Source organism: Gigantopelta aegis, chromosome 4, assembly GCF_016097555.1.
Source record: "Gigantopelta aegis isolate Gae_Host chromosome 4, Gae_host_genome, whole genome shotgun sequence".
Lineage (NCBI taxonomy): Eukaryota > Metazoa > Mollusca > Gastropoda > Neomphalida > Peltospiridae > Gigantopelta > Gigantopelta aegis.
In genome coordinates this window covers 95,740,230-95,801,177 of record NC_054702.1, presented here as the reverse complement: position 1 = coordinate 95,801,177, position 60,948 = coordinate 95,740,230, and the positions used below count along the sequence as shown (strand labels likewise).

Here is a 60,948-nt window from a genome sequence, read left to right as displayed (position 1 = left end):
GGAACCACGATATGACACTATGATGGCCAATACGTTGCTTAATTTAGACATAAACATACGAAAGAACATACATCCTGAATATGGATTTAAAAGAGAGAAAGTTAATATCTATACAACGACATCTTAGAACATTTTTAAAATATGTCTATTTGGCGTGTATTGGGTAGTTGAGAAAGAGAAGAAACCTGCTTCTGTAACATAGGCTACTCCTACAGACAACGCAACTATGGCCCATGCTTATAAAACTTTTAGAGTCCATCTCATCTCAAATGACGTCACACGCATGCAATTTGTATGGCGTTGCCATAACGTTAACTGTCTCAGACTCTGTTAGAGTCTCGAGTCTAGACTCTAAACGTTTTATAAGCACCATGCTTATATGAATTTTAAACAGGATTTCATGTATCATTTGTGGGTAACTACTTGGCATATAAAATACAGAGTCCACTATGGGCGATCGATCCTAAGACCCATCGCCCCTCAAGCGAGTGCTCTACCACAGCTTTATCCAGCGTCAGTAAACAAATATGCAATTAAACCTGGATAATTATGATACTGTATTTTTAAAATCAAGACATATTTCATATTATAATATGTTTAACATGCATATATATTCCACTATGTTATACTTAAAATTATACTTTTAGCATTCCATTTCAAAAGAGGAGCAACGATGACTACAAACGGTCTGTCTAGCCTTTCATACAATGACATCCTTTAGAAAGGTCCTTCTTCTAGAGAATAAACACATACACTACAGCTCTGCAATCCTAGCGCTACTTTTCTTTTTTTTTTAAACAAAATCAAATCACAACAATATTTTTAATTCCAGCACTGTAAAATAATTAGTTGGTATAAAACAAGCGCTACATTGTATTTTTAGTCAACCAAAAGTTTGCTTTTAGAACAAACGCTATGAACAGAACTGCATGGAACTCGACCCTTGCATATTACTCACAGTGTCTACGCCGATGCGTTGTCCCAAAAGTGATAAATGAAGTGATTTCCAAAGTGTCTGGTGCCTCATTTACAACGTCGAAGCTCATCTAAACCTCAAACGGGGAGAACCTTCTTTCTACATTTCTTGCTCTACGAACAACGAAACTACCTGTCAGAAAAAAAGCCATTGCTTTGTTTTCGGCTACTATTTCCAATATCCGTTTGCACACAAACATGAATGATTGCGTACAGGAACTGGTTACTTTACAAGTCTTCACCTTTACCAGCGATATGACATGAATGACGCTTTTCACCCATTGGGACCATGTTTTAAGTTTAACGGAAAAACATTCACTGCAATAATCTGAAGCGTACCGAAACAGGTTTATATGTCGTTGTTGAAAAGCATGGAATTCTCATACAGTAGCGGCAACTGCATGTGTCGCATGGGGGGAATCGCTACCAGGATTATTCACGGAGTGTTCGCTCCGACGCAATTGCCAAATTACAGGAATCGAAGTGAATTCTGCCATAACCGAGAGAGTAAATCAAAAGCCCCATGTATTTAAAAGCGCTGCAAAACGTTTCATGGATGAAATCTCGACCTTCTGAAGGGAAAACATGCTACTGCGAGTGTATCTGTTGTCGTATGGAGATTTGGTCGGGTTAAAGAAGTGTTAACATATTGTGCCTGTAGTTAGTTAGTTATCTCGTTTGTAGGAGATCGTTTGCAATGTTTGAATGTTGTTGTTAGTTGACTTTGTCGAGAGCACTCGAGTTACCCCGGATCCAGACCGAACACCCGATTATGCAGACTACTTGATGAATGTCACGTTTGATAAACTACCGTGTGATAGGTTTTCTCTTTTTGTATTGATCTTGATGTTAAGACTTCATTTTAACAGTTCAATCTTTTACAAACAAAAACGTCAACCGAAGCGTCACGAATTTGAGATTTCTCTCGGCTATTGCGCTGCCACTGTGAGTGATTGTTTTTGTTTAATAGCACAATAGTTAAGAGTGCAATTTCAGATTTAAAATTAATTTGTGTGTTCAAAGTTAAGTTTAAAACTATTTTGGATTATACATGTTGATTTTGTAGTTCTTTTTCGTTATTAAAATATGATGTTAAAAACTATATGGCAGAAGAAACGTACTTTTTGTTAAAGTAATACAGAGAAAATTTCAAGTTTAAGACTATTTTGAACTATAGATGTTTATTTTGTAACATTTTGTGTTATAGAATATGCAGTTAAAAACTGTATGGCAGAAGAAATATATTTTTTGTTAAAGTAATATAGAGAAAAAGTTTAAATTGTCTGGCAAAGGAAATGCGAACTTGGAAAAAAAGACATTGTATCTTCGGAACATTAACTTGCTGTTGATCCAGATCTGAAAATCTCGTCACACATGTTTGATAGCGTCTAGTGTGTACGGGGCAGTCTTTCTCCGTGGGGGCGTGTCCTGGAACTCTTTGAGTGGCATCTTCACGCCTCTAAGCCAATCAAATGGTGTGATGCCCAATTAATCTGGCGTAGCTACCTCTTGAGAAGCACATGCAATATGAGGAGACAGTAAAAGTCGGGTCACGGGAGTATTCATATGCATAGCGCATCGCCAGGTCTTGTGCAGTATGGGACTCTTAACAAGTCAATATTCATAGAGTGCGCAAAACCAGCCTGGAAGTTCGGCTTTACTTCGCACCATAAACTTGTCAACGTAAATTCCACAAACAAAAGCTGGAACCCAACCATCACCAAAACGGGCTTTCCCTTGACTTCGGCGCTTCCATTATGGGTGAGTTTTAAATTTAATATGAACAACTAAAAAAAAAATCAAACAGTGCAATCTGGGGATTGAAAACGCAAATCGTGCAGCAAATTTAACCTGTGGGATACTGTGATGGTGAGTCTGCGGGATCAATCTGTAGTTGAGTGAAACTGCAAGGGCTGTGATAGAGATCAGTAATAAAGGACGTAGTAAGCAGACAGACGAATTAGTTACATAGAAATTGCTTCCATATGCGACCCCGACCCGATACTGCTACTTTTGGACACACTCAACAACATAAACTTTGATCGTGTGACAGCCAAACACGGCTAAAATGTGAATTTAAGGAGAACGAATTGCCTCAAGTCGCCGACTTGTGTACAGCCTCGCATCGCAAAACGAGATTTCAAATAATTCCCTGGTTTTAAAGCGTTTTAAGTTTCAGATTTTACGATGATAGACGCGTCTGAATGGATCTTTGTTAGACTAAACACACTATATGAAGTATTTGGTTTAAAACTGACCCCGCGTTAAAATGTCACCAAAACTATTGTTCTAACAATTCAGTAATACTAGCTCATTTATCAGTGTTTGTTTTTGTTGTCGAAATGTTTACTTTGAAATTTAAATGAGCATTTTTATTAAATAATTTTTTTCTCTGCGAGTCAATTCGTCTATGTCTAACTTTATTTACTATTAGGCTTTGTACATGTGTAAGGTGTTTTATGAACTTTATATTGCTAGGACTATATTTGTATATTCTTAAAATTCATTTGGCTACTAAAACTGTTATATTGCGCTTTGTAAAAACATATTTATAAATTTTATTCAGGAATTACGATTACACTTGTAAAAGTAAAAATTGAAACCTACCCAAATAAATGATCATTAAAAACACCAGATGTAGTAAAATATATATAATCCTACATAATTAGGGCCAAAGAATGAAAAAGAAGTATAATTATTGGGGGATGCTGTTTCATTATTAAAGTAATATTTATTTTACTACAAATAACAATAGTAAAACATACAATACCTACATTATTATATTAACAATAAACTAAACTAACATATAGAATCTACTGTAAAACTTACCACATTAAAAAACAATAATAAAAAATTAATCTGTTTCAAAATTGCATCTTTACAATGCGTATTTGATTTAAGATATAATGCATCTGTTTAGTATAACACAACAACTTTTGCTATAAAATAAAAAAAACCTTTAAGCAACGAACTGATAAGAAATGTTTATACATTATAATTAATTATACATGTATTGATAAAACACATGAACTAATATATTTTCCTCAATAAATACCAGATAAATATCGGGTTATTATAACTTCAATTCCATATTTATTTCAAATTGAAGTTTCTTCTTCTTTATGTTTTGCAACCCCATAGAATAAAACAAATAAAACCTATCTACTATATGTATTACATGTGCATATTATAAGTAATATATACAATTTGTACGTTTTCATTGTAGTAGAATAAACTATAAGTGTACAAACGAATTTTGCAAAAGTGAAAAAGACTAAAATGACGCAAAAAGCATCTTCCTAAATTGTTAGGACTTGTTTCAATACTGGTTAATATCGTCAGTATATCGGATACTGTATTTCGAACAAATGATACGTCCGTTATAGACACAGTGACTATTTCGATTGTCATAAAATAACAATGTGAACCAAATTTATGTATAATATTAGTATATAAATGCTTTGGTATATCCACGCGCATTGCATTGTTAAATACTAGACGAGAATATTTACTAAAGACATTAAGAATTAAAGTTTTTAGAAATACAGACGACCATATGTACATAAATGAATATTAAATTTGTTGTATATACCAATACACACAACATTTATTGTAATATCACGTCAGGGTATTAAATGTATGTTGATAAACGTATCTAATTTGTGTTCAAATACCTAATAAACCAAAATGTTTTCAAAGATATTTGAATATATGTAGTTCAATTACATTTTTTGTATAAATAACAAATTCGCTCGATTAGAGCTGAATACCACAAAACTGTAGCTGTATTTGGTTTACCTAAAATAACGTGGCATTTCAAGTCATATCTAGCTTTTAGTGTTTCGTATTTACAAAACTTTCATCAAGTTTATTTTAATATTTGCGATTACAATGAAAATACCTTGAAATGTTTGTTTCTTTATATTATTTATATTTATCTATTGCTTTGTAAATGTCTCCTTTTATTTACCATTAATCACTTTATTTTATTTTAACACTACGAATACTCACATAAATCAATAGTTTACTATCTACAAATGAAATACTGCAATACCGATTAGGTATTTCAAATGTAAACATGTTGCATGAATAAGTATACCAAGTGTGAATTATATATTGATATTTATCTATACTATAATAAATAATTTATAAATATACTACTAATCACATGTACTACTAACAATATTTTTTTAAATTCTAACAAAAACCCACAATACATCTCAGTTAGAATGTTAAATTATTCAATAGACATCTGAATATATTTTTTTTAACAGTTCAATAACACAACCATAATAGTGGAAATACTAGTATATATTAATATTTATATTATACCGATATTATACCGATATCATATAAGCCAAAATTATTTATTAACAATTGAAAAGACTTTATATATGTCTTTTTTATTAGTAGTATAATAGCAGCACCATATTACAAGTAGCACAAACATAAACATGCATACATCTGTTCCTGTAGGCATATTTTAGGATTAAAATACCATATAATGTCATGCGTAGACACGAATACGATAAGATAATCAATTTAATAAACGTCTTTCAAAATAAGGTCTTTCAATAAAGGAACATTTACTAGCAGTTACAAAGACTGGTCAAATTCTGTAACACAGTTTTGACAATAATGTTTACTTCTGTACCAGATCTAGGTTATCTTTCTCTAATTTCGAAAACCTTCCACTAAGAAAGTTTTTATTTCCAAGCAAAGACGATCGGTTTCGTCCGATAATACGTTATGATACATATCTTAATTAGACTATTAAAGTTGGACTTCCTTTGCTGTTTCCGAGTGCGGGAGTGGAACTCTATACTAAACTTTACATTCCTCCCACTACTCAAGTATTTCGCTTGATTTGCCGACTGTCACAGCTCGTTTAAAGTGAATCATTGTCTCTGACAAACTTGTTCACACGGACTGCAGCTACGATTCCAGTCCGAGTTAAACCTTCACCAGACCCGTACTTACGAATCTTCAAAGGGTGGGGTGCGCTATCATTGAAAATTAATCTTTACAAGTTACGACCACCAACATTTTTTCATTATTTTCTTCGTAAAATCACTGTCCTAACACGATGACGATCTAGGCTGAATAATATATTTTTGCAACGTAAAACCTCGGCGGTTCGTACATGTGAACAGGGTGGGGACACTGGGAATGTGTGACACCTTCCCTAGAATACAGCCTGAACGTCAACACGATTTAATTCTCATTTTCATGGAAGCTCACGCTCAAACATAGTTTGTCTCGTGTTTTTTTGTTTCAAATAATTCCGAAGAAAATTACCTGCCCTACCTCTGCTTTACTTCTTAATTGCCTTATTTCCAAAAGAAGTCAAATGTCAAGGCCGGGACCAACGAGTCCTGTGGGGGTAACATCTCTGGAAATTATCCGTAGTTAATTAATTTGGCCCAGAAAATTAGCGCTTTCTCACGTCCAGCATGCCCGGCCTGATAGGTTCCTGTGAAGTTGTGATAAGTCCACCTCGTTTCCAAAGCCACCGGTCCCTCGGCTGGCCTGAGTTATTACACCACAGGGCGAGGTCCACACGATTTATGCTCCGTATGTGTGAAGTTCTCGCCCCTTTTTGTTAAACATTTCTTTTATAACGGTTTTACATCCTCCTGGTGATAAATATTTCAACGATATAATTTTAATGGCAGCCTAATGCCCTAGTTTTGTGAAAACACTCGTGGGTGATTTGTTTTCAAATGTATGGTATGAGGATTAAAGTTTGTTTATTTTGTGTAACGATATCACTAGATCACCTTGATTTGGTAATTTCTACTTATAGCGTTCCCATTAGAAACAAAAAGTTTTTATGTGCACCATCCCACAGACAGGATTGCGTATACCACGGCCTTTGATATAGCAATCGTGGTACACTGGCTGGAATTAGCAATAGCTCAATGCCCCCTCCCCCCACGGAGATCGATCCTAGACCGACCGTGCATCAGACGAGCGCTTTACCTACTGGGCTACGTCCCGACCCCGGTGTGAGGATTCAGATGTTTGTAATTGTTTTTGTTTTTTGAAAATGAAACCTAACCTGCCTACCAATATATTAACTAACGAATTAATTTAAATACCTTATAGTATTAGTGTAGCATTCAAAACAGTAAGTTAAATTAATTAAATACATTTTTGTTTTAATAGAAAAATAAATACTGAGAACAAGTTATAATAATTGGATCAGCCCATAAAAAATTCAATCCTCATCCCCCCAAAAAACCCCAAACAAAAAACAAACAACAACAAACAACAACAAACAAACAACAAACAACAACTAACAAACAAAACCAACTAAACTCTGGAAATAAATAATAAACTGCGTTTTAATAATATATGCATAGCAAACGAGATAAACAAATTATTTTAATTCATTACCTTTTAAAATTATTGTCTCGCCAGACCAGTACACATACTAGCTACAAAATTATAAAATGATCAAAAAGAAAAGCCACACACCCCAAAAAACCCCAAAAAACCCAAAACAACAACAAAAAAACAAAACAAAAACAAAAACCCCAAAACCCCCCACAACTCCACCCCCCCCCCAAAAAAAAAAAGAAGTATAGGCTGTTGTATATAAACTATAATATAATTTATTTATTTTTTGTTTAGTTTGCAAAACATTTGATCGCAATTTTCTGTTATAAACATAAATTATAGTATAACTGACAAATTCAAGTGTAATAAAAATAATAAATAAAAACAAATAGATAATTTGTATATGAAGCTAAATTTACTTTCCTTAATTATCTTTTTTAACATAAAAATGTGATATAAATATAATAATACAAATCTTATTAAATTTTAAAACGTGATTAATCTATCTATAAATAACTAACATCATGTGATACTTTTACATATTTCACTGAATCAGCGTATATCAATAATTAACAGACTATATAATAAGTTCATATTTATATGCCCGTGTAATTATAATACAGATAATAATTTGTCATCAGTTGACAGTTTGAACATATTTATTCTTTTTGTGAATGAAAACAAAGTTTAAACTCTAAAAATGTTCTTTGTCAGGTAATATTTTTTAAACAATGTGTTTGTTAAAATATGTTGTCGTAAAATAAACTCCAAACTACCAAACATAAACATCAGGACGAACACCAAACTTCCTTTCAACTCAGCCTTGTGCAGAGATCCGATTTTATCGTTAAGATTATATATTCAGAAGTATGATAATAAAATAAAGTGACTGCAAAATGTTCTCTCATTTGTTTAACTATGAAATAATTTTTTCAACTTATGTTTATTTTTATTATGATACAAGTAAGACATAATCAAAGCATTTTGTACGTTATTAAACAAGTACACATGTTTAATAGTAGTCACTGCAATAAAAATAACATAACTATTTTATTAAAGTAAAAAGAAATCTATATAATTTAGTTTTCAAGAGGCGTTATCTGTAATAACAGTATCATGTATGTGTTACAGATGAATCCCCAAATGATAAATAAGTTATACTGATGATAACTGACAAATACTTGGATAAAAGGCACATTCTAGTTTATTAAAGTCTATTTAGATTTATGAATTACGTATTATAAATTACAGGAAAAAACAAATAGTGTGGTCTGTTTAGAACACTAGTGTTAGCAATTGCATTTCAGCTATAGTAAGTCCAAAATTAATTAATAAATGAAATAAATAAATAAATAAATAAACAAAAGACATACTATACGAATAAATAAAGCAGTGCAAAACCAAACGAACAAAACAGAATATCGAAGTTATATTATATTTACAAGACGTGATATAAATTAAAGTGAATGTTAACTTAACAACACCTCAAACAATTATTTGAACTACTGTTATTTGTTGTCTAAAATGCGGCCATTGCGACATTTGAAATCCTGGTGTCACATAGGCTATACCTTCAGAATAGCGGCAAATAATATTTTACATGTGCTTTCCAACAGACAGGACAATACAGACCTCGACTTTTGATTAACATGCGTCAGTGACGAGAAAGCACAACGGTTCCACCGAGAGGTGTTTGCTCCAATATAAGGCTCGGAATTCATTTTGTAAATCAAGAAGCAATATTTGCTTCTCATGTTGTAATCTAAATCAAGAAGCGAAATAACTACTAATCTCGAAAATCGACTCTTTATGACACCCGTAACGTAACTACTTTCAACAATAATGTGGATGAGATATATGCGGATAAACGTTTATGATTTGTATTATATTTCTTGAAAATTAGAAATTCGAGATATGTCTGGAATACTCTCAAAAATAAGATGGAAAGCAAACACTTTTATACAACTGATTTTTATATTGTTAATTTTGAGTTGAATTTGCTGCCTGCTCCCTGTTAATTTCGAGCCTTGACCATAGCCTTCGACGCAACTTATCGTACCTCAAGGGAGCGCTCTCCCACTGACATACACCCTGTATTTAAAACAAAACCCAAAACATTTGTAGCACAAACCAATAGAGTACCATCCCACTTCTTGGTGTTAAAATAGAGAATATTTAATTTTAGTGACGTACATTATTCACTATAACCAAACGATATTGAACGATGACTCGTTCCAGCCAGTGCACCACGACTGGTATACCAAAGACCGTGGCATATGCTATCCTATCTGCGGGATGGTGCATATAAAAAGATTCCTTGCTACTAATGGGAAAATGTCGGAATTACCAAATGTCTGACATCCAATAGCCTATATTTAATAAATCAATCTGCTCTAGTGGTAATAAAACAAGCTTTAACGTTTTTTGAAGGATGACGTGCAACTATACGGATGATATAATGTGGATGATTTGTTCAAATGATTAAGTCATACAAATATACATTGACACGAGGCTGGGGCTTTAAAGTAACACAATATGACTGATGAAAATCAAGAAAACTAAAATATAAAATCTATTATATCTATGCTTTTGAAATAAACATGTACTTCATGGGAAGTCTTACAGATGAGAACAGACAAACGGTGTCCAGTCACTAAGTGCGCCTGTAATAGTGATGAATGGCTGTCCTGGCGATCAGAGGCACTCCAAATGGTTCACGCGATCCTTCCAGCAAATCCAGTCATCTTCCATTACCTGACAACTTTGTCATACCACGTGACAACATATCAAAGATCTTAAGATAATTTACATATTTTTGGAAACGATATACTCATCGGATACCACGTGACAACACATCAAAGATCTTAAGATAATTTACATATTTTTGCTGCTGATGATAACTATAGTAGTGTCGGAAATAGAATAAAAATGATTTTCGTCGATTATTTCTTTCATGTTAAATTGACAAGTAAATATTTTGTAAATACCCATTCAATGACACTTTACCTAATTTAACATTTACTTGTTTGTGCTCTCACTGATGTACAAGGTAGTGTTTACTCTTGAAATTAAACTAAAGATGTCAGTAAACAGGTGATTTGTGACCTTTATTGGAACAGACTATAACACATTTTGATCGATATGTGTCAATTTCATTTACCCTTAAACAAACTTTTAATTTAAAACTGCAAGTTAATTGATTATTTTGAATTGCAACATAAATTATTAATTATGACAAGCATATTTATTGAATATAAATTCAATATAAGTACATTAGAAATTTACACAATCGTGCAACAATTTAAAGGTGCTATATAATGCGAGCTGTGATAAAGATTCTCCAATAAAAATGTATTTTCTACCAGTAGATAAAATTATTTCCTATAATCATTTATGGGCATATTGTTAAAGGTGTCTTCTTTAAATGTTAAATACAAATTTTATTTAAAAAAAAAAATGAATTGCAATAACTGTCATTGGGCAACATTGAGATAGCACCTTTAATACCGGTATAATGGCTCACTCATAATGACTCTTGACAGTTTTGCTCAAAAGTTACTTATAAATGACTACAAATATTTTCTTTCGGAGAGGAATAGGGGTAAACCATCATCATAAATAGTCCCTCACATATTGTAACAGCAGTGAAAATGACACACGTTGACCAAAATGTGTTATAGTCTGTTCCAATAAAGTGCACAAATCACCGTTTACTGACATCAGTGAGCGCCCAAACAAGTAAATGCTAAATTAGGTAGACTATCATTAAATAGATATTTACAAAATATTTACTTGTCAGTTTAATATGTAAGAAATAATCGACGAAAATCATTTTAATTCTATTTCCGACACTACTTTAGTTTAACGTGCCCATATACCACTAGGGTTTCGAACACGCCCATCCCGAGTCCGACCTCCGATAAGATCGGTGGCCTGACTCGGGATGGAGGGGGGGGGGGGGGGGGGAGGGGGTTGAAAATGGGCAGAATTTTGAAAATAGCAATTAGTAAAAAAGTTAATAGATTAAATAAAAAAAATAAAAAGGTTACAAGCCAAAAATAAAAAAGAATTGACTGCTCGGCCGAATATTTATATAATTTGGAGCATTTTAGGACAGTCCAAAATTAAATAAAAGAAAGAAGAGAGAATCGGACTATTTAATAATGTTAAAAAAAAGAAGTAATTTCGACATAAAATTTTGAACGCAGATCTAAAAGTTTAAAGTCCGATCGATATGTCCACGCGAGTGGCCTCGTTAAGGCCGTTTGGGTGCACAGCTTAAAGGGACGAGATGGGTTGCATCCCGTCAAGAAAACCCCTAGATTGACAGTCGATAGACGTTGAAGGTGTGGTGCTGTGCTGAAATACAGATCTTGAGAAGCCGGATCCGTCTGAACGAGAGAGAGTATTAGACTGGGGTATAGTCCAGTCGTCATGGGTTGATATAGTGGTGCGGACGGGCCCGACTCAGGAGGATACGAGATGGTATCACAATAAAGCAAAGTAAAGTCTAGAAAAAGAGTAGTAGGGGCCGACACCGCTTCCTATTTCTTCTTAGAGTGGGGCGATCAATCTTCCAGTGCTGCTAGGACAGGCTCGGACATGTAGAGACTAAACGCGAACAACTGTGGCGTTCTGCAGAATGGCCGTCATACGAGTCACGAAAAAAACAAGTCGACAGTCAGACGGAGAAATGACGTGGAGGCAAGAATCTCGCTAAAAGAGAATCCAACCTGGTGGTGCAGGCTGTCGAAACGAGAAGCATTCCAGCGTTCAATCAGTTCCAATGGCCGCATACATCCCAGTAGAAAACTTTATTTCGCTGACAAAAACAACGAAATGAAGGACCCCCAAGTCGAGCACACGAAAGCACGTGCAGTGTGCACAAGCGAAACAAACACGTCTTACCGCGTGGAGCTCCAGACTGGGAATCCATATTTTTGCAAACGATATATTCATCGGATACCACGTGTCAACTTGAGATAATTTGCATATTTCTGCAAACGATATATTCCTCGGATAGACCGTTTAATCAGGATTATAATTTTTAGGGAAAAACCCAAACCAAAAACTGGTTTTGCACAAACATTAAGCTTAAAAAGGTAATCGCATTTACTCATGTTAATTTTGTTTTAATCTAAAAAAAATTAAACATAGACTAGATTTTAGGCATTGAAAATGTGTTTGGCCGTTAAATTTTAAATGTTCAACTGTGACAAGTTAAATTCAATGTTGTCCTGTCATGTTTGTAGTAGCTTCATGTACAATCTAATTAAAATTAGCTCCACTGTTACATGTGGATCTAACAGCAGCCAGTTGGAGCTCATGTCCACCAATCAAAACCTTACTTGCAGAATCATGCCAGTGATTTAAAAATAATTTGAAAACATTCCGAATTATCCTGAGGGTATACGATATGTTTCATGTGAATTACGAATGCGTAGTCTCCAATGTCCAGGTAACATTTCGTCTGTAAATAATAATTTAAATATTGACCAATCACACTTCGCCTTTTATAACGTTATTTGGGAGCATACAAATTCTAAAAATATCAGGCGAGTCTATTTTAGTGGCCGCAGTACAGCGAACCATACCAAGACGTACGGGATGGGTTATCAGTCTTCAATTTTACATTAAAATTTATTTATTTATTTATAAGAAAAGACAAACTAAATCAGTCTTCAGTTTTACATTAAAATTATTTATTTTATAAAATAAAACATGTTTTAAGGCATTCGTAATTCACACGAAACATGTCGTATACCCTCAGGATAATTCGGAATGTTTTCAAATTATTTTTAAATCACTGGCATGATTCTGCAAATAAGGTTTTGATTGGTGGACATGAGCTACAGCTGGCTGGTGTTAGATCCACATGTAATAGTGGAGCTAATTTTAATTAGATTGCTTCATATACATTTTATACGAAGCAGAAGCGATAGATACTATACTATAAATAATAATTTTAAATGAAACGTACATATCGTATATCGCTAGTTGGGATTCTTTAGTTAATGGTGATCGTATTTAGTTTGTGTGTGTCTTATGTTTTAAACATTTTAATCACGAGCCCCGAAAAATTGTCAAACCTCTCTAGAAGGGCAAGGTAATTTTTTTTTTTTTCAAATTTGTTTATGTACATCTAGTACTAGCACTTTTAAATAAACCTGTCCATAACAATCAAAAAGGCTTATAATAATGTGGATTATAATCATGTGTCCTTAATTTAGAGGTTAATATATATGCATTATTATGCAAGCAAATATTGACATTCATCCTGTTATAATATCGATTTAACTGTAAATACATTACCCATTTTAATACAAGTACCAATCTTGTCAAGTCCTATACGAACCACGCAATTTAATTATGGGACAATTCAGTTACGTGCACATTTGTGTGTTTGAATTAATGTAGGTTTTTTTTTTAAAGCCTAACAAATGTCAATGAATTTACAAAGGCACAGTAACTAATTGAAAGACACTAGACATTAGACGTTAAATAGTCTGGAAGTTTAAATTTTTTTAACAAAACCAAATAGCGGATTGAAGAAATATGACTAAATACTGTAAACCAAAGAAAAAACATGCGTGCGTTTAGATTTCATATCGTTCGCATCGTTTGCGCCCAATCGCAAGTAGCGAAAATTATACGCATTATTTTCATTGCAGATATCAACAGTTGTTCGCGAAATTTACACCCCGAGAACATTCGATATGATAAGTATTTATAAGAAGAGAAAAACCCACCGTAAAAACATTGCAATATTGATTCCGTTTACGATAATTAACGACAATTGCGTTGTAATTTCCCCAACTCTCGACTCACGACGGATGCGCTCACATTAAGGACTAATGAGGTATACGACGAGAACTGAGTTGTAAGAGCGCTCAGACTAGCAACTAGACAATCGTGGAAGTCGTGACAGAAGAAAGTTGACCAGTTTTCTGCTGGCAGTTGGTAGTTTGAGCCTATCATTATTTATAGTCTCTTGATTAGTAAAGTTTTAACAATCCAAGCTATTTCTGATCGTCATCATCAAAGCAAAGTTAAATTAACCTGGAATTAGTCTAATAGTTTTCTTTTAATTACTTTTGCACAAATACAAAATAGACTTTTGATTTGATTATGTATTTGATACCTTTGGTTGTTCTAAAATCAATTTTCAACACTATGTTTTCAATTATTATTTGAATTGATCCAGTCCTTGGTTTTGAAAGTTCTGTTAACCACTGATTAAGCTAACCAACGTTTGAACAACTGGCCCGTTAATAGTATATCCTAAAGCATTGTATGCGGAACAGGAAGAGTCCGTTGCTTGGAAACTAGGTAACTTCATTTTGAAATGGTGGTGAATCAAAAATATGATCGGTAGTAAATCTTAAGGCAGAGATGGATATTTAGGAAATAGAATTTTCAATATTTTATGGGGGAGCATACCCCGAACACCCTAAAAACTTTACTTTGCATCTTCGATCTCAGTCAGACACATCCCCCACCCCCACCGCCAATGTCGACTTGTTTCCGCCATGCCTGTATGAAATAGTTGTTCATGTATGCAATAGCAATCATGAACGCCCCTGCACCCCCCTCCCCCGCCAAAAAAATAAAATCCAACTACATCCCTGGTTATGTATAACTCAAACATAGTGTTGTGTGTGGTAATTGCATGCAGACACAAAGTCACGAAAAAGCGTTAAGAGCATACTTCTCAATAGCATTACCAAAACTACACATAAGTTTGAATTCAGTTCTATGCTTTTTTTATAACGACTACCACAATATACCTACTTAATGTGATGTATCTTAATTTATCATATAATAGCTAGCATATACAGTGCAATCAAAGTGTGTGATATTCTTCAGATCACATATTTTTAGAATTCGATAACTTTGCAAATTATATGTAAATTTATCGAGGTCACGGCACCACGTTTATTGACATTTTAGCAAACGTACTACGGCGAAACTCCAGGATTGTCTTATGCATCAACAGTCGTCAAACAAAAACATGTCTATAACAACTTTACATTGAAAGTTGTTCAGCGTTCTGAAAACAAAAACATGTCTATAACAACTTTACATTGAAAGTTGTCCAGCGTTCTGAAAACAAAAACACGTCATGCACTAGTTTATTTTTATACGCCTGTCTATGATGAGTCGTATTATGGTATGGCGTTGTCTGTCCGTCCGTCCATCTGTTAACTGTTTCTTGTCCGAACCATATCTTGCATACAGATGCATACATGACCACCAAACCTCACAACTTGGGATGGAGATGTGTCGCGTACTTTTACCAGGTCACTGTGACCTACTTTTCAAGGTCTACTGCATATAACAGTAAATCATTGTCCTTACCAAGTATATACAGGACCATCAAACCTCACATGTTGGAATAACTTGGGATAGAAGTGTGTCACATACAATTACTAGGTCGCTGTTGGTCCAAAACAAACTGTTCTTCCATCCCATTGCCAAAAAATCACAGAATTAGAATTGAATCATACCTGGGACATCTTTATTAATATCTATGGTTTTCCAACAAACTCCTGACTGACGTATCATATACCTCACCAGTATTCTTGTTATGTAAGAATATCCAATCTCATTCCCATTCAAAACGAAACCGCATCACAAATTCATACGTCATTTGAATATCTATTGATGGCTGATTGGAATTAAAGGGACATTCCCGAGTTTGTTTCCGACTAATAAAATATTTCTACGATTAAACTAACATATTAAATATATTTTCTTGTTTAGAATATCAGTGTCTGTATATTCAATGTGTTTCTGGTCGTCTTAATATTTGTAAAAAGCCCAAACTCGATTTTGTCTTCAAATAATTTCGTACGTACGAAAACAAAATCTTTTTTAGGAAATAAAATGAAATTTAACCTAATACAAATATTAGAACGATCAGAAACACGTTTAATATACAGCCACTAATATTTTATATTTGATATATAATTACAGTCGCCAAAAAGTCTCTGTTTGTCAATAACATCTTAAAAATTGCAGCAAACTCAGGAATGTCCCTTGAAGGTTACGTATACAGTTTACAAAAACACGTTGTATTAAGCGTAATATTATATAATAAAGAGACTATTATCCTCGTGTGTTTCGGTATCGTCAGTATCATATATTAGGAATAAAAACATTGTTTATTCCTAATATATAATATTGACGATACCGAAACACACTCTGGTAATAATCTCTATATATGAAACGTGTTGACAGTTATCTTAAGTAGTAGGTTATACAGTTGAAAGGATTACTTCATTAACAATCTGTTTGCCATTACATATAATAGTGATGGCTGGCTGTCCCGATAGTTAATTTCAAGTAACATCGCTAAACAAGTTGTCAAAACAGAACAACTTTTAAAAATTTAACTATACTGAAAGTTGTAAACTGCAACTAGTTTTGATAGTAAAACCTACAATAGTCAACAGAATAAAATTCGCTCCATGTGACGTTTATTCGACGTGCACTGATACCCGTCTGATTAGCCGTCAACATGCATTTAAAGTTTCCATGTCGGTAGCGGTCTATTTGACGGCTCTCTGCGTTCGCTCCGTCAGTTCACCGTCGGATCCCGAAGTCTCACGCCGATATTAATCGCGCCAATTTGTCATGCATCGCGGGAAGCGTCGTTATCGGCTGTTTGATCCACAGTGATGTTTATTTATTTCATTTGTACTGATAGCTCTTTCATTTTGTAAGTAGTTTAATTTGGTTCTAGCTATATTTTGTGTTGCCGATATATATAAATAGTTTAATTATATATATATATATATATATATATATATATATATATATATATATAATATATAATATATTTAATATATATATATATATATATATATATATATATATATATATATATATATATATATATATATAATTAAACTATTTAATTAAACTAAAACTAATTAAACTAAAAACCTGCCTTTTACTCAAACTTTATTGTGCTGTATTAGCCATTCTCAAAGAGAATGTTACACCCCTGCACCACGGTAAGGTTACAGCACGCGCATGGGCGCGTTGTGAATAATTCTGAACCCTATGTAGGTATTTCGATAAATATCTTTGTCCCGAGTCGGGCGTTTTCATTTACTTCGGGTAAAATGTAGCCTCCCCTCAAATAAAAAGGAACATGTACGCCTATGACTAAGACCATTTAATATCACCCACAGGCCTAAATTAAGTGTAGATGTTAATCAAACAAATTTACTACTTGACTGAATAACAAAGGAAAGAAAAACAACTACAAAAACGTTCTAAAACAACAACCAAATAAAATAAGAAAATAAATAAATAAATAAACACCAAAAACTGATAATGACATTAAATTAAAGAGTAACTTTCTAAGACATAATAAATAAATGAAATCGTAATTAATATAAAACTATTGAACGCTGTGTATAAAACTTCGTTAGTAATCCTGTGGTACTGAAAATGATAATGGCGTTCAGTTGTTTGCGTAGATGTTGAAGCACCTTCAACTCCTTTACAGCCCATTGCAGGCGCGAACCAGGAACAAATGTTTTGCATTCACCAGTTATATACCGGCCTCGGTGGCGTCGTGGTAGGACCATCGGTCTACAGGCTGGTAGGTACTGGGTTCGGATCCCAGTCGAGGCATGGGATTTTTAATCCAGATACCGACTCCAAACCCTGAGTGAGTGCTACGCAAGGCTCAATGGGTAGGTGTAAACCACTTGCACCGACCAGTGATCCATAACTGGTTCAACAAAGGCCATGGTTTGTGCTATCCTGTCTGTGTGGGAAGCGCAAATAAAAGATCCCTTGTTGCTAATCGGAAGAGTAGCCCATGTAGTGGCGACAGCGGGTTTCCTCTCAAAATCTGTGTGATCCTTAACCATATGTCTGACGCCATATAACCGTAAATAAAATGTGTTGAGTGCGTCGTTAAATAAAACATTTCTTTCTTTCTTTCTTTCACCTGTTATATATAACTTCCATTTAAGTTGTTGCATATAGACCCTTTATAAAAAGTCATGGATTTGCGCCTGCATTAAGCTATTTCTCGTTTTAGTCAGTGCCCCACAATTGGTGTAACAAAAACTGTGGTATGTACTGTCTTATTTGAGGGATGGTGCATATAAAAATCCCTTTCTACTAACCAAAAACAGAGTATCCCATGAAGTGGTGGTAACTGAAGTCTTCTCATTATAAGTGGGCAGGACGTAGCCCAGTGGTAAAGCGTTCGCTTGATGCGTGGTCGGTCTAGGATCGATCCCCGTTGGTGGACCCATTGGGCTATTTCTCGTTCCAGCCAGTGCTCCACAACTGGTGTAACAAAGGCCGTGGTATGTACTATCCTGTCTATGCTGCTAATTGAAAAGAGTAGCCCATGAAGTGGCGACAGCGGGTTTCCTCTCTCAATATCTGCGTTGTCCTTAACCATATGTCTGACGCCATATAACCGTAAATAAAATGTGTTGAGTGCGTCGTTAAATAAAACATTTCCTTCTTCTCATTATCTGTGTGGTCCTTTACCATATGTCTGACGCCATATAACCGTAAATAATAATATGTTGAGTGCGTAGTCAAACAAAACATTCTTTGTTTCTTTATTTATTTCTTCATTTTGTTACACCGACAAAAATTAGTTTGGTCTTCTTTTTTTTTAACTAAACAGTGGAATGGGATGTAATTAACTGATACAGCGTTCGCTTGTGGTGAGATAGGTCATTGATTGACCTCATCGGTTGACCCGTCGGTTTTTTTTATCTCGTTCCAACCAGTGCCCCACGACTACTATATATATTTAATGCCGTGGTATATGTATTCCTGTCTATAGAAAAATGCATGCAACATATTCTTTGCTGCTATTCGGTAGAAATATCTTATGAGGTGGCAGCGGGTTTCCTCTCTCATTATCTAGAACAAGTTTCGAAATAAATATATGCTAAACATCAAAATTCATTTCCATAGTTTAAAATGTGCTCATGTGTTGCTAACACTCCTCTCCTTTTTCTTGCGTATTCAAAGCTATGACGATTTCAGGCTCATAGAACTATACAGATTTTTTTTAAATGCTTGAATTTGAATGGTCATAATGAAAAGCCAATGAATTTGTCAAAAAAGTGCTTGAATAGCATATTTCACCCAATAAATATTAAAGCTTCGTCAAGTTTATTTTCTCATAATTCCAAAATTAGTCAGTTGGTGTTATTGTCAGGTTTTACATTTTATTACAAATATCGAAAATGGTCGGATACGTTTTTACGATTTATAGAATACGGACAGAAAGCGCTTAAAAAGGACTTGAATTTTGCCTTCCAAAATTGTGTATGATTTTGTTTTGCTGGAAAGTTATATTGAAATTTTAAATACTTTCAATTTTACTTTCAGAGCACCAGTCTTACGGAGAGGTCAATCAACTGGGTGGGGTGTTCGTTAACGGCCGCCCCCTCCCCAACGCGATCCGACTGAGGATCGTGGAGCTGGCCCAGCTGGGGGTGAGGCCGTGCGACATCAGCCGACAGCTCCGCGTATCGCACGGGTGTGTCAGTAAGATCCTGGCCAGGTACAACGAGACCGGCTCCATCCTGCCCGGCGCCATTGGAGGCAGCAAACCGAGGGTCACCACGCCCAACGTCGTCAAACATATCAAAGTGTACAAGGAGAGAGACCCAGGGATATTTGCGTGGGAGATTCGAGACAAGCTTCTGGCAGACGGCGTGTGTGACAAGTATAATGTGCCCTCAGTGAGTTCCATCAGCCGGATTCTTAGGAACAAGATTGGTAACAGTCCAACAGGCTCAAGTCCCAACCCGAACCAGCAATACGAACAGAAGCCGCTAGCACCGGCAGCAATGCCTCCCCACGCGGCGCCCATTTACCCGAATCAGTTCTACCCGTACTCGTGCCCGGCTCCCGCCATGCCCAACATGCCTGGTTCCCACCAACTCTCACAGCAACACTCTAATATACAACTGAACCCCAAGGCGCCGCCCCCGGCCAGTTGTGTGTCTCCTTGCATGATGCAGATGAGGGCGTGGCCCTCCTCACATTCCGTCACGGACATTCTCGGCTTCCACCGACACGCACAGGCGATGGGTCAGCCTGGGCCCATGCCCCCCGACAACCCCATGGTGAGTCTGTCCCAGAACTACAACATGGCCAACTATTACTCCATGAAACCCACGATGCCGTCACCCATGTACTTACAGAGCTGAAACTAGCTGGAACTGAGCATGAGTTATTTAATGTGAGAAGAGAAATATCTAAACTCTTGAACAACTGGGATATTGTGCATAGCCAGGGTTAGAGTCCTCGTTTGATACACCAACTGAAGGTTCACGCATAGCCACTTACGGCCAAGCTGTTGGCCACCCGGGCCCAGCCCCTGACATCGCTAGTGACCAAGTCCGGGTGGAGGACAGATGGAAAACTTGAATACTAGTGTTTGTATCGTACTGGTTTAAGAAAAGTAACATAGTATCAAAGTAATATAAGAAAGGGTAATAGACAAAAACAAATGCTGGCAGCAGAGTATTTATAAATGCTTAAAGACGGACAATTTTCAGGACAATTTTCACTATTTTGAAAATGTCGGAAAATATCAGTTAAAGAAATAAGTATAACCTTTTCATATATAGGATTCTCTTTGATTACTTACTACGTCTGATTACACCACGTGTGGATGTCCCACAATGCAGCTGTTGTGCTTCACAGTTTGTTTCAGATATTATTGGAACAATCATCTGTTTAGCACGGAGATCTCAGTTTGTTCTTCAACATCCTCGCCAACTTCTTATCTTGCCAACTCTTTAATGGTCTCAGAACATCTTCACAGGGTATAACATGATTTATTGGACGATTTTATTTAATATAAATATATACTTCGCTCATCCTTCGTTATCAATTACTACAACACAGAGACTACACGTTGTTCAGATGCAGTTTTCGATATACGACGTTGTCTCGATAAGACTGGAGATATCATTGTTGAATTCAGAGTCGAGGCTAGTCGAGTCGTTGTGAATCGTTTTGTTTTTTGTTCTGTGTTCACCAACTAGTCAACATACCGGTATATGTTTTGTATTCAACTGCATGTATATGATGGAATAAATTTTGTTATAATTGTCGTATGTTTACGTTTTGATTTTATAATAAATAAATCAGATATAATGCATTTATAATGGCTATGAATCGGGGTTTTGGTGGGTTTTCCTTTTTCTGCAGCGCCATGAAACATTATGTCGTAAAGTGTATTATAAATTTAGAACTATTAACACTGCGGAATCTATAAAGATTAATAACCAAAGCTGAATAAAAGTAGTTGGCTAGTATGAACGGTTCTTACGGTTATAGTAATACTAAGAATATTATAATTATGCAGTTACATTACATATGTTGTACGACGCACCAACTCTCGCTTTGTGTATTGGTGTACATGTGTATTGGATTCCAAGTAAAATTTCCCATGGTTTTAAATTCAGACAAAATTTGCGTCTAAAACAAATTATTAATTTCATTCGTTTTCTCCTCAAAAACACACACCCGATATCATTTCATTGATGTTATTCGATGGTAACTTTTTTTATGTACCTTTCATTTGTTTGACACCCAATACTCGATGTCTTTTTCAAGCTGGTACTTCATTCATTCATCTGATATAATAATGTTGATCTAATAGTGATGTCATCTTAGATGTTTCGATTTGTTGTGTCTAGAATGTTTACTATCGTTATAGCAGTGCGTACCTGACTTTTTACCAATGAGCATTGAACCACATACATATATAAAAACCTTGAACAGCGAATAAATACTATAACATTAAATTTTAACTCCATTCTCTGTCCAAAAAAAAAAAAAATCAAATTATAGCATTCAAATGTTATCTCTTTTCTTCTGTGAAAAAAAATCAAATTATAGCATTCACATTTTATCTCTATTCATCTGTCAAGAAATGAAATTATAGTCTTCAAATTTTATTCCTATTCCTGTCTAGAAATCAAGTTATAGCATTAACATTTTATCTTTATTCCTGTCAAGAAATTGTGATTTAGCATTCAAATGTTTATCTCTATTCCTTTGTCAAAAATAAAATTATAGCATTCAAATAGTATTGCTATTCCTCATTCAAAAAATCAGTTTCATAAACGTACATTTGTTTGACACCTGGAGTGTCGATAAACATTAATTTATTCATTCTGTACAAGTAACTTTAAATGAGAATATTACAAAGTCACAAAGTAATTAACAATTAAGTAGTTGTTTTCTTTTTCTCTCTTATTTTAAAGAAACCAAAGTACAATGGCAAAAAATAAATATCTTACCTCTAAGGTCAATTCCAGCATTTTTAAATCACTACTAATAATGTAATTGTTTGTTTTTCATTTTTTGTGTGCTAATTTTTACCTTTTATACCTTTTCGATACTTTGTTTCTTTACTCGTGCATTAAACAGTCCCAAATCACACCATATTTCGTATATAGTTCTCATCTAAAATGTCTGAAAGTATTGTTATTTTAACTAAACAATGTCCTTATACGTTTTTCTTCACACCCCGTTTGGCTGTAAATTGAAAACAAAGCCCTTATTTGTATAACGTACGATTATGCGTTATTACACACACCCCGTTTGGCTGTAAATTGAAAACAAAGCCCTTATTTGTATAACGTACGAGTATGCGTTATTACACACACCCCGTTTGGCTGTAAATTGAAAACAAAGCCCTTATTTGTATAACGTACGATTATGCGTTATTACACACACCCCGTTTGGCTGTAAATTGAAAACAAAGCCCTTATTTGTATAACGTACGAGTATGCGTTATTACACACACCCCGTTTGGCTGTAAATTGAAAACAAAGCCCTTATTTGTATAACGTACGATTATGCGTTATTACACACACCCCGTTTGGCTGTAAATTGAAAACAAAGCCCTTATTTGTATAACGTACGATTATGCGTTATTACACACACCCCGTTTGGCTGTAAATTGAAAACAAAGCCCTTATTTGTATAACGTACGATTATGCGTTATTACACACACCCCGTTTGGATGTAAATTGAAAACAAGACGGGCACCGTTCACACGGATTGTTTGATTTACTAGGTAAGTTTATAATTAATACAACAGAGAAACATAGGAAATCGACTGAAATAACTATATAATTATATACTCAGGGCATTTTAAATAATAAACAATACATGAAATCTGCCAAGGTTCGGATTTGTGGTCATGTGTACGGAAAGAAAATAAATAGTAACAAAGTGTTAAAGGTAAAATAGCTCAATTTGTTGGGTCTAATCTGCTGAGCACAATAGTTATTAATATTATAGTTAAAGTGAACAGTTTAAATTGGTTTCGTTTAACGACACCACTACAGCACAATGACTTATTAAGCACTGATTTTTTTATATCAAATATTCGATAATTCTAACATACATGTATAGTCGTAGAGGAAACTCACTACATTTTTCATTCCGCTAGTAGCAAGGAATGTTTTATAGACACATTCCCACCGACAGGAAAGAACATTCCACGGCTTCGAAAACACTAGTCATGAAACACTGGTTGTTACTGCAACAAAAAAACCTAATCACAGAATGGATCAACCGAGGAGGTTTGATCCTATGATCCAGGCACCACTGACTGAACTAGATCTCACTCCAATTGAACAATCATGTCAATTTGCAATTTGTCAAATACATAAAACTGTGAATCGAAGCTAATGAAAGATTCAAAGTATATAATTCCCTGTCATTACTGAACTGGAACGGAACGCAGTTTCGTGGTAGAGCGTCCGCCCCAGGTGCGATTTGTCGCAAGATCATTTCACCATTACTGGACCCTTGGGATTGTTGTCCGTTCCAACCAGTTCTTCACAACTGATATATCAAAGACAGAAGTTTGTGTTATCCTATGTGTGGAAAGTGACTATAAAAGACCCCTTGCTGCTAATCTGGAACAATATTATAAGTGGTGGCAGCGGGTTTAATTTATCACTCTCAACACCAAAATAAATTAACGTGAAGTCGTCAAGTAATTTATTGACCAAAACCAACTTGGCTATATACACAACTCAGATATAACTATGAGTAGAACAATAGTATAGAATATACATAATTTAATGTATTTACATATACAAACAAATGCAGAATATTATTTTTAAAAATAATACGCAAAGATACAAAATAAATGTAAATTAATAGAAAAGATTAATTCTGAGCTGCTGAGTACACAGTGTATGCTATAAAATGCGAGTACATACAAACAAATTCTATCTTGATGTTAAATGTCTTTGTTGCTTCACATTTTACAGTTATTAGGATCGTATAATAATATTATGCTAAATATAAAAATAGACAAAATCAAGGAAATAATAATTGTGAATTATTTAACAAATTTAAATTTATAAAAATATGTATATTGCCTTAGTTCTACTGACTTTTATCGTGTATTCATTTAGGTGGAAAAAAATATTCACAAGAAAAAATATTTATTATTCTTGAAGAAATATACATAGTGTTAGGGTTGACCCTAAATCACTACCATATATAAACAAAGTACATATATTTTGAGCAGGTATGCCGGTAATTAAAGGTATGTGGTGTAACTAGTACAAAATAGTATTAGTTACACACGTCTAGGGCATCAAATAGCTACAATTCAAATTTCTTTATTGCTATACATTTGACAATTATCAGGTTCGTATAATATGCATAATATATAACTATATAAAAATGGACAAAATCATGGAAATGATAATGATGCATCATTTAACATATTTAAATATATATACATAAATACCGGGGGGATGGCAAAGTCGAGGGCGAAAATGTACGTTTTTGTCCTTCTCTATGCCCCCACCGCGCACACACACACGCACGCACACACATACGCACGCACCCACCCACACATGCACACACATACACACACCCCCCCCCACACACACACATACATATACACCAGGTATTGCTCCTATGGGCCTGTATATACACGACCATAGTTCTACTGACTTCATCATGTATTTATACAAAAGGAAAGAATGTACACAATATTGTGTTAACTTGGTTTTCATGCTTCAAACACGATGCCTTGGGTACACTCGTCAAATATCTCGACTGTCTTGTCCAGCATAGCGGGGTTTCACTGTACTTTTCCCCTGAAATCTACCCACAGAGTCATTAAAACTCACTCTGGATGGCAGCCGGGACCCATTATCGAGCACCACCAAACTGATGGTTTAACTACCACACAGGACGGGACGTAGCCCAGTGGTAATGTGTCCGCCTGATGCGCGCTCGGCCTAGGGTCGACCCTCATCGGTGGGCCCATTGAGCTATTTCTCGTTCCAGCCAGTGCGCCACAACTGGTATATCAAAGGCCGTGGTATGTGCTATCCTGTCAGTGGGATGATGCATGTAAAATATCCCTTGCTACCAATGGCAAAATGTAGCGGGTTTCCTCTCTAAGACTATATGTCAAAAATTACCAAATGGTTGACATCCAATAGCCGATGATTAATAAATAAATGTGCTCTAGTATTAGCGTTAAACAAAACAAACAGTTTTCCCCAGAGTACTAGAGTTTATTATTTTTTTAAATGAATAGATTTATTGAAATAATAATTGCTCTAATTGCCTACAAGTATTTCATTCTCTATTTCTGAAATATGTAAAATGGTCCTAATCTATGAGGTAAAACATATACTAAATCGTTGTTGGTAAAATACTAACATCTTCAATATTATATAAACTCGCTGGTAAGCATTTAAGCTAACAAGGTAATAGTAATATAAAAAGAGCTATCTTAGTAATTAAGCACAAAACTGTGTAAAAACATGTATTTATGCCAGCTTCATTTTTGTCTTAAGTTCTGGATTTTCTCTCTGTCGTCTTATTAATTGATTAATTCCCCAATTACTCTCGTCATGTTGCCTCTGTTCCCTTTAACATAATAATATACACGTTTTATGTTTACTCCTGGCGTGTTTATCCGCGCAACAAGCCACACGATATCTCATGGTTGGAGATTATTTAGAAGTAACATCTGACGAACTTGGACATATTACTCCGCCTCCAGGCTGGTTGTCTTCACCTCTGCACGTGAGACAAGACCCTCCGCCGTGTGCTGTTTCGAATTAGTCCCGTCTCCAATTTTATTGCGGATGCAAGATTACCCAATCTGTGCGCCTTACTGATAAAATAATGAAAATTGAAGGAGTTTGCACTGCCCTGACTGCCTACAGACTTGAGAGCGCGTCATATCATACGCCGTACCTTTGTTTCGTGGGCTTTTTTCGATAATCTAATCTAGAAGAACGCACATGCATCTATTAGATCATAGAAGAGTTTGTGACATAAATTTGTAAACGTCTACCATTTGATATGACGTGATAAGCAATGTGCAATAACTCACAGGCAGACTTAGTACCGAGTTAGGTTGCTTATTTTTTGATGCAAGTTAGGCATAGTTGTTTGTGAAGATCTAATCTTGTTTCTAAATTTGATGGTTGTAAAATAAATTGGCAAATAAGAAAAACATAACCAAGTGAGTAGATAGATACTGATGTTGTCCAAACATTATTAAAATGTTTGCATGATATAAGTATGAATATATTTACTTTTGTTGTTAGTGATTACAATGCATCAAAAGATTTCTGATTATTTTTTTCTTAATGTGAAATGAATAACAAACCGGAATATAAATGTATTTATTTTGTATATATAGCAGACAAATACAACATCTGTTTAACATTTGTGAGTGAGGATGTGTAATTCGTGTGTATCAACTAATATCTATGAAAATTGTTTGTTTTTTTATTTAACGACACCACTGGAGCACATTGATTAATAAATCATCGGCTATTGGATGTCAAACATTTGGTAATTCTGACTCGTAATCATCAGAGGAAGCCCGCTACATTTTTCCTAATGAAGCAAGGGATCTTTTATATGCACTTTCTCACAGACAGGAAAAAACATACCACGGCCGTTGTCCAGTTGTGGTGCACTGGTTAGAACGAGAAAAAACCCAATCAGCTGAATGGATCCACCGAGGTGGTTCGATCCTGCGACGTAAGCACCTCAAGCGAGTACTCAACCGACTAATCTAAAGCCCGCTCCTTAATATCTATGAATGTTTGTTGTTAACGACACCACTAGAGCACATTGATTTTTTTTATTAATCATCGGCTATTGGATGTCAAACATATTGTCATTTAAAAATGTATTAGTAAACACAAGAATAGAACTACAACCGCAGTGCATATTCAATTCAGCATGATAATGTTTACCGTATAAATTTACCATACAAACACACACGCGCACGCGCACACACACGCACACACGCATACGCACACACATACACACACTCAAAACCCAATAACTGATTTTTCATCAAAACAATATCAATACATCACTGTTAGTTTGAAACTGTTAGTAAAGATTTAATTCATATCGTTAGGGAGCCCATGATTATCCAAGACTGGGCGATGAGTCTTCCAAACTTAATTTCGATTACAAGAGGATATCGTGAAAACCGTATTTTATGCATTTTAAATCACCATCTCCAAATGTAAACGTCTGAAGTCAGGTAACTGGACTGATCCACCAATATCTTCGTCTAGCTCAGCCACTACGTAATATAAATTACACAGAAACTTCAATGTATTGTCTATTAACAAATATTTCAATACTTTTCTATTCATTTCACAATCACAAACCAAATAAATTATTTATATTTCACTGTTTTTAAAAACAATCAAATTGTGCACAAATTCTCTAACATATTAGGCTTTCTCCATAATCCAGATAATAAAATTATTATCGACAACAATAATACGTATTTACAATCTCAAATCAGAACACAATGGAATATACTACAATAATAAAACCGCCAAAGTTATTTTAAAATACATGTATGTACAATTTAAGTTTATTTTACCTTCCCAACATATTAGGCCATCTCCAGTCCATATACATTAGTCCATATGTATCTACATGTATTTGTATTTATAGTCTGAAATGAGAACAATACAGAATATACCAGAATGGAAACAAATAATTTCAGTTGATATCAATACAATTTAAGTGGGTTTTTTTTTAATCTCTCATATATAATACCAAAATGAAAAACAATCAGAAATTCTGTTGATATCAATACAATTTAAATTGCCCCCCCCCCCCCCGCCCCAGCTTTCGTATATAATACCAGAATGAAAAAAATTCTGTTATCAACTCAATTTAAGTTTTTCCCCCAGCTTTCGTATATGATACCAGAATGAAACAAAAGGAAGTTTTTTTTCCAGCTCTCGTATATAATGCCATAATGAAAAAAGTCCGAAATTATGTTGATAAAAACCAACCGAACGTTTTATTGATATCAATACAATTTAAGCCCCCACCCCATCTCTTGTATATAATACCAGAATGATAAAAAAAAGTCAGATGTTCTGTTGATTTCAATACAATTTAAGTTTTTCCCCATCTCTCGAATACGGCATAATACCAGAATGAAAAGAAAAAGTCAGATGTTCTGTCGATATCAATACAATTTAAGTTTTTTCCCATCTCTCGAATACAGTATAATACCAGAATGAAAAAAAAAATCACAAGTGCTGTTGATATCAATACAATTTAAGTTTATTTTTTCCATTTCTCATATATTTCTCTGTCTGCTGTTTTAACAGTTTTCAAGGTTTCCAACTTGAACTGAGAACGGAATGGAATATTCCAAGGTTGTAAAAAAAAAGACACAAATTTCTGGTGATATTAATACGATTTAAGTTTCTTTTTTTCTTTTCTCCCACATTATTGCCGTAACAGGTTTCAAATGGAGCCGTTTTAAATTGCACTTCTCCATAACGACCCCGGCGTCCCACGGTACTATACACGATCTCGGGGCCGACGTTTTGGGTTGTGTGAGCTGCTGGCCGTGGAACGACGTTTGGTTTTCTCATCATCCTCGCGTCTATCAGTGGGTACGTCCCGAACTCCACCGAGAATCCCGACTTCTGGAAACAAACACTCACACTCGAGCCATTCACACAGATCCTATATCACGTGTACTTCATGCAGTTACTATCAATTTTCCTTTTCAGAAAACAAACACTCGGCTACTTTGATGTGAAGTTCACGTGTCTGTACGCAGGGAACTTTCAATAAACACGATGGTTTACATGCACGGGAGGCTCCGAATTTTACCTAAGATAATATGCTTATTAGGGGTATTATTGCAAAGGAAAGGAAAACAGTTGGTACACGGCTAAGTTACGGTGTAATGACGCAAGGGATCATGGGATCACTTGGCGTGTTCTTCTATTCTGTTGATGCTTGGGGCTATTTATTTGTTTATGCCATGACTGCAAACTATCACAATTTAATTAGCATCCAACAAATCTCTCTTGTAGGGTTTTTTGGTTTTTGTAAAAAAAAAAAAGATAAAAAAATTGTAGAAAAAGAACGAGAAATGCAGATTTGGAATACAGTATTATTAAAGGGACATTCCTGAGGTTGCTGCAACCTTTAAGATGTTATCGACTAACAGAGCCTTTTTAACGATTGTAACTACAGCTCAAATATATTTTTCTGCATAAAATATTAGTGGCTGTATATTAAACGTGTTTCTGATGGTTCTAATATTTTTACTAGGTTAACTTTAATTTTATTTCCTAAAATATAAAAAATTCGTACGTAAGAAATTATTTGAAAACAGAATCCAGTTTGGGCTCCTTACAAATATTAAGACGACCAGAAACATCGTGAATGTACAGACAATGATATTCTAAACAAGAAAATATATTTAATGTGTAAGTTTAATCGTAGAAATATTTTATTAGTCGGAAACAACTTACAATGCAGCAAATGCAGGAATGTCCCTTTAACAAGTTTAACTTTAATTTTTATGTTAATATTTAAGATGAAACGACAAATTCATTTGCAATGTAATCATTGTATTATTTTTAGTGAATACTGTTCGAGATACATTATTCATAATCGTCGTTCAATCTGCACAGTGTGATAAAAGTATTATCACAATAACATATTTTATATATTCAGAAAATAAATTCCCAGAACAACAAAAGAAACAAACAGAAAAACAAACAAGTAAAAAAAAATAAAAAATCAGACAAACCCTTAAAAAAACCTCTCTCAAAACAACAACAATATCAAACAAAAGAAATCCACAACAATTACAAAATTTTAACTTTATTTATAGCTTGATATTCATTTTATGGCATTAACATCATTAACAGACTGCTACTAAAACTACTACTACTGCAAATGCTGCTTCTACTACTACTACTACTACTACTACTATAACTTCTGCCATTACATGAAATAAGAAATGCCAGATGGATAAACATCTTCATGACAAAAACTCTAGTTAGACTGAGGTTTCAAATGATAACATTTACAGCTGAACTTTATATACTAGTATACATTTAGCCTACATGGAAAATCAAATCTGTTTTAACATTAACAGACTATAAGCAGGTTATTGGTTTTATTACATACCAGATAATAAAATATAAAAAAATTGTTTTAAAAAAAGTATTAAAACTGTTATCAATGATAATATCATAGTCAAACGGAGGCAAATTAACGATTATATTATATTATTATAATATTATTAAGATATATACTGAACAAAGATGAATATTTCAATATATATCATGTCATATATATTTTCTTCGTGATAAAATGAATTAAGTAAATGTAATATACTGACAAATGTGGACATAACTGTTCACAAGACATTGATAACTTTAATATACACACATAAAATAGACCCCAACAAAATAAAGCAAAAACAAACAAATGGGAATGAATGAATGAATGTTTAACGACACCCCAACACAAGAAAGACATCGGCTATTGGGTGTCAGTCTAGACCCGTATACTACTGGTGTCAAACTGAGGTAAACGTATCAATACTGTGCAAACAAATGTGATTCAAACTGAATAATTTTAAATAAATTAAAGAAATATTCACTTGATGTTCAGTTTATATATTAGCTGAAGAGTGTCCTACTGTTGGATTCGGTGGCATGCTTCACTGTCTGATATGACATTTACTGTATTTTCGTACGAATGAAATTATATCTGGCAAATCATCACCGGAAGGTTCTATTTTCTTGCAGGGGATAACTCCAATCCCTTCTCTCGTGGACCCGGAATTGCTGCAAATTTTAAATTAATTTATCATAACATTGGCAATATCTATGTTTTAAGGTGCGCAAAAAAAAAAAAAAAAAAAATAAAGAGAATTTAAAAAATAATTAAAGTTCATTATTTTGTTTGTTCCATAAAACATCGATTTTTATCATAGTACCATAATTGCTAAATATTACTACACAACCGAATATCTGATCACATTATTTCTAAAGATAATTTCTTTCACTTTCAAAACACTAAGCTCAGTGATTTGTCTTTCGTCCTACCTAACCGCTTCTAACCCTTTCACAAGTCTGCATAACTGTACATCAGTTTCCCCAACCAGCGATGAGCCGAACATCATAATTGGTTAGTGATGGAAATATACGTTTGACGAAAAGCCTCAGACTGATCTCGTCTCGGTTTGTTCAACTTGCGACTCGAGACATGTGAAAACGAGCTGTTTATTCGCCTGTGATGGGGACCGCTGGCCCGACGTGATGGGAATACCAGGGTCGCTAATACGACTCTCCAGTCAACGCGAGTCGCTTCATCTTCTACCCCAGTCAGTCAGGCCGCTTCAGATCGCTCTCATGGGAGGCACAATCCATGGGTATCTTTCTTTCTGGAATCTGCGTTCAGTTTAGTGTTACATGAAGTGAAATACTCCCTATTTAACTAATTTACTGCATTGAAAGTGTCCACCCTATACTGGTTCGATGTTTGATGGAATGATAGTTTAAAACAAAATGGATGATTCAGTTTTGGATATTCGATTAAATACCATGAACAAAATTACTTTGAATTGCAATGTTTATCATAAACACAATATATTATAACGACAAAGTTTAAGTTAAAGTTTGTTTTGTTTAACGATACCACCTGGGCACATTGTTTTATTAACCATCGGTTATTGGATGTCTAAACATTTGGTAATTCTGACAAAAAAGGAAACCATCTACATTTACCCATTAGCAGCAAAGGATCTTTTATATGCAAAATCCTACAAACAAGATAGCACATCCCATGGCCTTTGATATTTCATTTGTGGTGCACTGTCTGGAACGAGAAATGCCCCAACGGGAATCGATCCTATACCGACCACGCACCAGGCGTGCACTTCACCACTGGGCTACAACAACGACAACAACAACGACAATAAAAAGCAACAACATTCAGATCACATTATGCATATACATTTTACAAATCCTATTTTAAAGTTATACATGTATTTGCCTTATTTTTTTGTAAATAATTTATACCCCATTTTATTCAAGTAAAATTCATAAACATGTTTTTATTTTTAAATATACACCCACTAACTAAAGCAACAAGACATAGTCAGCATCAAGTGACTTGGAGGTTTTTGCTTGTTTTACTTTCTTTAAACATTGCGTTGAAAAAACAAGTTTTCAGTTTACCACGCATAAAATGTGCATGAATGTCTATTCGAACGCTATTCAATTAGTTGTGTGTTTTCTTTCCTTGCTAACACACAGTAATACGCAGACAAGGACAGCTAAGACCGAATGACTTCCAGTGGTCCGCGGAAAGGCGAAGTCTAAACGCCGTGTCTCTTTAACACCGTCAGAGTCTAGAGTGGATATTCACATGGTTTCGTTCAGCCTTACCGTGTAATTGTTTTACTCATTGCTGTGGTGTTCTCATCATTTGTTTCACTTTAATGCACATTTGGGCCATATCTGTCAAACAAGGAAACTGATATGTTTTGCATGGATTCGAGACGGAGATGGAGATCAAACGGTCACTTGTTGATACACCCGGCTCCTAATCTGAGACGGGTTTTAGGACTGACGACGAGCAGCAAGAAACATTAGCAGCAATCAGCGAAGTAACGGTGTATTACAACGCGCAAACAAACAACCCGTGGCTGTATTGTTTGATCCTTATATGCAAATGTGATTTACAGTGATTAAAATAACAGTAGTCTCCTTTTATATTAGCACCACAAAATTGAAACGGAACCGTGGTATTATTGTATTAAAAGTTTTATTTTCTACAAGTACAATGTTTCTGGTTATTTAAATCCCCATGAGATACAATCACGTTAATACCTACCAAACAAACATACGGTCATAAAATATCCACACATGCAAGATGCCTAGATATTTTCACGTGCTTATAAACGCGAAGAAAACCTATAAATAAGATGTCTTGTGGTCTTGTAGTAGCAAAACAAGGATATTTGCAAGGGCGTGTGCAGGGGAGGGGTTGGGGGAATTCAGGCGTCAATTTATCTCTGCTCAAAGCGAACTAAAAAATAAATTCATAGGAAGCAAGAACCGACCCTCCTAGAAACGTCTCTCGCCATGATCCAGACTCTACATAACCCTGTCGGTGGACCCATTGGGCTATTTCTCGTTCCAGCCAGTGCTTAACAACAAAGGCCGTGGTATGTACTATCCTGTCTGTGGGATAGTGCATATAAAAGATCCCTTGCTGCTAATCGAAAAGAGTAGCCCATGAAGTGGCGACAGCAGGTTTCCTCTCTCAATAGTTGTGTGGTCCTTAACCATATGTCTGACGCCATATAACGTAAATAAAATGTGTTGAGTGCGTCGTTAAATAAAACATTTCCTTCCTTCCTTCATCTACATAATTTCTTGAACATGTTCCTGATTTGAGTAGACTATTCTATTAACAGTATAGTCCGTGTGAGTAAATGGGTGCTCACAGCACTTCAAGACTAAGATATGATACTGTATGTCAACATTTTGAATCTTGATTCTACACCTTGCATTCAAAGTATATATATTTTTTTTAAATCAAAATGATAATAGCGTTTACGTTTTGAGTCTTCCATGGTGACATTAACGTGTGTCCAAAGACCAAAGCTTGAGACAAGCTGACATTAGTATGTCGGAAACATTTCGACGAAGAACAACTGTGATAAACAAGCAGAGGGTCATGCAGTGAACCTCATGACGAACGCGGGTTGAACGTGACAGGTTGCTGACAAATGTAACCATGAGATTTTTCAGTCTTAGAGTTGAGAACTAGTCTTCGTCACCTTCGCAATCTGTCAACAACACGCATCCATCTAGCGAAGACGGTCATACACCCAGCTGTAACAGCTTATTTTAAAAGAGATTATTGTGTCATACAAAGGACAGAAGACCCTATGCATTAAATTAATGTTTAAAAATTACGGATAGACTGGCCAAATTTCAGTCCCGAAACCCGTGTGAAGCTTCTGGCATTATTGGCTTAAGTTTGGCAATTGACTTAGAATTGGCTTTACCATAGTTTGACACCCAATAACCGATGTATTTTTCATTCATTATTCACTCATTTATTCATTCATTCATTTAGAATTGGCTACTGGCATGCATATGCTTTGCAACTGGTTTTATATCTAGATACACGAGTCGTTTTTATTATATCTTTTGCTCATAAACTTACCACACATCCTTGAATTCCACTAACACGATAAAATGAGTATAATTATGTCATGGCCGTAACATCCCCTGTGAACAGCGTACGGTATTTTGAAACTTTAACAATGTAGGTAATTTATTTTAATTTACAAATCATTCGAAAAAAATATTTGAAATATTAATATTTTGGCAATTGTTCTTGCATCAATGTTTGTATTTTCCCAAAGCAATTTTATAACCTTGTGATTCAGGCAACCATTATTTATGTCTTTCGTATCATATCCATGATGTTATGAAGGTAGTTAGCTTTATTTTTGACATATTATTCAGTTCAAATACATATAGTGATGGCGAACGGAAATCACCATTTCGCATATTATAATGCGTAAGTCAGACGAAGAAGCTCTTCCGTGTCTGTTGAAGGCCGGGAAACTCAAACTGAAGAACTACAACTGTTTCGTCTGAAACGAGCCAGGTATTTCAGGTAAAACGTTTTGGGTTTTTTGACGGTTAATATTTCCCTATGTCTCACTGACATGTTTGAGTATATATTTTACCAATACAATTATATGTATAATTTACAAATACCCCCCCCCCCCCCCCAAATATCGAAACACAATACTTACTACCCGCCTGTTCCCTAAAAATCGGTCTCTTCCCAAAACAAAAGACAGCATCATTTCATACACTGTCATATCAACAGTATCTTGTCGGCAAGGATTATTAATATTACACCACTACATCGATATATTTCGACACGTTTACGAGTCACAACGACAGAGGGCAATTAAATCTATTAGATGGTACTCAGTTGAACCTGTTCTATGCTGATGAAAATGTGGCCCAAATTACGAGTTCTCGCGGCGAGCCTGGGCGTGGATGGGGAGGCGGGCATATCGCATTGGTCTGACAGCGTCTTTATCTCTCTATCGGCAATTTGAAAGTAACAGTAAGTTGACTACGTCAGCGAGGAATCACTTGTCGGTATTTTAATGGAAGATAGCCCGTCGACAAATATGCGTCGAGGGTTACACGAGTGCCCGGGGGCTCTCTCTGATCCCCTGTTTCGATCGCGTCATTCGCAGGCAGGTGGCCGCCATTCATTCGTCTCCTGTGACCTCGCTCGCGTGACGACCTATGACGAGCGGACGACAGGTGCACCCGAATCTTCACGGAAAAATAACGATGAATATTCATGAGCTGCAACAGCATGAGTTTCAGATGCACGCGTAATTTGTTTTAAAATAGTAAACAGGATAGTGATTTTTCGGCTTTTTATCCTTCTTGTTTTTTTTTTTTTTTTTTTTTTAATAACGATAACTTTGGTATAAACTTTCAGATTTTAAAAGATCATTTCAAGTTTTAAAATTGACCATATCGAGGAGTAAAGGTTATGCTATTATATGTTTCAGGTTTGATGATGGGTATGTAACCTAAGTTATTTCCTAAAATTTCAAACACGCTGTCCTGGGTACCGAAGTTCTATGTTTACGTATTTTACAATAAAGTGTTAAAATATTTTGTATAAACTTACCAATTGATTTAATTGCACAACTGATTATGTTATTCTCCTCATGTACAAGCAAAGAATATAACGTATCAAAAGGATCTGCCCTAAAAAAGTTCAATCTTGTTCAAGAGAGAGGAAGGAAAAGATAGAAGGGAGAGAGAGAGAGAGAGAGAGAGAGAGAGAGAGAGAGAGAGAGAGAGAGAGAGAGAGAGAGAGAGAGAGAGAGAGAGAGAGAGATGAGAGAGGGGGGAGAGAGAGGGAAAGGGAAAGATATATATATATATATATATATATATATATATATATATATATATATATATATATATATATATATGATATATACATGATACTAATTTTATGAATACTGCAGGCATCCTACTGTGTTAGGTAACTGGTACTTTCATCCTATGATAATTAATGTGTAGATAATCATTTAAACATCCACTTTATGCCGCGCCAGCCATCACCGCCGCCCGCTAATTAATTTACACGTCCACACACTGGGTACCAGTTAATAAGCTCCTTCAATTAGAGTCTTGTCATGTAAACCACTTAACAGCCCTTAGCCAGCTCGCCGCTCATTCCACTGACTGGGGTATCATGTCCGGCCTCCCCTAGGGCTTGATCCGCCCTTCGGAATGTCTCTCACCGCCCTAAAGTAAGCAGGTTATTGCTATGAGATAAGAAATATCCCTTTGTTGGCGTAACAGCAGAGAATTATTGCATAGTTTCATAAGATAGCAGATTCTTTTGGATAAGAGAGATGGTAAATGAATATAAAACTCAGGATATTTTATTCTGGTAAACAGTGGAGTTGTTCGCAATTCTATTCTGCAATTAAAAAATGCATATATAACTATTTTCAACCTATGCATGACATTCGCTGAATGTTAAAATGGTATTTTAAATATTGTAGGTATTGTTTTGAAATAGAAACCATTTAATTGTATTGGGGTGGTGGTGGTTGTGGTGATGGGCATTGATACGTAGGTTTAAATACGAAATAAATTATTATAATTATTAATGCTAGAAGTATGTGAAATTATTTGAATGTAATGTTTATGGACATTGTTTTAACCTTTACATTTTAAAACGAAGATTTTTTTTCTTCATATTTGTATAAAAGCCGCCATTTTAAGGATGTAACTTTGATAGAGCCCCTTTAATTTAAATATTAAAAACGAAGATTTAAAGTAAAAATACATCTTTGGTAACGATGGAAACTAATGTTCTCATGAATACTCTAAAAAACGGTATGTTGTTATGTGTGTATCTCTCTGCGTATACGTGCGTGTGTGCGTGTGTGTGTATGTGTGTATGCGTGTGTCTGTGTATGTGTATATGTATGCATGTTTGTGTGTGTGTGTGTGTGTGTGTGTGTGAGAGAGAGAGAGAGAGAGAGAGAGAGAGAGAGAGAGAGAGAGAGAGAGAGAGAGAGAGAGGAGGGGGGAGGGAGGGAAAGAGAGAGAGAGGGAAAAGAGAGAGAGAGAGAGAGAGAGAGAGAGAGAGAGAGAGAGAGAGAGAGAGAGAGAGAGAGAGAGAGAGAGAGAGAGAGAGAGAGAGAGAGAGAAAAGATAGGAGGGATGGGGGAGGGATGGAGGGAGGAAGAGAGAGATAGGCGGGTGTGTGTGTGTGTGTGTGTGTGTGCGGTGTACCAAAAAGAGAAAAAAAAGCTAAAAAAGCGTCCCAAACTGTGCTCAGAACACGCTACAGACGAAGAGCGCGTGCGTGGCCCAGACGCGGGAGTACCGTAGATCAAGCCGTATCTGGCTGACGCGCTGGATATCCCATCGTACGTGTATAAAGCTGGCTTGTTTACGACCCTATCACCCCAGCGCTTAGTTTATGACCACTAAATTACACGCGCTTATCTTATTCGTTTGTACCGAGATACCGTGACAAAGATGAACTGGGACATCCAACGTCGATGGAGGAAAGTACGAGGACAGGAAGATGCACGTATTGCGTAGGCAGTAAACTGCGCAGGTCCGCTGCAGCGAATTTTAAAAATGTACATGTGTGCAGGGTAGGGTCATATAGATATATTGTAGATCATCATGTCTCATTCAGTTCAATCTGGGCAGAACCCTCTTTTCCATGAGAGGTACTAGGTTAAGGTAGACAATACACTGGAATAAAACTTGGTTTTAGTAAAATTGAACGTAACCGCCTCTTTCAAGATTAAATTTAAATCCGCCAGACTACTTCTACTAGTAATGAAAATTTCCTCACGTAGACTGAGATGATAAAATTACGTAACCTTCACAGCGATATCAGTGTGTTTATCTCAGTGGCGTAGCGGAGCGAGGGAGTGGGTGGGGGCACGGGGACCATGCCCCCCTCAATCAAACCTTTTTAAAAACTATTAAATTTTATAAAATCATACATACATACATACATACATACATGCACCGGTATGGGACAATTTGTGAGGCCAGAAAGGATTTAATTATCCCCTGTGCCAATGCGTTAATATCTATGTATGTAACAGTCAATCTCGACATACATACAATATATAGATATTCATACATCAATACATACAAGCCAGTACCAGGTCTGCCCACTGTTTCGTGCACGTAAGCGGGACCGACCGCGTAGATTGTAGGCCCCATGCATGTAGTTGAGTTAAAGAGCATCCTTTTTATGGATGCCTCGATAGCTCAGAGCGCATCGTGGTTAGTCTCGCAATGTGCGGGCGATTCGGTGCCACAGGTTCGAGTCACAGCAATGACTTGGGACAATTTGTGAGGCCAGAAAGGATTTAATTATCCCCTGTGCCAGTGAATTAATATCTATGTATGTAACAGTCAACCTCGACATACATACAATATATAGATATTCATACATCAATACATACTAACCAGTGTCAGGTCTGCCCACTGTTTCGTGCACGTAAGCGGGATCGACCGCGTAGATTGTAGGTTGAGTTAAAGAGCATCCTTTTTATGGATGCCTCGATAGCTCAGAGCGCATTGTGGTTAATCTCGCAATTTGCGGGCGATTCGGTGCCACAGGTTCGAGTCCCAGCAACAACATGGTACAATTTGTGAGGCCAGAAAGGATTTAATTATCCCCTGTGCCAGTGCGTTAATATTTATGTATGTAACAGTCAACATCGACATACATACACTATATAGATATTCATACATCAATACATACATACATACATGCATATATACATAGTGTCGGTTAACCCCCCCCCCCCCCCCCCCCCCCATATGAGTTAGGCACCCAGTATAAAATCTTAAAATAACTTCTAGGTATTATATTCCAAGTATGGGTTCATTTACAGTAATTATAAGACAAGCAGCCAATGATTATTATATATACGAAAAATAAAATAGTGGCTTTTGTTTCTACAGTATTATGATAAAATGATACTTTGGTACATCATTAGTCGAGATGACAGTTGCAAATTTAACAATGTTCCATTTTAATAAAAAGACACCCTAAGCCAAAAATAAATAAATAAATAAATAAAAAGAAGAAGAAAGAAAAAAAGAAAAAAGAAAAAAAGCAACAACAAAAAACAACAACAACAACAACATACAAACACAAAAACACACATACATCCCACAAAACAACAAAAACAACAAAACCAAGTTTAGCCAAAATACAAACACGAGAAAACTATGACTGCAAAAATTGTTTAGTAAAATAACTGTTCGTCGTTTTATTAATTTGTAGAGTCATCAACTATAATTGTTTTACTATATAGTTGATATACTTTTATTAACCACAAAATATTATAATATATAAACTAAACATAATTCATTTGTGTCCAATGACACATGCAAGTAAATAATTTAAATACGCGAAATATGCTTGGACCTTAACTGGACATAAACACGAAAATATAAAATACGTAACTAACGCTACAAACTGGAAGCCGATTCCCCGCCCAGAGACGAAACTAGCTCCGCCTGTCGGTCTTCTTTACCCGCTTCACTATTCACACTTGTTGATTTGTCAGATGTTGCCAATTAGTCCTTGTCACGCGTCTCTTGATTGGCCAGTTTTTGTCAGATGCACCCCGTGACGTTGTCTATATTAATAACTATCTGATTGGTTGCGACACGTCCGTATGAGAGAAAACAAAAGATGTGTATCTCGCTGGTAGCAGCACGCCGTTATGAGACAGGGCAGCTAATTTTCTGGATAAGTACAGACTTCCTTTGAAACGCTGCACTTGATTATTTCACAATCCGCCGAGCGCTGTCTCGACTGTACGATTACGAACAAAGCACCAGATACATCGGTCAGCCATACTTCCTCTTCTGTCACATGGAACGGTGTGTAGAGTTAATGATCTGAACGACGGAGGGTCGTAGGATCGACCCCCTCCCCTGGATAAACGCTTTCCAGTATATCCCGCTTCCACAAATAGTATACAAAAAGTGTTTGCTATATACTTTCTTTTGAAAGAGTCCTTGCTAATAATTTGCAGAAATTATAGCCGAGTGGTGAGAACGGGTTTCTATTCTCATATCCTACGTTAAGTAGTTTTTGTTTGACAACAAGTACCGCTAGGGGGTGGGATTTAGCTCAGTCGGTTGAGTGATCACTTGAGGTGTTTGCGTCGCAGGATCGAACCACCTCGGTTGATCCATTCATCTGATTGTTTTTTTCTCGTTCCAACCAATGCACCACAACTGGACAAAGGTCGTGGTATGTGTTTTGCTGTCTGTGGGAAAGTGCATATAAAAGATCCCTTGCTGCATTAGAAAAAATGTAGCGGGTTTCCTCTGATGACTACAAGTCAGAATTATCAAATATTTGACATCCAATAGCCGATGATTAATTAATCGATGTGCTCCATTGGTGTCGTTAAACAACACAAACGGTACCAAACAAACTTCTTCCAAGTACCGCTAATTAAATAATGTGTTGGTGTCGAAAATTAAGATTTATTTTCAATTCCTGTAATATAGTTGCAACAGGATTACACATTCAAACTATTGTTCTAATGTGCCAAATTTGAAATGTCAGTAGTTTCTCACAGGCTGTATTACGTCCGACATTTAAGGTACCTATGATAAATTTATATTTTTCATCTGTGTCATATGAACGAGCCCCCTTCCAAAAAAGAAAAGAAAAGGAAAAAACACCCCCAAAAACACAACAACAAAAAACACCAACAGAGAAACTACCCCGCCCCCCAAAACTCCTTAAAAACCCCAAACCCAAACAAACAAAACAAAACACAACCAATAGCTCAAAACAAGAGTAAAATAATTTAAAAACTTAAAAACATTTTTAAGTAACAAATAAATAAAAAACCCGACCCAAAAACACATTAACATAATTTCTAAAACCTCCAATTGCGTCTACTTATTGACTAAATATGAACAGTACTAGTTGTGATGTTTTCAACCACCAATTCGCCGGGACCACTTAGCGCGTATCAAGTAGAGAGGCAATTTGTCAATTCATTTCTATAAAGTCTCCAGTATTACCCACGAGACGGCTGTCCCTGTTTCTCACAAAACTCATTTGTAACTGATCAGTTATCTCGCGAAAAAATCTAAAGACCTTTGCCTGCAAAATGATATTTTTCTAACCTGACAAATTGAATCTTTGCAGGAGACAGGTGGACCCGAACGATCAACCAAAAGAATTTTTGTTGTTTGAAAAAAAAAAAAAAAGAAAGAAAGAAAGAAAACTTTCTTCAAAGGTTATTTATGACCCCGTTGAAGATTTATTTCTTCATTTTAATATATTATTTTCGTTATTACGCTGCCTGGTCCTACAATTCAGTTGACTGGTGCTAATGGTAATTAAGCGAGAAAGAAGTTGATGAAGTGACATTTCATGTGAACGTTTCCAAAGGCAGAACGGGGCGGGGCGTAGCACAGTGGTAAAGCGTTCGTTTGATGCGCGGTCGGTTTGAGATCGATCCCCGTCAATGGGTCCATTGGGCTATTTCTCGTTCCAGCCAGCGCTCCACAACTGGTGTAATAAAGGCCGTGGTATGTACTATCCTGTCTGTGGGATGGTGCATATAAAAGATCCCTTGCTGCTAATCGAAAAGAGTAGCTCATGAAGTGACGACAGCGAGTTTCCTCTCAATATATGTGTGGTCCTTAACCATATGTCTGATGCCACATAACCGTAAATAAAATGTGTTGAGTGCGTTGTTAAATAAAACATTTCCTTCCTTCCTTCCAAAGGCAGAACAGAATTTATGACTTGAGGATTACTGGTTGGAATAGGAAATATAATTGAAACAGAAATTAACCCAATGTTTGCACAGAGCAAACAAGAAAGTTTAATTTTTCTAACGACACCACTGGAGCACATTGATTCATTAATCATTGGCGATTGGACCATCCCATAGACAGGATAGCACATACCACGGCCTTTGATGTACCAGACGTGGTGCATTGGCTGGAGCGAGAAATAGCCCAATTGGCCCATCAACGGGGATCGATCCAAGACCGATCGCGCATAAAGCGAGTGCTTTACCACTGGGCTATGTCCCGCCTGCTTGCACAGAGGAGGTGTTTTGAATGGAAGTAATATATGATGGAGCGGCATTTCATGTGAACGTTTCCAAAGGCAGAACAGAACTTGAGTGCTGGTTGGAATAGAAAAATAGTGGAAACAGAAATTAACCCAATGTTTGCACATAGGAGGTGTTCTTAACTGGGAGTAACATACAACCCGTCACACTTAGAGTGAACTCTCTTATTTAACTTTAACCTACTCCTAAACTCAGATAAAAAAAATAATCAAGTATATCTCGTCAACCTTCCCATCCCCACAACAACAACAACAACAACAACAAGACACCACCACCATCATCATCATCATCACCACCATCACTACCATCATCATCACCACAACCACCAACAACAACAACAACAACACACCAACAAAACTTGAACAGCACAACAATAATAGAATCCTGGCTCATTTGTAACGATCCAGATTCCGGCCAAAGATCGGTTCTGGTGAGTTCGCATCCCGGATCAGGGTCCCCACCCACGTGTTGACGGATCAAGGGGGGGGGGGGGGGGGGGGGAGGAGGTTAGTAAGACCTCTACACCACCTTTTTCTGAATAACCAAAGAATCAGGAATAAATGAATGAATGAATGAATGAATGGATGAATGAATGAATGAATGGATGTTTAACTTGCCTAAAATGTTTGGGTCGTAAGACTCGGTGGACTCATTAGGTAGTTTCCCGATCCACTCAGTGCACCACGACTGGCAATTAAAGACCGTGGTATGTGCTGTCCTGTCTGTGGGAAAGGGCATAAAAAAGATTCCTTGCAACTAATGGAAACATTTAACGAGTTTCCTCTGAAGACTACGTGTCAAAGTTACCAAATGTTTGACATCCAATAGCCAATGATTAATTAATCGATTTGCTCCAATGGCGTCGTTAAACACAACAAACTTAAGCTCGTTAATCATCAAAAACTAACAACCCTCCTGAACAACTAAGATAATAACTTATGTGTGTACCAAGGACAGCGCGCTTGAACCTTAATTGGCTATAAGCACAAAACCCAAATTAAAATTAATGAAGTATTGGACGTATGTATAAGGTATAACATTGGCCCCAGACAGACCAGACTACGCTTTGTTTATATATAAAATAAATACAGGTCCACATAGTCATGACTTTCCTGATAATTTAGTGTTCATGTATCTTTGAGTTTGCCTTAAATCACAGAAGTGAAGCACTCTGAAAGGATCTCTCTCCAGTGTTTTGTGGTATGCAAACACTTGAAACATTAGGGTAATTTCACCGAGCATGTTTATGAAAATAGGCAAGCGTTGAGAGTATGCCAAGATCCGGCAACTGTGATGACAAAACGTGTCTGCTTTTATCATTAAATATGGCCAAAAGAAACTACTGCACCTTTTTAGCACTTAACGGAAGCGGCTCTGGGCCCCCTGTGTTGGACAGATGGAAGTGCAGTCAGATCGAGCAAAGAATGAACGTCACTAATGCCTCAAAGACAGTTATACAGATTTACGATCTACACGTGGTCTGAGTTCCCTTACCAAAAGAAATACTTGCCGCAAGCAAATCTAGCGCGCTATCGGCTCAGCGATAAAGGGGGATCACTCAGCCAATAGGGGTAGGTGTTTAGAAATCTTCACACGGACAAAGCAGAAGGCATTTTTATATATATAACCAGTTCGACCAATTGGAATCGATTAAGATAGGTTTGAAATGTAAAACGAACATTTTTGATTCGTTATATCACTACGATGTCATAAATACGAAAGATACGATGTTCATGGTCGTTTGCTAAAACTTTTGATATCATACAGTTAACAAGACGATTCCGTTGTATATTATGTATGCTGTTTAGAAGTGTAGTCTGAAAATTGCAACAAGTTTGTCGAGTTCAAAGTCATAAACAAGACATAATATATTTCAAAGCATATTTAACAAAATGGACATGACCACTAAATTCTAATTTCTAGTCTCCACCAGCTAAAAAAATAGATTAAATACTATGGTCAATTTTTGATTAAAATAATTCTTGCACAGCCAGAAGGTATAAAATAATATTTTGGTCCTTAACAGTTAACACCATCATACATGATCATTTATGGTACTGCTTTTGTTAAAAGTCACTACATTACACAATTTATTAACATAGCTATACTATCATTGGGTATGGATAAGGAAATATTTGACGTGCTTCCATTTGGAAACTGTTCAAGCACGCCTGTTGTGGGCACAATCTCTTGACTTCGCCAGAGAGTTCTATCCTACAATAGAGAATATATTATAATTGTCATATACCTTTGTACATACCTATTAATATGAAACAATAAAACATTATGAACTCAGTTGTCTAGAACTTGTAATGACGAATACAGTACACGAGTACTCCAAACTGGATGTCCCATCTATTGTCGATAAATCACAGCCCTTGTCTCAACACGGAGCGGACGAAATGGAATATAAACAGTAATAAACTGGAAAGGTAGAATGTGGACATGACTGGAATACTTCACGTGTACGCCAGATGTTAAAGCAGTACCCGGTGCGACGGTCCCTCGTGTTGAAATCTACTCTCGTTCACACATTCTCGTCTCTTAACACTATTTCAATTAGACAACCGTATTCGCTTTGAGTGATTGGAACTTAAGCCAGTGGTAGAGCATCTGCGTGGAGTGCGATTAATCGTACGACCAATTATTTTGCTAGACTTTCCTTTCCTTCGTTCCAGTTACCGGCCTCGGTGCTGTAGTGGTTAAGCCACCGCAGACTGGTAGGTTCTGGTTTCGCCTTCCGGTACCGGCTCCCACCAACTCAATGCTTTTACAAGTTGCACATAAAAGTAGAACATTTTTGAGAGAGAGAGAGAGAGAGAGAGAGAGAGAGAGAGAGAGAGAGAGAGAGAGAGAGAGAGAGAGAGAGAGAGAGAGAGAGCGAGAGGGACAGAGAGACTGAGAGAGAGGTGGGGGAAGCCGTGCGTGCGCGTAAGAGAGAGAGAGAGAGAGAGAGAGAGAGAGAGAGAGAGAGAGAGAGAGAGAGAGAGAGAGAGAGAGCGCAAACAAAAATGAAGCAGACAAGTACCACAACAACTGAATGTCTAAACTTAACATTTCATTTCAACTTATTTTCGTGCTTATATCCAATTAAGATTCAAGCACTCTATACTGGCCACACACATCAGCTATCTGGGGCTGTCTATCCAGGACAGTGGGTCATTTGTTAGTGGTTAGAGGTTAGTGAGTGAGAGAGAAAAGGGTGTAGTGGTCTTACATCTACCCATTGAGTCGTTAAAACTCGCTCTGAGTGGGAGCCGGTGTACCGGTACTGGGCTGCGAACCCTGTACCTACCAGCCTCATGTCCGATAGCTCAACCACGACACCACCGAGGCCGGTAGACATAACATTTCATTTCAACTTATTTTCGTGCTTATATCCAATTAAGGTTCAAGCACGCTGTCATGGGCAGAAGAGGGTGTAGTGACCTTATACCTATCCATTGAACCCTTAAGAACTCGCTCTGGGTTGCAGCCGGTACCGGGCTGCGAACCCTGTACTTACCAGCCTGTAGTCCGATGGCTTAACCACTGCGCCACCGAGGCCGGTAGACATAACAAAAGAAAGCGTTACTCTCTAAAGGGAAATAATCCAGGATTTATTTCAGGTTTACATAATCTTTATCTCTTTCGTGTGTGGGGTAGTAACCATCTTAGCGTTTTGTCTTTGATATGGAATTCTTGGTCATAAAATAGATATGTTATCTTCAACGACCTCTCACGGGATTACAACATTACCTGCACTTTTGTAATGAAAACACTGATTCTTCTGCGGAGCCTGCTATAAATTTGCGCCATAACAGTGCTGGTGTGCCCCATACAGGGATTGAACATATTATATTAAATTAAATATCTTTTCGACTTGGCAAGCTGTTTGGGATGGTGCGGTCGCGATCAAGCTTCATTCTGTCAAGCCAGTCCTGGGAGAGTGGCAGTCATCCTATTGGCAGTGCAGGAAGGATCATGTGGTCTTGTGTCCTGCTCGCATAGACCATACACAAAGACTGTGCGCCACAATTTGGTGGTGTGCAATCATTTGAAGCCGACGACAAAAGATATATTTGGTAACAGAAATGTAGTACAATCTTTTAAATTCTACCCAGAATTAATTTTAAAAAATACTTTGACTTCTATACAAAGTTTTAGAATATACATACCTTGATGTTTGTAAGGTACGATACTTTTCCCACAACTCTTTACACTGTGGTTTTACATAATTGTATAAATTTTATTCTTAATGTAAATAATATAATTACCTTTGTTTGACACACAGTAGCCAATATATAATTTTTGTCTGTGCTGGGGTGTCGTTATTCATTCATTCATTCATTCATTCATTCATCCATTCACTCATTGAGACTTCATACAGTTTTACTGACACCCAGTAGCCGATGTGTATTTTGGTGTTGGGGTGTCGTTAAACATGCATTCATTCATTCACACATTGAGACTTCATACAGTTTTACTGACACCCAGTAGCCGATGTGTATTTTGGTGTTGGGGTGTCGTTAAACATTCATTCATCCATTCACTCATTGAGACTTCATACAGTTTTACTGACACCCAGTAGCCGATGTGTATTTTGGTGTTGGGGTGTTGTTAAACATTCATTCATCCATTCACTCATTGAGACTTCATACAGTTTTACTGACACCCAATAGCCGATGTGTGTTTTGGTGTTGGGGTGTTGTTAAACATTAATTCATTCATTCACACAGTTTTACTGACACCCAATAGCCGATGTGTGTTTTGGTGTTGGGGTGTTGTTAAACATTAATTCATTCATTCACACAGTTTTACTGACACCCAATAGCCGATGTGTGTTTTGGTGTTGGGGTGTTGGTAAACATTAATTCATTCATTCACACAGTTTTACTGACACCCAATAGCCGATGTGTGTTTTGGTGTTGGGGTGTTGTTAAACATTAATTCATTCATTCACACAGTTTTACTGACACCCAATAGCCGATGTGTGTTCTGGTGTTAGGGATAACATTAATTCATTCATTCACAGTTTTACTGACACCCAATAGCCGATGTGTGTTTTGGGGTGTTGTTAAACATTAATTCATTCATTCACACAGTTTTACTGACACCCAATAGCCGATGTGTGTTCTGGTGTTAGGGTGTTGTTAAACATTAATTCATTCATTCACACAGTTTTAGGGGCGGGACGTAGCCCATTGGTAAAGTGCTCGCCTGGTGTGCGGTCGGTCTAGTCTTGATCCGCGTCGGTGGGCCCATTGGGCTATTTCTCGTTCCAGCCAATGCACCACGATTAGAATATCAAAAGGCCATGGTATGTGCTATCCTGTCTGTGGGATGGTGCATATAAAAGATCCCTTGCTATTAATGTAGCGGGTTTCCTCGAGAGCTATGACTATTATATATGTCAAAATCACCAAATGTTTGACATTTTATAGCCGATGATTATTTTTTAATCAATGTGCTCTAGAGGTGTCAATAATAAAAAACCCACACAAAACTTCCATAGAGTTTCAAATAAATAGCAACAGCCAAGTGCCGTCTATAGCCTCCGTGTCGCAGTCGTTTAAGACTAGTAGGTGCCGGGTTTAACACTAGTAGTTGCTAGGTTTAAGACTAGTAGGTGCCGGGTTTAAGACTAGTAGGTGCTAGGTTTAAGACTAGTAGGTGCCGGGTTTAAGACTAGTAGGTGCTAGGTTTAAGACTAGTAGGTGCCGGGTTTAAGACTAGTAGGTGCCGGGTTTAAGACTAGTAGGTGCCGGGTTTAACACTAGTAGGTGCCGGGTTTAGGACTAGTACGTGCCGGGTTTAGGACTAGTACGTGCCGGGTTTAAGACTAGTACGTGCTGGGTTTAAGACTAGTAGGTGCCGGGTTTAACACAAGTAGGTGCCGGGTTTAACACTAGTAGGTGCCGGGTTTAAGACTAGTACGTGCTGGGTTTAAGAATAGTAGGTTCTGGGTCGTATTCCACTACGAGAATGAAACTACTTATAATATTCTGTGTATGCAGCAATGAAGAAAACAGAGAGACAAATATGTTACATTGCTATTTAACGTGTGTCGTGAAATTGTATACCCATGAAGCGTAGAGATCTAGAAGTATTTAACGTGTGTCGTGAAATTGTATACCCATGAAGCATAGAGATCTAGGAGTATTTAACGTGTGTCGTGAAATTGTATACCCATGAAGCATAGAGATCTAGGAGTATTTAACGTGTGTCGTGAAATTGTATACCCATGAAGCACAGAGATCTAGGAGTATTTAACGTGTGTCGTGAAATTGTATACCCATGAAGCAGAGATCTAGAGATCTAGGAGTATTTAACGTGTGTCGTGAAATTGTATACCCATGAAGCACAGAGATCTAGGAGTATTTAACGTGTGTCGTGAAATTGTATACCCATGAAGCACAGAGATCTAGGAGTATTTAACGTGTGTCGTGAAATTGTATACCCATGAAGCACAGAGATCTAGGAGTATTTAACGTGTGTCGTGAAATTGTATACCCATGAAGCACAGAGATCTAGGAGTATTTAACGTGTGTCGTGAAATTGTATACCCATGAAGCACAGAGATCTAGGAGTATTTAACGTGTGTCGTGAAATTGTATACCCATGAAGCATAGAGATCTAGAAGTATTTTGAAAGGCCTTGGCATTTCAGAAAGCCAATATCTAAGGCACAACTTCCATAATCTGCATGCGTATACGTATGTGTAATTCGCATCAATCGCTGCCAATGCAAATAGGTTGAGTAGATTCCATTTATGCGTCCTTCGTACGTGTGTGCGTATCCTATTACTCTATGTGGATTACGTGTACGTATAAGCATAAGCAAAAGGGGCAAATTCCATTTGTCCGTAATTCGTGTGCGTATACGTATTCATAATCCGCAATGCGCAATGCGTAACAATCGATGCGTCTCCGTACGTTTATACGGTGTGTATGAAGCACGAGTTGGTAGAGTTGTAGAAAGCCATGTAGTGACTGCAAATTCAGTTTACGTTTATACATACGAAGACAGTTTAATATAGCAGAATAACAGTTTTTTTATTATTACATTTATAAACCATTGTGTTATTATTTGTTTTGTTTTGTTTACATGATTTGTATAGTTTATATATATTTATATGAAAGTTTACTTAAAATCTAATAACTATGTCATGTACTGGTGCTGTCCGCGACTCATGTTTTGTCCTCAGCATGAGTTGTCTGTCAGGTAAATGAGGGACTGGAATAAGTCCTCAAAACTGAACGCTATTAAAAGTGATTCCATTTACAGTGCTATAATAGTATCCCATTGAATTTTCAAATTCATTCAACTGCAGTAGTTGAAGTTGTAAATGCAGGTTCGCCATTTCGTGAAATAGATTATTGCTCCCTGTCATTCATCCACGATCGCCCCAAGATTGGCCCTTCCGCAGGACTGGCCGAGTTGCAACACATTCGCCCTGTGTTTACGTCTATTCGCCCTCTTGAGCAATACATACAATACATATAAGACATACAACACACGGATGGCAGCGTTAGTGTATGAATTGTACATTACAATAACAGCATAAGTTTTCTTCATTATCCAAAATTATTATAGAATCAAGTAATTATTAAAATAAAATATGAAATTGTTCTGAGAAATGAATCTGTGATCTCAATAATTTGAAGAATAACATTATTTCATAGCATTCTTACCTTCAGACAAGGAAATATAATATTACTTTTGTCTTAAAAGAATCCAATCCAATATTTATTTACATGCTCATATACCACGAAGGTTTCAAGCATGTCTGTCCTGGGCATAATCTCTGGCCTTTGCCAGTGACTAAGTCCAGGACAGAAAAGGGTGGGGGATAAGTTTGAAGTGGGCAGATTTTGGAATAAGCATTTAGTTGTGTCCAGCGACTGCGCGGACCGACTAGTAGACACCGAAAATGGGCCGTGTTCTGACTGGCTGAATTTCGATTCCTTCGGGTCTAACTAGAAAAGCTAAAGTCTACGGAGAATAACTGCTCCTAACATCATGTCCGGACTAAGAATTTAAACCCAAAAATAAGTTTGACTGCTCGGCCAAAAAGGTTTTAAGGTGATTTGAGCAATTGAACGGGCGCCAAAGTAAATTGCGTTGGACTATTTATAAAAAAATAAACATAAAGGTTTTGAAGCTCGATCGAAAATTTTTAAAGTCCAACTAAGCCCAAAAAGGAGGATACCTGTCCTAGGTAAGGTTGTACTACTTCGGGGAGCTTGGAGTGTCTCGGAGCGACGGCAGCTTCTCACTGATCTGCTGTAGATGTTGGACCACCTTGGAATAGTCGGGGCCGCAGACCGCTTGTATCATCCTGTGGATCGATCTATTGTCGAGTTCAGCAAACAGGATGCACTGTCTGTAGGTCTGGTCCCTTCGATGCGTAACGACTATTCCCTTGGTTTCGTTAAAGATCCTGGAGTGAAGTTCGTAACTGCTGCCGTCCTTCAAGGTCTTCCAGTGGTGGTTAGAAAATCCTCCCCGAAGTAGTTGTGGTTTCTGCGTGTCCCCCTGTAAGTACTGGTGGAGATGACGGCGAAGTCCACTGATGGCAATGGTCCATTCGTCGTCAACAGGGGGAGAGGATTCCGGTGGCGGCTTGGTCTTGGCTGGCTGGGTGGTCGGTGATGTTGCCTTCCTTTTTGTCGCCGGAACAACAAGTCCATGTGGCGACTCGACGGGAGCGGTCGTAGTTGACCGCTTCACCGGAGTCGTCGTCATTGGGGTGGAGGCTGAAGTCGGTGGTGGCACACTCGTCCGTTTAAATCTCACGATTTCTTGGGTGGTGTACGGCCGTTCCGGGGATGCAGGTTCCACAAGTGGTTGCGTCCTCTCCGGAGGACTCGGTGGGGGCGGTGTCACAGGAGGGAGCGCCACTGGCGGTTGAGCCACCAGCTTTGTCCCCCCCCCCTGGGCCTTCCCTGGCACCGGTTTCTTCCTTCTTCTTCCTCTTCCAGTCCCCCCTTTCCGTTTCTGTGGAGGCGGGTCACCATATACCAAAGTCACGGTCGCCCGTGACCCGGTATACGTGACCCGGAACTCCAACATCGGGCCGAAGCTGGCAATCAGTCCCCCCAGGTGGGGGGGGGGGCATCTCGAGAACGCACGTTGACACGTCCACCTTCATCGAAGGACAGCTGGAAGAAAAGCTAAATTTACATGTTTTAATTATGAAAAGTGACACATTTATGGGATTCAAGTGTTCAGTGTACAGAAAATCTATTCTGAACACTTGAATCTGTCATTTGCATTTCACCCCGATTGTTAAGGGAATATATGTTAGTGGCCGGTCACAAATGAATTGTCAACATTTTCACAATAGTAAAACTCGTAATCTAGGTACAATGTGTTAATGTCAATGTATGAACAGAAATGCTGATAAAGAATGTTCCTTGCAAATGCAGCATGCGTTTTTTCTTCTCCTATACGTGTTTAGAAGGGCCAGGTTGTGGGTAACATAAAATAATACGCTTTGTATATTTAAGAAACTGCTAATAATCGCGAACGGTTCTAACCTCCATTGACAAACGATCGCTTGTTTTTGTTTTACCGTCTCATACATTTGCCCATTTCTCTAACTAGTGTTACAGAATACTGACAGATCTATAAGCTCGCTTCCCCCAGTTGTTTCTGTATTCGTGTAGAAAATAATACAGTTACAAGTTTACGGCTCGCCGTCCCTCATTTGGATGCACGGGCCACATCATTACGTTGAAGAACAGCAAAAAGAAAAAAAAAAAGAAAAAAAAGAGAGAAAGAAATCTCCACAGAGCCAACACGTTCCTTAGCGGCATTTACAACCAAACGTGTGAATTCTGTTCCGCCAAGTGTTATCACCGGCAGTAGAGAAAATCTAGTCAAACTCCATGAACCTACAATTCTATTAAGTTCTACTCGACAATAATATCTTTGTTTCTTTGTTTTTGAATGGGAAATATTTGTGCACATTGCCGACGCGTTGCAGTCGAGACCTGCCAATACATTCCACGGGGAAGCGGGCAGGAGTGCACTGGCTGCGTTGCGAGGCTGGTCAGGTGTAACCGGAGTGGACGTGTTATGGCCGACGCTTGCTGTTTATCTCCCACTAAACAACTTGTACAAACAAACAACGTTCACCTGTCCTGCTGTATACGAATCTAGCTCAGTCGGTAGGACGCTTGGCTTGAGGTGCTATGATGGTAAGGTCAAACCTCCTCGGTGGAACCATTTTCTGATTGAGGTGTTTTCCCCATGTTTTTTCCATCCAGTACCACACGACTGGTATATCAAATGTCGTGGTATGTACTGTTCTGTGTGGTACAGTGCATATAAAAGATACCTTGATCTAATGGAAAAATGTAGCGGGTTTCCTATGAAACAAAATTACCAACTGTTTGACATCCAATAGCTGATGATTAATTAATCAATGTGCTCTAATGATGTCGTTAAACAAAACAACCTTCAACTTTTAACGTTTGTGTCTCTCGACGTGGCTTAGTTTAATCACCAATGATACTGAAAATAATCTGCAGCTTTCAATTATCGTAGTTATTATGTGATCATATACTGACATATAATAGGTATCATATCATATCGTATCGTATCGTATCGTATCGTATCGTATCGTATGATATATCTCATATCATATCATACCATATCATATAATACCATATCATATCATATTATACCATAACATACCACACCAGACCACACCACACCACACCACACCACACCACATTATGTCATATCATATCATATATCTAATTATTATATCATATCATATATCATATCTTATTATATACAATATATCATGTTATGTCATGTCATACCATGGACGTAATATGACGTCATGTCAGATCACATATATCATATAAGTTACATGTTCTGGATTTTTGCGTCTTTGTCGTAGTCCGTAGTTATTATCTAGATCGAGAAGTAATATTATATTCAGTAATGAAGATAGGTGAGTTAGTCCAACAAACGATCATCTTAATCAACGAGACCTGCTTCTCACTAATGGTTTTGGTCACATATGGTATAATCAAAATGTAGAAAATCGCAATACATTTATATCACTATTCAAACAGAGAATGACTGATCAGTTTATCCAATCTATGTATGCTGTATTCAACAATTCTCCAAAATGTCTGTTATACAAATTCGTTGTTAATAATTATTGCTTAGAACCTTACCTTCAGAAACCTACTGCCTTGAAATACAAACATATGTTGAATAAATATAGATTATCTTCCCATAATCTCTTTATAGAAACGGGCAGATACAACAGTATTGACAGGAATAATAGAATTTGTAGTCTATGCAATATGAATGTAGTAGAAGACGAATATCACTTTGTTCTAGTGTGTCCTTTCTACAGCAACATAAGAGATAAATATATTAAACCTTTTTATTATAATAAACCATCAACATTTAAAGTAACGCAACTGCTGTCCAGCGACAATTCAAAACAGCTAATGAAATTGTGTAAGTATTTGAACACTGCTACCACGCATAGAACAGACAACATTGATACATGACATATGTTATTATATTGCATATTACTGCTATGCATGTATTACCCATTTACTATAGAATGTAACCCGATGCTACATACCATTCCCCGCAATCTGCACATTATATTATTTTATATATAAATATGTATGTATGTATGCCTACAAAATGTATATTTTTGGGCAAAAATAAAATGTGTCTTTACAGTAAATTAGATCATCACTTAATTATTTATAAGGAGAAGGGTTCATTTGCATAAGACCTAAATATTGTATATAAACGGCATTGACGTTATCCGCAAAACGACTTTTGTATGCATCATTACTTAAAATGCTCACTTGCTTTGGCAACAGCAATTTTATTTTCGTAAACTAGGATTACGATACAGTGATGAAAGACATACAAGTTACAACTATATTTGGAAATAACGACTGCACGTGCATGCTATATTAACTCAAAGACATAGATACCATATATAGTTCTTATTAACAGACATAATGTCTTCAAAATATACATGTATATTCGAACTGTTAAACAATTCGTGGCAGGGCGAATTCTCTATTTCACTGGTATACTAGTACTGTTATATTCTGCGTTGAAAACCTTCCAATATTTATATGTAAGACAGTCTCTGCTTCATGTGCGTTAACAGAGCATGGTGTTTTTACAGATGTTGTCAGGGCTACTTAATTATCATTGGCGTGAAACCGCCTCAAACATTCGTATGCTATATGCAATTGCTTGGGACACCCAAGTGCAAAAACAGAAAATGATACAATCAGGAGGCGGTTTTAACTGGACTGGTTTAGAAGAAAAACACATCAGCATCACAAGCTATGGACATGTTCATAGTTATACGGTCTATGACAGACAAGGTACCAAAGCAAATATTACCCATGTGCGAAACCGGATAAAAGATAATTGTAGTGACTAAACCACAAACGCTTTTCGCTGTTATTAAAAACCATTATCGTTTGAAAACTTGCATTATAAACGTATACAAAAGGAAGATAAAACCAACACTTATCAATAATAATTTTATTAAAGTCACTGACCTTAGTTTTAATTTGCTTTTAAGAAATTAGAAAAACAAGGGCGACCAAAACTAGAATGATAAATTCAAAATGTTCTATTAAGAAACCTATATAGTCCGTTTGTCCCAAAGGGGAACCAATGAATAAAGTTAACACCCTTATAAAAACATATTACGTTTTAAACCCATACCAACTCAAATAACGTTTTTTTTTTGGAAAAAAGTTCAGTGTAAATAGAAAAGTTTTTATACAAATTACTATCAAACTGCATAGTTTAAATCTTCTTTTTAAATATGAAGACAACTGATGGCTAGCCAAGAACAGCAAGCGCAGTTCTACCTTCAGTACCTTCTGGGCCACGATACAGCATTTATAACTTAAACTAATTCATATTGTTACAGAGTCTTTTAAACATCATAAATAGTTAGTTTGTCTTTGAAACAAGAATTAAAATCCACAGAATCATTCCCTGGGTTGTGTTACGAAATGTTATGAATACCAAGCAAGGAATTAAGCATTAAGGAATGCACGGGTACCACGGGGACCATTCTGTGACGCAATGCAATTTCGTTGCTGCAAGTCCTTTAATGTAAAAACCACCAGAAGCAATTTACTGGTCGGAATCCTAGAACTAGAAACATTCCAAAACGTGATAGCAAGGTTAACGGGTTGCTGTTGTTGATATGAAGTGAATACTTGACCTATTGATATTCAATACTTGATTTTGTTGCTGTCTAATAACACAATGTATCCAATACTTGACCCATTGATACCTAACAGCGTAGTGTGTCTAAAATGTGACGCATTGCTGTCTAACAGTGTTATTTGTCTAACACTTGACCTACTGGTGTCGCAACGGTGAAATTTGCCTAATAATTGAGCCATTGCTTTCTAACAGTATAATGTGTCTAATGCTTGACTCATCAGTGTTTAACAGTATAATTTGTCAAATACTCGACCCATCGATATCTTAGAGGCTAATGTGTCTAATACTTGACCCATCGATATCTTAGAGGCTAATGTGTTTAATACATGACCCATCGAGGTCTTAGAGTGTAATGTGTCTAATACATGACCCATCGATGTATTAGAGTGCAATGTGTCTAATACATGACCCATCGATGTCTTAGAGTATAATGTGTCTAATACATGACCCATCGATGTCTTAGAGTGTAATGTGTCTAATACATGACCCATCGATATCTTAGAGGCTAATGTGTCTAATACATGACCCATCGGTGTCTTAGAGTGTAATGTGTCTAATACATGACCCATCGATGTCTTAGAGGCTAATGTGTCTAATACATGACCCATCGATGTCTTAAAGTGTAATGTGTCTAATACATGACCCATCGATGTCTTAGAGGCTAATGTGTCTAATACATGACCCATCGATGTCTTAGAGTATAATGTGTCTAATACATGACCCATCGGTGTCTTAGAGTATAATGTGTCTAATACATGACCCATCGATATCTAACAGTATAATGTGTCTAATACTTGACCCATCGGTGTCTAACAGTATAATGTGTCTAATACTTGACCCATCGATATCTAACAGTATAATGTGTCTAATACTTGACCCATCGGTGTCTAACAGTATAATGTGTCTAACACTTGACCCATCGATATCTAACAGTATAATGTGTCTAATACTTGACCCATCGATATCTAACAGTATAATGTGTCTAATACTTGACCCATCGGTGTCTAACAGTATAATGTGTGTAATACTTGACCCATCGGTGTCTAACAGTATAATGTGTCTAATGCTTGTCCCATCGGTGTCTAACAGTATAATTTGTCTATTGCTTGACCCATCGATATCTGACATTATAATGTGTCTAATACTTGACCCATCGGTGTCTAACAGTATAATGTGTCTAATGCTTGACCCATCAATGTCTTAGAGTGTAATGTGTCTAATACTTGACTCATCGGTGTCTAACAGTATAATGTGTCTAATGCTTGACCCATCGATATCTAACAGTATAATGTGTCTAATGCTTGACCCATCGACGTCTAACATTATAATGTGTCTAATAATTTACCCATCGATGTTTTGGAGTTTAATGTGTCTAATACTTGACCCATCGGTGTCTAACAGTATAATGTGTCTAATGCTTGACCCATCGATATCTAACATTATAATGTGTCTAATAATTTACCCATCGATGTCTTGGAGTTTTATAATGTGTCTAATACTTGACCCATCGGTGTCTAACAGTATAATGTGTCTAATGCTTGACCCATCGATGTCTAACATTATAATGTGTTTAATAATTTACCCATCGATGTCTTGGAGTTTAATGTGTCTAATACTTGATCCATCGATATCTAACAGAGTAATGTGTCAAGTGTCTGCCCAGGATGTCCCAGTTGGGACGTATTAGAGAGTTTGGACATATTGGAGAGTTGAGACATATTGGAGAGTTGGGACATATTGGAGAGTTTGGACATACTGGAGAGTTTGGACATATTGGAGAGTTTGGACATATTGGAGAGTTAGTACATATTGGAGTGTTTGGACATATTGAAGAGTTAGTACATATTGGAGAGTTTGGACATATTGGAAAGTTAGTACATATTGGAGAGTTGGGATATATTGGAGAGTTTGGACATATTGGAGAGTTAGTACATATTGGAGAGTTGGGACATATTGGAGAGTTAGTACATATTGGAGAGTTAGTACACATTGGAGAGTTGGGATATATTGGAGAGTTGGGACATATTGGAGAGTTGGGACATATTGGAGAGTTAGTACATATTGGAGAGTTGGGACATATTGGGGAGTTGGGATATACTGGAGAGTTGGGACATTTTGGAAAGTTGGGACATATTGGGGAGTTGGGACATACTGGAGAGTTAGTACATACTGGAGAATTGGGACATATTGGAGAGTTAGTACATATTAGAGAGTTGGGACATATTGGAGAGTTTGGACATATTGGAGAGTTAGTACATATTGGAGAGTTGGGATATATTGGAGAGTTTTGTTCATATTGAAGAGTTGGAACATGTCACGGGGATTCTATAATACCCGTAACTGAATAAAACACGATTATCAAAATATCTCTCCTAACTGTATATCTATTAGATCTCTCTGTAACAGGCGGTTAAACCCTAGTATGGCTCGTCTCTAGGTATGATCAGAGATACGATCTTATATAAAGTATATATTATTATAGCACGTTAGTTCTCTAGAAACACAACAAAAACACAATACACTTTGGAATCTGTATTAATCTACGCTGACAAATGTACCACCGTAGTAGTAAATTAATAACAGCAATAATAACAACCCAGAACTGATCACTTAATTAGTTAATCTCTAGGTGTCTAGTTACACAATATGCGAATCACTTCACCGTTACACCACACCCACACGTGTGATAATAGAGAAACGCTTCTAGGAGAAGTTAATTAATAAAGGAATTACAACACTATTCCTAACTGGTTAATTTTTAATTAACCCTTACTACTCGTTCAGTAACGTGTGATACAGAATTAATACTGGTACCTATCACAATAAAGACAATAACCTACAGTTTACCTAGGTCGTCTAGGATGACTGGCTAAGCTTTATATTGCCAAATACTCGTATAATGTTAGAACAAAAAGTCTACGATTTACTTCGTCAGATGACCGAAGACACAGTCTAAAGAATATTGGTATAATACAGTATCAAAATATTTAAAGTCACATCAATCACATCAAGGTTATACACAGAGCAGAAATAAAAATATTTACCAAAGTCCAACGGACTACGTTCCCTGGGAGCCGTCCTTTTCGTTCTCCTCGATATCCCTAAAACACTAGCTATTTATTATAAATCAGGATTTTGCCTGGGGGTACAAGGCGGTACCTCACGTATCATCTCATATTCTACCTCTACTAGAGTCGGTATATTTCTCTCTGATCGTCAGTCTGGCTGTCGCCAACCGCGAGCAATCTCCTGGCCATAAACAGCACTACCGGAGATATTACGTAACTACTAGCCACATGGCCTCCGCACCTAGCTGGGTGTGTATTAGGCGTACCGATCGAGGACCGTCGCGCAGAAGTATTACGTAACAAGTTGCCCATCTGGGCTTAAGTGCAATGAAACTGCACACGGCCCTCTAACACAATTAAAATCAAATTTAAGAGCATGTACCGTCACAGAACATATTGGAGAGTTTAGACATATTGGAGAGTTGGGACATATTGGAGAGTTAGGACATATTGGAGAGTCAGGACATATTCGAGAGTTGGGACATATTGGGGAGTTGGGACATACTGGAGAGTTGGGACATATAGGAGAGTTGGGACATATTGGAGAGTTAGTACATATTGGATAGTTGGGACAGTTTGGAGAGTTTGGACAGTTTGGAGAGTTGGGACATATTGGGACATATTGGGCTGCTACACTTGACCCGCCGATGACTAACAACGTAACGTGACTATAAATGATCAGAAAATATATAAACCAAGAACACAAATTCCAATACATTTCAATACTCTAATCTATTTCTTCTTTCAGAAATGTAAACTAATTGTATTACATCTTTCTACTTAGTAGTTAAATCTCATTCTGGATTGAACCTGTTACAGGGATGGGAACTCAGCATCTTCCAGCATTAAGGCTGATAGCTTAACCACTACGCTACCGAGGCCAGTTCCTATAAATCAGCTGCAAGACATCTTTTATAGGCATTTTCTTAGTATGGCAATACCATAATTATGTTGTATATAATTCCTTGAACAGTGATTAATGTATGTAGGCGCTAAACAGAACAAACTTTAACAAACGTTTTTGTACAAATACAATTGTTAATTCCCAATAGTACAAGAGCATTAGGGTTTGGGGTGGAAAAAAAATGTAGAAAGCTACTTTTTTTCAGGAAACATTCCTGAAACATCCCTGATCACATATCTGATGAGTCCCCAAAAATCCTCTTTGGGCATTTTGCATAATTAACCTAATTTGCATATTAATGGACAAATGCCCCAAAAGTCAGAAAATGGACCAAACAGCTCACAGTATCGTCAACCATTACCTTGAATTGAGTAAAAACACTTGAGTTTAATAATATTTTATTAAAACTTTTAGTATTTATGGGCCTTACGGACCAATCAGAACATTGCAAATACCTCCTAATTTGCATAATTTGCATGCAATATGGCCAAAATCAGACAAATTATATACCATTGCTATTGGAGCATCTAATTTTTTTTCAGGGAAATGTGGGACAGTTTTCCTCTGAGCTTTTGCACTGCAATGTGTGCATGAATGTGAATATTCAAGAATATGATATGATTAGCATAATTGTGCCATTCAAAAATAAATAATTTAAAGGAAAATGAGAGATGACGATCCACATCACAAAATAAAATAACTGAACTTGATCATCAAATTCTTAGATATCTTTTATGGAAACTTAGATAAACTACAATAAATTAACATACTTTTATTTAGTATACAGTTTATTTAATAATATAATATAAATAATAAGGATTTCTATTAAAAACAACGCTTTAAAT

The 60,948-nt window shown here is 36.6% G+C and overlaps 1 protein-coding gene across 1 annotated transcript; it reads left to right on the top strand.

Moving 5' to 3' along the window:
* The first annotated feature begins 2,555 nt into the window (after nt 1-2,555).
* LOC121372389 (paired box protein Pax-1-like) lies at nt 2,556-21,431 on the top strand. The gene is made up of 2 exons (XM_041498692.1): nt 2,556-2,736; nt 19,702-21,431. The coding sequence occupies exons 1-2, from the start codon at nt 2,733-2,735 to the stop codon at nt 20,526-20,528; spliced, it is 831 nt and encodes a 276-aa protein (XP_041354626.1). The 5' UTR covers nt 2,556-2,732; the 3' UTR covers nt 20,529-21,431.
* The last annotated feature ends 39,517 nt before the right edge of the window (nt 21,432-60,948 follow it).